Source organism: Diadema antillarum, unplaced genomic scaffold (assembly GCF_040938485.1).
Source record: "Diadema antillarum isolate AM-2024a unplaced genomic scaffold, OU_Dant_1.0 scf00000066, whole genome shotgun sequence".
In the NCBI taxonomy this organism is placed as follows: Eukaryota; Metazoa; Echinodermata; class Echinoidea; order Diadematoida; family Diadematidae; genus Diadema; species Diadema antillarum.
Window position 1 is genome coordinate 1,755,639 of NW_027270955.1, and position 72,089 is coordinate 1,827,727.

The 72,089-nt window shown below is 37.2% G+C and overlaps 1 protein-coding gene across 1 annotated transcript; it reads right to left on the bottom strand.

The window, feature by feature from the left end:
* Window positions 1-14,024: 14,024 nt before the first annotated feature.
* LOC139716503 (uncharacterized) lies at window positions 14,025-23,972 on the bottom strand. The gene is made up of 5 exons (XM_071628045.1): window positions 23,867-23,972; window positions 18,892-19,026; window positions 17,031-17,249; window positions 15,790-16,095; window positions 14,025-14,515 (listed from the first exon to the last, which is right to left on the bottom strand). Exons 1-5 carry the CDS (start codon window positions 23,970-23,972, stop codon window positions 14,025-14,027), a joined length of 1,257 nt encoding a protein of 418 aa, XP_071484146.1.
* Between the last annotated feature and the right edge of the window lie 48,117 nt (window positions 23,973-72,089).

Genomic DNA, 72,089 nt, shown 5'->3' on the forward strand with positions numbered 1-72,089 from the left:
GCACGTTTTTGTAATCTGAACAGTTTGTCAATATGAACTTTGTATGTCTTGCCCCAAATTTCACTGCAATAGTTAAGGTGAGGTAATATTAAAGCATTGTAAATAAAAAGCAATATTTTTCTTGGTAAAAAAGATTTAAGTTTAGATAGAATTCCTATACTTCTCGATATTTTAGCGGTGATGTTTGTAATGTGACACTTCCAATCGAGAGACTCATGGATTAAAATACCTAAAAAATTCATTGATTCAGTTCTATCTATAACAGCACTTTCTATTTGTATTGGAGAAAGATTTTGTGGTACTTTCTTTCTTTTGGAATGGAACAAAACATACTTTGTTTTCTTAAAATTCAAAAGCAATTTATTGCATTTAAACCACTCATTTAACATACAAAGTTCTTTATTCAATGTAAGTACAAGTGAAGTAACATTTTCATGAGAGTAAAATACCACAGTATCATCTGCAAAAAGTGAAAATCTCAAAATTTTTGAACAATTGATTATGTCATTTACATATACAAGGAATAAAAGGGGCCCAAGTACAGAACCTTGCGGTACGCCAAGAGTTACATCTAATTGAGTGGATTCGACACCATCGACCACCACATACTGCCATCTATTTGATAAATAACTACCAAACCATTGCAGAGGTAAACCTCTTATTCCGTAGAGATGTAGTTTCGTTAGCAGGATGTGGTGGTCGATGGTGTCGAACGCCTTTGAGAGATCCATAAATACACCACAGCAATAATTACCTCTGTCAATTTCTTGAAGAATGTAGTCAGTAAAACAAATAACACTGAGTGAAATAGAATAATTTTTACGAAAACCGAATTGCTCAGAAATTAATATATTATTTTTAGTAAGGAACTCATAGAGCCTGTCATACATAAGTCTTTCTAGAAGTTTAGAAAAAAATTGAAAGAAGAGCAACAGGTCTATAATTATCAATATATTTTGGATCATCTTTTTTATGCAAAGGTACAATCTTCGCTGTCTTTAATTTTTCAGGTACAAAACCAGTGCTTAAAGATTTATTAAAAATATCACATAAGGGGTCAACTATGTAATGTATACAATCCTTGACAACACGAGGGGATATATCATCAGGCCCACTTGCCTTTGAAATTTTTATAAAAGAAGACAATTTTAACAATTCATAAATAGTGGTGGGTTTAACAAAAAATGATTCAGCGTTCTCACATGAAACAAACTCTTGGAATGAATGTGATGGGCTGCATACCGATTTTGACAACTTTTGGCCAACATTAATGAAATAAGAGTTAAATTGATTCACAATATCTTGCTTTGAGGAAAACTTACAATTATCAAAATATATATTGTTTGGCATTAAATTATGTTTTTTCTTACCTAAGATACTATTTATATGACACCATGTTTTCTTTAAGTCACCTTTTACAGACGAGAACAATTCATTATAATATCTATATTTAGAATAACGAATGGTGTTTGTAAGTTTGTTTTTATAATCTTTATAAGCAGTCTTATGTTTTGTGTCTGGATTCTTTAAACTTGCCTTATATAATCTGTTTTTACGATTTATAGACTTAAGAATACCTTTAGTAATCCAAGGTTTCTTACACTTATCCACCTTATTCACATGAATAGTCTTAAAAGGAAAACAATCATCATATATATCATAAAATTTTTCAAAAAATGTGTTATAACACTCGTCAACATTTATACATTCTTTTACATTTGACCAATCGACATTTTTTAGTTTCTCACGAAATGACAAAAGGTTTGTATCATTGATAATTCTTTTACGTACTTCTTTTTTCTTTGAAATGTTATGTTTAATACTTGTTCTGTTTTTTACTATGCCAAATACTGGAAAGTGATCAGAAAGGTCATCATAGATGATTCCGCTGTAAATTTTTTTTTCAGGGGTGTTAGAATATATGTTGTCAATTAAAGAGGCTCTATTTGCTGAGATGCGAGTTGGTTTTGTGATCATTGGAAAAAAATGAAAAGAATACATCATGTCTAAGAATTCATTTGTTTTGTGATGGGAACCAGAATTTAGTAAGTCGATATTGAAGTCGCCCAGGAGATAGATTTCTTTCTTTTCATTTTCCAGTATTTCAAAAATATCGTTAATTCTGGAAGTAAAATCTGATATGTCAGTGTTTGGTGGACGATAAATACATGCAACAACAATAGATTTGTCATTAAGGCTAACTTCTATAAAGAGCATTTCATAATTGTTTGATATACATGATAAGTCGGTTCGTAATACAAACTGATATTCATTTCTTACATAAAGGGCTACACCACCGCCAACCTTTCCAGCTGGTCTACAAATATGAACAAGAGAATAATTATCAATATCATACAAACCTAAATTCACTTTTGTGTTAAACCATGTTTCAGAAACTGCTATAACCCTGAAATTAAAATCAAGGGAGGATAAAAGTGTGTTAAAAGAATCAAAATTTTTCTGAAGGCTTCTTGCGTTTATATGGAAAAGGGAAAAATCCGAACACTTATTTGCATATTTTGTATGAAAGTCTTCAGTAAACATATATTCACAATTATTTTCGAAATAGTTCTGTGCGTCAGCAGTTTCATTATTGTCTGTATGATGTACGGAATTAATAGTAAAAGGGTTAATCTTTAATGACTGTATTTTGCTGATATCAATCTCAGTAGACAAGTGAAAAAAGCTGCGTAAAGATAGAGAGAATTCATTATCATCGGAAATATGGTTAAATGGCAGGGCATCTGAAACACAGTTTACACACAACCATGACTGAGTAGAGGAAGAAGCATTGCAATTCACACACGCATACATTCACGTACAGAAAAACCTACTGTTAACTAAAGTATATAAATATATATTATCAAGCTGGTACGAGGAATAAATTGTAAAAATGAATGCTGGGATAACTGTTGTAGTGCCCAGCAATGTAGCCTTATTTCTTCCCAGGCAGTAACAATTTCAGACTTCTAATTGCAAAAAAGAAAAAATACAATATGAATTATCTTTAACGTAAATGACAGATCTGCATTCGGCAGAATCAAGCTTCGTCTATATAACGAAAATCAAATTAGAACAACAACAACGAAAAACTTTAAGCAATTCAAGTGATTAAAAAGGAGAAAAAAATCCTATTGAAGGGGTAAAAATTATAACAGTCACTTTTTTACCTTTGCTCTGTAAAAAAAATACTACGTTCGCCAATAATTACGTTTAGAATTATGTAAAAAGTTGATATTGCATTTAGAGCATTGAGTATCATAATTGCACAATTAAGTACACTGGAGAAGTAGATTAAGATATCCGCGATGAGTTGGCAAAGTAAATTAAGGTCGGAAATGCAACAGCGCCGAGGATAAAGAGAAGGCATTTCCTTGCCGAACAGATGATAGCATGATATAACATTTAGTGGCCAGGTTTTTGTGAACTCAGCAGGGGGGGGGGGGGGGGGGGGGAGGGAGGGGTTCCAATCCAGGCGAGTGCACTGCTGTATGTTAAACCATATGGGGAGTAGGCTGACGAGCGAAAGCCCGCGCGTTTATGATCACGTGGTCACAAAAAGCGGCATCTCGCTGGCATCCAAGGGTTCCGCGTAATCTGGCGTCCTCCACACACATACTATACGCACACACACACACACACACACACACACAAAAATCCTTGATGCCCTTGACTAAGTGGGTAATAGCTTTTGCTTGAACATAATGTGAAGAAGGTTCCACTGGCAGAGCTCAATGGACGAGAACAACTCGTCGAAGGATCGACCGTGACACCGGAATGAGGGGGGAGGGGGGGGGGTGCGATCCACTCGAGTGCACCGCTGTTAGCATCCAAGCCATACATGGACTGACGAGCGAACATGGTTGACTGAGCAAGTAATAGCTCCTGGGCTGGACAACAATGTGAAAAAGGTTCACTGGCAGGGCCCAGTGGATGAGCAAGAACCGTAATTAAGGATGACTTTCCATGCCAATAACCCAAGATAGGCTGCAATATATAAACAATGACGTGAAAAAAGAATCGCTTAGTGAGCTCCATCTCAGAATCAATGACACGTTGCGTTCTCATTTCAACTTTAACGGACTTGCACAGCCTTAGGAATTTCCCATTAGGTTCCTGAGGTCGTCTTTGCTCTTAATGGCGACCCTTCTCTCCCCCTGTTTAAGCAGTGCATAGATTCGGCCATCTTGGGTCCAAGCGACCTTTACAGCTTCTGATGATTTGACTGCCCAGAAAAGCTCACTTCTCGTTTTGGTGAGGCTTTCATGAATGAAAACAGGGGTCCCTTGGCTATTCCGGAGCACTTTCCTTGCCCGGTAGATTCTGTCACGAGAGTTGTAGGTCGCAAATTTAGCTATGATCCCCCTGGGTTTTCCGCCATTTCGGCGTCCTAGTCTGTGGCTCCTATCAAGATCTTTACAATCAACTTGTAGATTCATCTTTTCCCTGCATAGCTTTATAATAGTTTCATCAGTATTTTCTCCTTCTGTCTCGGGTATGCCATGAAAAATTATGCAATTTCTCCTAGAATATTGTTCTGCTTCCTCATTTTGTTGGCTCACTGATTTAAGTTTGTTTTCGAGAACAGCAATTCGGTCGTCACGTAGCTTTAATTCATGTTCGAGAGTTGCGTTAAAAGATTCAGCCACTTTATCAGTTATGATTGGTGTTAGTTCAGAAATTACTGCTTCTTTGATGGCACTCACCAGTTTATTAATAGTTTCGTCGTCTTCGATGGCTTTGTGTAATTCCTCGCGTACGGTGCTCGTCAGGCACTGGGGCGCCGGGTTTTCCGCTTGAAGTTTTGTGTTCTGTCCGCGAGTCGGCATGGTATCCGCAGAGCATTAATTCAACTTGTGTTACAAAAATGAGTAAAATCCGATGTCCAGGATCATGAATTGATCAAATCAGAGATATGTAGACGTAGATGACTATAATGATACTCGTAAGGGAAAAAAGTTACACGGAGAATGATGTGCAAAATTGGTGACTAGGCGAAGTAGCAAGCATAAAAGAGGAGCTCACGCAAAAACACGTCCGTTCATGACCACGGTCTTCTGAACATATTGTTCAGACTAGTTGTTCGCAACCAATGGTACTGTTCATTCGAGAACGTAGGCCGACAGCCCTAAGTGAAGTGGTCGAGATCGCCGACCGCTTCGTAGAATCTCGATCAGGATGGTATTCACCGGCAGGTCACAAGGGCCCACTAACCAGGCCTACTTCGAATCAGAGTAGTCGTCCCAATACAGGTACCCCTCGCCCAAAGCCGGACGCCAAACCAAAGGAGGAGACCCCGCGTGACAAGCCCGGATGCTGTCTATGTGGTAGCACCCGACACTTCGCGAAGAACTGTCAGAAACGCCACAAGCAGGAGAAGCTGGCCGCGGGAGTCGAGAAGTCGGCCTATCCACAGGCGCGAGACGGGAAGAGTTCGGGAGCTACGGCCGCGACGGACGAAAAAGGAGAGAGGGACGTGGTAGCCGACAACCGTCGAGAGAGAGACAAGAACCGGCGAGGCACGGGTGAGAAAGGCTGTCTATTAATTGACTCTTGCTTTTCATGTAGTCCCACCACACAGGTACACGAAAAGGAGCAGGGAAACGATACCATGCTACCGAGTGTAAGTGCCGCATGTGGAGCTAAGTCAGTCCGGGCAATGCCAGTAGTTAGCGGACTTCTCAACGGCAAGAAGGTGACTGTCCTGCGAGATAGCGGATGCCCGACAGCCGTTGCCAAGGCCGAGTTGATCGACCACCAGCAGTTGACAGAGGAGGTTCGCATGTGTGTCCTGATTGATGGCACGGTTAGAGAATTCCAAGTCGCTAAGGTACACGTGGATACGCCCTATTATAAAGGGAACTTAGAAGTTTTGTGTGTGTGAATAACCCGATTTATGACTTGATACTAGGTAATGTTTCAGGGTGAGAGAACCGAGCCAGCCAGACCGGGAATGGACGCCAACTGAGCCTGACGAGGATACAGCCCTGGCAGTGGAGTCTCGGAGCCGACGTCGTGACGTTACCAAACCACTGAGGGAACTGAAGGTGCCTGGTCAGAAAGAGGCGATAACGGCGGAGCAATTTCGGCAAGAACAGGAGAAGGACGCCTCGCTCGGGAATATTTGGAGACAGATCGAGTCTGGAGAAGAGAAGGGGAGCCGAAGGGCAAGATGGATTACCCCATCGACACTGGGCAGAGGGTGACAAGCTTCCAAGCAAACCTGTTGAAAAGATATCCGCGGAGAGATGATGACCAGCAGGACAATGCCAAAACAGGCACCCCGTTCGACGTCGCTGCAGCCTCGGTCGTCGAAGAGGACGACGAGCCCCACACCGATGACGCCGAAACGCACACGGACCAACCTAAAGCAACGCTTCTGGAAGTACCAACGCTACAGCAAACTCAAACCTGTGAAGACGTGAAGGTAAGCCCTGATCTCATGAGTAAACAAAAATCAGAAGTAAAGCAATTACTGAACAAGTACTCTGATTCGTTAACAGATGTCCCCGGAGTTACCAACGCTGGCTACCATGACATCGAGCTGACAGATCCGAGGCCAATCCAGAGTCGGCCATATCCACTGCCCCACGCCCTAAGGGAAATCGTGAAGCGTGAGGTAAAAGAGATGCTCGACTGTGGAGTCATCGAGCCTTCGACGTCACCATACGCGTCGCCAATTGTCTTAGTGTCCAAGAAAGACGGGACCAATCGATTTTGCTGCGACTTCCGCAAGCTTAATGTCGTCACCGTCAAGGACGCAGAACCGATACCAGACCAAGATGAGATATTTGCCATGTTAGCAAACGACCAGTACTTCTCGAAGATAGATCTGACAAAAGGATATTGGCAGATGCCACTAACAGATAGAGCGAAGCCACTGACCGCGTTCGTCACCCCAGATGGCCTCTATCAGTTTCGTACTATGCCATTCGGCCTCCAATTGGCCTCGTCAACGCCCCGGCGTCGTTTAGCCGCTTGATGAGGAGCATACTTCGTGGAGTGCCGTGCGTCAATAATTTTATCGACGATATCCTGATTCACACCGTCACATGGGAACAGCACCTGGACGTGCTCGAAGAAGTGCTGCGTCGTCTGAGACATGCCAACCTCACGGCCAAGCCAAACAAGTGCTTGGTCGGCTTCAACACCATCGAGTTCTTGGGCCACCAAGTAAGCAGGGGCTGCGTGAGGCCCACGCTCGACAAGGTCGACTCCATTGTGAGTGCCCCACGGCCAGAGACGAAGAAACAGCTGCGGTCCTTCATCGGGCTAGCGGGGTACTACCGAAAGTTCGTACCGAACTTCTCGGCGACTGCCGCCCCACTGACAGACCACACTAAGAAGGGAGAGCCAAACAAGGTAAACCGAGGAACACCCTACCCTCCATATCCAGGTGATGTATCATTTCGGACAGCCTGCATTCCGACACCTCTTTGTTGTTACCAGCTGCCTGTATACTCTTTGATCTCGGCTGTCTCAAATCACATCTTCACAAAACAATGCCATCATTGCTCTTGAAAATGACTTCAACAAAATGGAGCAATACTCTCGCAGATCTTGTATCAGAGTACTAGGAATCGAGGAAAAAAGAGATGAAGACACAGACGCTGTGATTTGCAATGTAATGTCAGCCAAACTGGGTATCACCTTCGATGTCAACGATATCGACAGGTCTCACAGGACAGGAAGACAATCTACACCCTCTCAACATACAACAACCCGCCCAAACCAGCCTCGACCAACCGCACCTCGCCCTATAATCGTCAAGCTCGCATCCTACAGAAAGCGCAGTGAAATCCTCCGAAAACGAAAAGTGCTCAAGGGGTCGGGAATCATCATCGTGGAGGACCTTACTCTGAAAAACCAAAGACTCTTCAAACAGACGCGTGGGCATCCAAAAGTCTCTCAAGCATGGACCTCGAATGGACGTGTCATTGCATTACTGCCGGCAACTGGGGGGAAGTCCATCACAAGAGTGATCAACAGTGAAGAAGACTTGCGTAAATTGTAATCCATGTATGTTTGTCTGATATTATCACAATTATGATACCTTAGTTTATAAGAGAAGAAACTGTGTTGATATAATGTTTGAATGTTGTAAGCTTTGTGCTTACACATTCATTATATGCGATAATTATGTTACCCTGGAAATGTATGTTCCTTCAACAACCAAAACCAAATGCTATTTTGATTGCAATGTTGCTTTTCAATGCTATCTCCTCACCCGTATTGTACAAATGTTTACTGTTTTGTGGTATTTTAATTTCTGGTATGAATCTTGATGTCCCCGTTGATATATCTCATTGTCCTGTCCCTACTTCTTCTCTATACTCTGGCACATATAGTACATTCTACCATTTCTTTGTGCGCCACGGTACACATATGATACATGTATTTGTGTGGGATCAGATTATTCCGTATAAGGATATGGAACTTCCACTATGACAACCTTTTTATGTTATAACTGCGATTCATTTTGTGATGAAGGATTGTTGAATCTGAGCTTATCTGAATTTTCGTGTGATAAAAGTAAAGAAAGATTAATTTGCATTAATTGTGTTGGTAATATTTTTCCATTTAATCATACCGCAGAAAATGAAGAGTATTATGATGTATGTGCTTCATTCTTTGAGTATGTCGTAAGTGAGTACAAACAGTATAACACTCACAATTCTGAGGTGTTAGAATTATTGAAAAATGAAGATTTGGATGAAAATGCATTTAAACAGTATTATACTATGAATGAATTTAATCATAAATTTGATCAGTTATATCAGCATCACTCTTTTGTTCACTTCAATTGCCGTAGTATTGCAAAAAATTTTGAGAGTTTTGAGTCATATATTAATACTTTGAAATATAAATTGGAAATAATACGATTGACAGAAACATGGTTAACAAAGTCATCTCCTCTACAAATGCATCAACTGCAAGACTATGTTTTTGAAAATAATGATATAATTCATGGACGAGGAGGTGGAACAGGAGTGTATATCCTCAAATCTGTTCGATATGTTGTGAGATTAGATTTGACGAGAGAGTACAATAATTTTGAATGTTTATTCATAGAAATACCACGTAAAGGCAAGAACAGGTTAATTGGAATAATTTATCGTCCACCACATGCTTCCATTCATGGTTTTGTTGAAGAAATAATGCAAGTGTTTGATGAAATTGATATTCATAAGTTTGATTGCTGTATTTTGGGAGATTTCAATATTGACCTATCTCAAATTACTCAAAATCCAAGTGTTGATGCCTTTTTTGATTGTATGTCATGTTTTTCATTTTATCCAGTCATAAGCTCCCCAACTCGTATTACAAACAAAAGTAGAACTACTTTAGACAATATATTCCTCAATACAGATACTTATTATACACCTGGTATACTTGTTTGTGACGTTAGTGACCACCTGCCGGTCTTTGTCATTATGGCTGAATTGTTACCTTCAAAGGATCACTCTGAAATTTGTTTTAGCACAAGATCCATCAATAATGAAACTCTTCATAAATTTTGTGTTGAAAGTCAGAGTATATCAGTAGAAATCACAAATGATGTGAATGAATCTTATGATAACTATGTGCAAGAGATAACAGATATATATAATAAGTGTTTTCCATTAAAGGAACATAAATGTAAAAGGAAGAATAAGAAAGTTTGGATGACTTTTCATTTGCAGAAGTTATGTCGGAAAAGATCTGCTTTGTATAAAAAGTATTTGAGAAACCCAACTCAATACCGTAGAAATGTTTACAAGCAATTTAGAAATTATGTTACGAATGAGTTGAAAAAAGCAAAATGTAAATATTATTCTGATAAATTTGATATTGTGAAGAATGATATTCGGAAAATATGGCAATGTGTAAATGGGCTCTTAAAAAATAATGAGAATAGAAATTTAAGTTCACACGGAATAAAAATAGATAATGAGTTCGTCACAGATAAAGCTGAAATCTCAAACGTGTTCAATGATTATTTTTCAACCATTGGTCATAATTTGTCATTGAATCAAGGTTTTTTGCAAAGATGATGGTGAGTTTATATCCTTCTTAGGCACCCCTGTATATTCATCAATATTCTTTAAGCCTATCACATGTGGTGAAATTTTGTCTATTGTTTCTGAGATGAAAAATAACACTAGTGCAGGATCTGATTTCATAAGTATCTGGGTTGTGAAACAAGTTATACCATTTATTGTGAGAACATTGTGTGACATTTTCAATATAAGTTTATCAACTGGTATAGTCCCAAATAATATGAAAATAGCACGTGTAATCCCAATATATAAAAAAGGTGATAGAAGTATTATGAGTAATTATCGTCCCATATCTATTCTTAATACATTTGCTAAGATATTCGAAAGATGTATTTATAATAGAGTTACCACATTTCTTCAAGATTCCAATACACTCATTCCAAATCAGTATGGTTTCAGAAACGGGCACTCCACTTGTTCCGCAGTATTAGAATTTATGCAAAATATCATCCAAGGGATTGAAAACAAAGAATTTACTTTATCTGTCTTCATTGACCTGTCAAAAGCCTTTGACTCTATTGATCATGATATTTTATTGCATAAGCTTAGTCATTATGGTATACGGGGTGTGGCTTTTAAGTGGTTCGAAAGTTATTTATATAATCGACAGCAATATACTGTAATAGAAGGTTTCAAATCGGATTATAAGTTTATAAAATGTGGAGTCCCTCAAGGTTCCATTCTTGGCCCTCTTCTCTTTTTGATTTACATAAATGATTTACCAAACTGTTCTCAATTGTTAAATTATATATTGTTTGCTGACGATACAAATATTTTTATGCGTAACAATGATCTGTCATTATTATTTGACAATATGAATACAGAATTGAAGAAATTACATACATGGATGCAGGCAAATAAGTTAATTTTGAATGCAGGAAAAACTAATTTTATGATATTTGGGACTCGTGAGTGTACTGATAATTTTGTTTTATATTATAATAGTGATATGATTAAACGTGTAACAAATATAAAGTTTCTGGGTGTTATGCTGGATGATAAACTGTCTTGGAATAGTCATGTCAATATGCTCTGCAACACACTGTCGAGAAATATTGGTATATTGCGAAAACTGAAATTTTTACCTAAGCATGTGTTGAAATTGTTATATCATTCTTTCATTTCATCTCACTTGAGTTATTGTACTCTCATCTGGGGCCATTCAACTAAAAAGAATGTGAAACGTATTCATTTGTTGCAAAAGAAAGCTATTCGTATCATAACTCATTCACATTATTTGTCACAAACTTCTGCATTATTCAAAAAAATGAATATATTACCAATTCAAGATATAATCTCCTTCCAAACAGGAATTTTTATGCAACAGTATTTATTTGGTGCATTACCAGCCCCCTTACAACCATGTTTTCATCTCAACAGCAGTATCCATTCTTATAATACAAGAAACGAACACAATTTTCATCCTCCCCTTTATCGAACCGAATTAGCCAAGTCAACAATTTTTTATCAAGGTCCCATTTTGTGGAATACTTTACCAAAAGAACTGAAAACCTACAAATCATTACAGCAGTTCAGAAACAATTTTAGACGCACTTTCCGTATGTAATAGCAACATGGTTTTGTATATTCTGCCAGTATTTTACTCTCTTCTTTTTCCTTCTTCATCCTGCTTTGATTGTGCACCATTTGTGTTCTATATATTTTGTATCTATATATTGTAAGTTGAGAAAGTCTTGTATTTACTTTGGGGCCTATTCCCAACAAGCCTGAAAGGCTTTAATTGGTCCCCCACAATGAATATGTTTATACTATGACTTGAAATGTAATGATTGTTGTTTTTAATGTGGAAATAAATGAAATGAAAGTGGGAGAAGGAACAAGAACAAGCGTTCAGGAGTTTGAAGGCCGCACTGGCAAACGCACCCATCCTCCAACTCCCGGATGTCGCCAAGCCATTCGTCCTCCACACCCACGCATCAGACAACGGAGTGGGTGCTGTCCTTCTACAGGAGACTGAAGGGGAGAAGTTTCCAGTCGCATACGCAAGCAAGAAGTTACTACCTCGAGAACGTGTTTATTCGACGATAGAGAAGGAGTGCCTTGCCGTGGTGTGGGCGGTTCAGAAATTCGAGCCTTACCTATACGGGCGTGAATTCGTGTTAGAGGTCGGCCACGAACCGTTGCGGGCGATGAAAAAGGGCAAGGTAGCAAACGCCCGAGTGCTCAGATGGTCGCTAGCCCTACAGCCATACCAGTACCGAGTAGAGGCTATCAAAGGGAAGGAAAATGTCGGGGCAGACTACTTGAGCCGCATTCATTCCGATGAGTAGAAATAGGGCACCAATACAAAAAGGTGCAAATAATTACGAAGTAAGTAATATCGCAAAGTTGAGCGAAAAGGGAGATTGAAATGTGTAGGCAAAAGGTTGGAGCGGATGTATAAAGAGGGAGAGAAAAACTAGATATATCGCTGCGGCTACTGATATGCCTCCGCCATAATGCATGGTATTCCTAATAGGTCTATAGTACAATGTCTTGACAATGTGTGATGACAGTTTCACACAATTGGCAAAATATTAAAATGACAGGTTTGACACAAATGTGCTGAATGTTCACTTTCCTAGAACTAGGTTCAATTGGATGAATGATTAAAATGTCAGAGTGCAGGTATTTGGGGAACTGATGATTTTTACTTGACTTTTGACCCTTTTATAAGTCTATGCATTGAGTAATTTTGAAGGTATTGAGAAAAAGTATAATTTCAGTATCAAATGGGAAAATAGCATTATCTAAACCTGGCCTTTGACCTTTGACCGCACAGTTCCAAAGAGAATCACTGTTAGGTTGAACATGCATAAATATGTAAGTTTCATGATGATACCTTGAGTTACTTTCAAGATATGGAGGAAAAAGTGCAATTTAGCACTTCCACTTGACCTTTTACCCTTTGACCTTTGATCTTTTGGCAAGAAACTTCCCCCAAAATATATATTGGGTAATACATGCCATACATCAAGTTAAAAAAAAAAAAACCTTCAGGCATATTGCATTTTAAGGAAAGTAGTGATATTTTGAGGAGTTGACCTTGACCTTTGACCCCTGACCTTTGACCCATGACCCCCAACTTCCCTAGATAATCACTGCCCATCGGTACAAGCATATATACTAAGTTCCATGACGATACCTTGAACCATTTGTAAGATATGGAGAAAAACATGAAATTTCAATTTTTTTTCACAATATAACCTGTGACCTTTGACCTTTGACCCTGTGACCCTAAAATCCACACAAAGTATTATCCCCTTAGAATATACCCTCATACCAAGTTTGATGTAAAACCACCACATGGTTCTTGAGATATCGACAAAAACAAAACGGGACGGACGGACGTACGGACGGACGTACGGACGTACGGACGGACGGACGGACGGACGACCCGAAAACATAATGCCTCCGGCCACTTCGTTGCGGAGGCATAAAAAACATAAGAAGGGGGTGAATTGTCAGAGGTAAAGGGCACAGAAGGGTTTTTTCTCTCCTTTTCTCCTACCCTCCTATTTACGGTGGGCTACTGTCTAGGTAGAAAGAATTTTAGGCCAACAGCTGGCGAGATCGATGGTTTGCAAGCTGCATCCTTCTCGCAGGACGGTAAGAAATGCTTGACTGGGTTTCCCGCGAATTTTGTTATGATTCATTTGGTTATCAATAAAGGCCGTACCCCGGTATTTGAATAAAGATAATGCAAGGGAAGGTGAGTAGTCAAATTACGGGTTAATTAACATTGTATTGGTAGGGAAGTGAAAGGTTAAAATTAAGGGAATCGCACTGATTGGAGAGTGATAATGTATGCAAGGTTAAGGGCGAGAGAGGGAGCGTGAGAGAAGATAAATAGCTGTGAAGGAGGAATAAGAGATGAGAAGCTAATCCGATGCGAGAGTGGAAAGACCGTTTGTGCCCAGGGGGAAGGGTCCAGCCACGTCGAAGTAGGAGGGAATCCAGGATGAGACTCCGCTTAGATTCGAGCTAAAAGGCTGTGGGGGAGAAAGCGAGAGAGGAATTGAACCTGTGACACTCCGAGGCTAAAGTATTCCTGCTGCTGAGCGGAATTGGCGGACGGGGCACTGGACGACAACGTCGAGGGCAGACGGCAACTCTCCGCGCGGGTGCAAGGGCAGAAATAACTCCGCATCTGTATATTGCAACGAGCTGAGACAGCCGCTTAGCTACGAGCTGAGACAGCCGCATAGCTACGAGCTGAGACAGCCGCATTACTACGAGCTGAGGCAGCCACAGTGCTACGAGCTGGGACAGCCGCACTTCTACGAGCTGAGTCCGGGACCAGCCGCTGCTCGGTGACACAGTCACGGCCGCCAACAGAGAGACGCTGTCATCACTGGCCGGGCCAGACTGGTCGACGTCGACACAAACGCCATACCCTCGCGATCTACAAGACGCACGAGGGCGCCCTCCAGCTCCGGTCGCGACGTCATAGGACAGTGAACTCTTTATCACGCCTGACAGTTGGCATGAACAGGAGCTCCGTAGGCAGTGGTATAAGTGTAGTGTAATTGTAACCGGGAGTTTGATGAGAGTGATCTAATTTAATGAATTCAGTGGAATATTTGATTTAAGTATATAAGCAGAATGATAATTCGTTTATGTTGCATTGCGTTATGATGAGATTTGTCAGAAAACATAGAACCCGCAGAGGAATTAAATTTTTTTTTAGTGCCTTTTGAACTTAAAGAAAAATCTTCACGCTGTGTTATTTACGTGGTCTATACTAGAGTAAAGTAGCGCAGGAAGTTCCCCCCGACAAATGCATATTCAAGTCTTGAGAGGAGTGTCATAGAGCAGGTACTACAAGCCTTCAGTCGCATGGTATCAATTTAACCAATTATTCATAATATGATAAAGAAAATAGAACACAGTTGATATCATGTGCATGTATGTATGTTTTCGTCATGGACAATCAAAAATGTCCCGAAAAGCGGTCAATATCCATGTAACGTGAGAGTTTGATAGCAAACTGGGTTATGGGTTACTTCTCAATATTTGAAAGTCTTTCACCATGTTCACCATCAGATCTGAGAGGAAAATGAAACCTTACCAGTAATCCCTCACTTTTCTTGAAGTAATGATTAACGATATTCATATTTTCTTTTGATTTTCTCTCTTTCGAGTAGGTTTATGCGCAAACATATGAAACCGACAAGATCGGAGTAACAACGTTCCGTGTGCGATGAAACTTCATAAATCTTCATATATTTCATATACTGTGATATATGTATAGTATAATATAAGATATCAGGTAGCATATCATGCATATTGTCAGTCTGAGTCAGATAAATGGACATCACTGTCAACGTTTATATAACTAAGAATGATTTTAAAAAAAAACAAGTGTAATCTAAAGTGAAAATGAACATTTTGAAAGTAGATAATTTTCTGCAATACATTGTCATTCACAAAATATGCTTCTTTTTGCATTTATGCTTTTCTCTTTATTTCCTTTCAAAATAATTTCTTGTCGAGTCCCAGTTATCAACTAATGTTAGTGGGGTTTTATCGCCTGCAATGGCAAAGTATATCTTTTAAAAGGTGATCAAATATATTTACTCTGCTTTTAAGACAACCATGTGTCTCCCTTGATATCTGCAAATATGCTCTTGGGTCAAAGTCGTTTATTTTAGACACTTTCCTTCATCTAGGGTAGAGAAACGAAATGAAAATTCTCAAATGAAATGAGATGAGATATACAAGCAGTATTTCAACAGCGAAGACGTACCGTTAACAGTTAGGATTGTGGAGTTCCTCCGACTCTTTGAGTCATACGCGAAAGCTTTGCACGTAAGTGTCGTCTCATCAGCTACATTGACATCCCACATCGCTAAGGTAAAATCAAAGTCCATGCTGAATTTACCACTTTTGTGAGAGGGAGAAAGGAAGGTACCGTTCGTATAACTCGCCACCACCTCTCCACTGGATGCATTCACCCACTGGACCTTATAGGGTGTGTAAGGAAGCCCACATGGAAGTAAAGCGGTTTCTCCCTTCCAAATTGTCAACCTCGGTGTTGTCTGCACATGGAATTCTGGTGTGGAGAACACGAGAAATATTATTGTGAATGTCATTAAGTTTCAACAATGGTTATACGCAAATTGAGAGAAGAATAGTAATCAGACATGTGTCTAATCCAAACAAGGTTTATTCTGTCCAGTGTGCAATAAATCGAGTCTGTAAATTATGGCAAAAACGGAGCACCGCTACGAAAAGTTTATTCAGTTGAATTCAGTAATTTTATGTCACTTCCACCAAAAAAAAAAGGAAAAGAGAAAGAGTAATACATGAAACGAAGTATATATTTGCCAAACTGCATACTTAGTAAGGATGACTGCACACACACACACACACACACACACACACAAATGAATAAAACTATGCAAAACAGTGACTTACTGAAAAGTGAATATTGTACGACGTGAATCACTCTATAAACCATATGATTATTTACCTTATTATGTCTGTGTAGAGTTAGATTCTATATTTCGATAACTGATATACATGATACCGGTAACACAAAGGCAAAACCAAAAAAAAAAAAAAAAAATAGAAAACACACTTTCATCAAATGTCAGTGTTACAGTGCAGACATTGTTAATAAATTATTGATCAGTGTGCAGTAGGAAATTGTGACAAAAACAACAACACATACAAGCAAACACAGTTGACAGTTGTTAACGGATTAAGAAAATGCATTGATGAAATAAAAGACGCAGTACTAGCAAAGACAAAAAACGCAATGACATTACAACAGAACGAAGAACAGGAAGAAAAGTTGATACGAGAACGAGCAGAGAAGAAGTGAAGAAACAGTTGTGGACACGCTTTAATCATCAAGACAGGTGTACTTACATTGGTATTTCAATTACCTTGTACGGTATGTAGAAAGCAAATGTTAGTTTATATTTAAATGTAAAGAACTGAAATGAAAGACCATCAAGGCGTTCGTCAAACTTTAGAGCTTACCACGAACAGTGACAATGGTGCTGTTTAAGTGGACCTCAGCCTTGTGGTTCGTGACACGACAGAAGTACTTTCCGGCGATGTCAAAATCGACAGGTTGTTTGAAGACAAGACTGTAGTTCTGGCTTGGTAGTATATCGGCAGAACCGTCATAGAACTTCCCTCCACTCTTCTGATCATTGTGCCATACTACTACGTCCTCTGCTGTCTGAAAAGATTCACCTGTGACAGAGACAGCGACAGGAGAACGTTGGAACTCCCATCCAAACCTGACGTCAGGAACTTGGGGCTTACGAGTATTTACGAACACTGAAAAAGTTGCTGTTATCAAGGAAACAACTGAGTAGCCGTCATCTAGCCACTGTAACAGAGCATAGTAGCCAGGTTTATAACAAGTTGTATTTGTTGTAACGTTTTCTCACAAAACAGGACCTGCTGGTCGGACGATATCGATGCACGGGGTGCTGTTCGTTATTCCGAAGGTTTGTCAGTCCAAAACATACACATTCCCTATACCTAGAGGTTCGTTTATCCGGAAATGAAAGATGGTTCTTTAATCCGAACATTTGTGGCGTTATTCCGAAGGTTCGTTATTCCGAAGGCTTGCTTATCCGAAAATGAAATAAAGTTTGTTATTCCGTAGGTTCGTTGATCCGAAAATGAAATACAGTTCGTTATTCCAATGGTTCGTTGATCCGAAAATGAGCTGGGGTCCGAAACGATCCTTAGGAATAAAGAGCCTTATTTCATTTTCGGATCAACGACTCTTCGAAATAACGCACCTTACCTCATTCACGGATTAATGAACCTTCGGAATAACAAACCTTATTTCATTTTCGGAATAACAAACTTTCGGAAAAACGAACCTTCGGAAAAACGAACTGTAACCGATGCACTTTTCCTCGATGTCGGGATATCCCTTTTTGATATCCAAAATTCATAATATGATGAGGCATGGAACCGCAGACTCAGCACTGCTCAAAGTTGATTAATTTTTTTTTTCCTGCATGTGACTATCTATACCGACGTATTATTGCGTTTCATTTGACTTTAAAAAAAAATTATGTTAAAAAAGATAATTCATCTTTCAAAGGTATAAGACATGCCTTCATTTAATTTCAACAAAAGCACTTGAATTTGGGATCCACTAGAGATATAACTGGCCTCTAATTGAATAGCATGATAACAGATTATCTACTGTAGTGACCGTGCATTCCAGTTTAGTCATGTCATAAGCAAGGCGATCAACAAACACATTTTGTATCATAGGAATACGTTTTTCATTTTCTATTTATCGGATTGCTCAAAAGAAAACAAAATTCAATTCGACATAAAGGTACCCGCTTTTCTATTTTTGAAAAGTATTTTTCTGTTATTTTTTTTTTAACAGCAGGTGCTCTTGCAGTTGGCATTGCTGACTGTGAGTGAATTTGCATTACCCTCCATTTCTCAACATGACAGGTTTTTTAACACTCCACGAGTCAACAGTTACGATCGAAAAGCTTGCCCTTGGACCAATCGGTGTTTCCATAATTATTTGTGGTGCGAATTATTCATCCAAGGGAAACGATTTAGGCCGCTCAATCCCGACGACCTCTCTTCGGGCCAGCAGGCGGACCCGGTATGAATATGTCAATACCAACGAATATTCGTAAAATACCTTTAAGCACCTGATCATTTTGTAACTTGAATAATCGGAAAGAATAAAGGTAAGCTTCCCAATCCACCTATAATAATGTTACACAGACACACATACAAACGCACACTCGCGCGCGCGCGCACACACACACACACACACAGATAAGAGGGGAACCTATTATTAGGGACTACCCTATTAAATGCAATGCTTTGACACTGTGGATACCTTTCTTCCAAAACACGTCGAGAGGTTCACCGAGGAAGACACAAGGAAGACTGGCCATTTGCTGCCCTTCCCAGAATACAGCGCGTGGGATCGTCCACACGTCGTCTTCCGGTACTGGTTGGGATTTTACTTGTCCTGTCACAGAGATGAAAATAAATCAATTGAATCGCAATTTCAAATATGTACAAACCTCATTTCTTATCAGTCTCAATTTTCATTTATGATTTTCAAAAATTGGGCCTATATGAGAATCTATACCACGTCCGGTTAAAGGATGCTGCCAGATCCTCCTAGTTGTGGGGAAAATAAACCTGATCTATATTTGTCTTTAAGAATCCCTCCCTGGACATTAGAATTTTTAATTGTACCTCTGTCCAGTGGTCCAAGGAATAAATGATAAAGAGATGGTCTATCATCATTTCAGCTTAATCTGATAATTCCCTCATTGTGGTTGCTATGGAATTTACATCCCGGAGAAAATCTTAATTGGTTAGAGAGATCATACAATATAAATTCAGGCTTCTACCAACCTTTAGGCCCGAATTCACGAAGGTGGTACAATCTTGTCTATGGTTTAAACCATGGACAAGATTGTACCACTTTCGTGAATTCGGGCCTTGTGACTTGGGATTTTTGTCAACTCCTGTGGACTTCTTCAGGCAAGTGATTGTACCGTTTGTTTAGCACTGCCTGTTTGTTTTACATCCTGATTTTTTTTTTTGTATTTCTCCCATTTATGGCACAGAACAGGGCTCGGTAGGATTACGCGCTTAGATATCCCAGATAGTCATACTAGAGAGCTCCTTTTCTTAGTATGCACACTTTTCCAGAGTGTGTGAATTCTTTCCAATATTTAGACAGTTTAGGATAATCCATTTGAAGTGAGTTATACATCATTCAAAGCTTAAAGTCTGCTCTTTCAGCATGCTCAGAACCTGTTCTTAACTAAAACTCAGTGTTTGGAGACATTTTCATTTGTTTTGTGATGCAGGGTCACACATTGTTATTATTATTATCATCATTATTATTATTATTATTATCATCATTATTATTATTATTATAATTATTACTATTATTATCGTTATTATTATTATTATTATTATTATTATTATTATTATTATTATTTAGTCAGCCAATAGAAAATGACAGCAACACTAACATGTTAACATACATTCACAGGGAAATGGCACAGTAGATTGTTGATGTATAACACATACACAGTTGACGTATAACACAAAGTATGATCAGGGAAGTAATTCATGGGCTAAGGCTAAAAACAAACAAACATATAATTATTTTACCGATGCCCTTAAGGATGTTAGCCCTCATGTAATGCATTTCCGTATAAATATACATTAGACTTACAAAAATAATACACATCATTAGCAAAACAGACCAGTAATAAAGATATCACATTCAAATACAGGATGTAAATTAAAATACCCAAAATTATCCAATCTTCATTTCTAAATCTAACTCTATGTCTTCCCTCAATGAAACAAAACAAAATAAACGATAAAAGGATGATATAAACAACAATAAAATTATATTGTGCTACAATCAGAAAGAAATACAAAATTCAACATAATATCTCAATATTACAACTCTGTTTCACATTCTTAATCCTCGTAAAAGGAAAAAAACTGTATTTTTACTTTTCGAACATTGGTAGAAATGTACACCTTCGCACTTTGAATAAAAATATATAAATTCATCTGAATATGTCAAAGTGTGTGTGCTGCCTTTTATACTCACATCGTACACATGAAAATGATGTACTGAACTGTTTGCAATGAAAGCAAAATAAGTATAATATTGATATTAATATTAATCTTAATATTGTATTAACAATAACTATAATAATAATAATATTAACAATAATAATAATGATAATAATAATATATGTGTACACATGAGACCAGGGAGTCTTGTGATCATAGAAACGCTGGAAATAAAATTTTTATTTTATATAAACCCGGACGAAAGGATGGATTATACGAAGTTTTTGTTCCTAACTTTGTGGTCCAGATTACCAGGACGTCAACGTACATTTTGATAGAAGAAATGCATATACCTTTGCATAATAATTATGTGGTGTCTGACGGGGGGGGGGGGGGTTAAAAGGGGATGGACTCCCCTCCTATTTATTTTAACTGTCTGTAAGCTGAAAGATGCTATTCACCTCATAATTGAAGTGTTAGCTTATGGCTAGACTAATAACAAAAATTATTTATGCTGAATTGTGTTACTTTTACATACAAATGTGAAATTCGATGGGTGCAGACCAAAACAAGAGAAATATATGAACAAGCTGAAAAAGGTCAAAAGCCAGCTGTTTTGGTCATTTCTGACAACAAAAAGTGGCTTCCAAATCCACTTCCATCATTCAATCCTCAATAACTTGTGATCCGATTGAAAATTGTTACACACATTTTGCACAAGTTGGCAAGACTACCACATACATAATACATTACAAAAGATTGTGTATGAAGATGTCAAAGGTCAAAGGGGGTAGAGGGGGTTTTGCATCCTCTCATCTGGAAGGGTTCAGTTCAATTCAATTTCAATTTCAATTCAATTATCATTATTTTCCACTCATGAGGTGGAACACCCTCGTCAGCCTAAGGGTTGCTGATGTAATCAAGTCAAAATATAAAAGAGCGGGTTAACCCTCTGACGGTAACAGGAACGATTTCACTTGTATTCAACCTGGAGGAGTCACTAAAGGAACATATTTAAAAATTCCTTGAAATTCAAGTGGCGTGTCGATGCCTAATTTGCATGAATTCAAAATTACCGCCATGTAACCTTTAAATGCCTATCTTGGGACATTAGAAAGTAAATTCCAGTGTCTAAACGTATGTCTTTAAGGTCAATTCACACAATTATGACATCAGTAGTAACTTTACATTTTCTTCTTACATAATCTAAACAAATTGTCATGAATATGCACATGGCATATTAATACCCATATCTCCATAATTCATCTGTGGATGGATTCTTTGGTGTCTGTGGTCATAAAATATTGTATCTGCTAAAAGTCATTTCTGCAGTTGGTAAACATGGATGTTACACTCGGAAATAAGCACCTGCAAATCTGCATAAATCCATAGAATGTATTCAAATTACTATCATGTGTCACATACAATTTGCAGAACGTTTATTCTGATGTTCATAATTATCCATGAATTTAAGGGCAAAGAACATCTTTATGCTATAAGTATCATGAAAAACCTTGAAACATATCATGAATTTGCATTTGATTTAGAATAGGTCTAGTACAACTCTATCATTATTATCATTATTATAACCACTCTTATATAGCGCATATATTGGTAAGGTTTCTATGCACCTCAGATGAAAACAATAAACAAAAACAGGAAAATATAATTACATAGCCATTTCTCAAACTTGCATGTTTAATATCATTAACTGGGATGCTGTTCCGTAGTTTCCGGGCAGCATGACTGAAACTACATTTACAGTAGTATAGTTTGTTGAAACGAAGGGTATCACATGAATAGAGATCCTCCCGTGACGACCAAAGAACTTTTGTAGATTCACATTTTAGAAGGAGCTCTGAGAGATTAGAAGGAGCAATTTTGTGAAAACATTGATAAACAAGCAAGCATTATATCCACCTTTTGATGATTTAATCTCTCCAAAATGTGCTTGTAATCAGCACACAAAGATTGAAGTCTAATATCATTTACAGCCATTCCATTGTGACTCGCGTGACATTTATACAAAATTTTGACTTGTTATAGTTTAATACTTGAAAAATTTATTTTGCAGACCTGTTTTGTTTATATATTATTTCACTCAAGGTATGGACCCTTCACATTGGTTCATAGAAATTTTTGATGTGAAGTCATTCTAGTAAGAGATACTTGACTTTTTTTGTTGTGACTCGCGTGACGCGACACTATTGAAGATTTCTGACCTTACTGTACGTAAATGAATTTTCGTAAGAAAGTACTTGTCCTATGTACACAGAATTTTCTGCATTCAATTTTGAGACATTAAGCGATAAATAGTAAACATTTTATCAGGCCTTGACTTTTCCTTTGAACTCAGATGGCATATAAAAAATGTGACTCGCGTGACACATGGGTGTGACTCGCGTGACGAGTATCATTCAGGACCAAAAGTTGAGCCTAATATAATACATGTAGTTTTATTGAGTAAAATGAGCCAAATGTTTAACCTAACATGTTATTTATGGTTAGTTTCATCACACATATCTTTAAAACAAAGAAATCATCTAACTCCAATCTCTGATGGAATCATGGGAGCTCATAGCACATTTAATGCATAAAACATCCAGCAAAAAATTAACTTGAACCTCTTTTTTTCCTTGTCAAATCAAGAGTTCTGGGAAATCATTCTTTTCAATGAATTTTCTTTTTCTCTCTTATTTACTATAATTGTATCAACTAGTCTTCTATTCAAAATGAATCAAATTTAAACTTTCTATAGGTTAGCTTGCATATTTGCTTATGGATTTATATGAATCCATTTAAGCTCCTTTTGAAACAAAGTTATTTTGATGCACAAAGAATCCTCACTTCTTATAACAGATAATGTTCACACATACTGATACTCTTTTTCTTTATCTACCATTACTGAGTCTGATGTGAAGAATGATCACCATGTTTTGCTTATTTAATCATAGCAAACTACATGATACAGTATATACTTTATTAAGTTTTCTTTGCCAAAGTGTCTTCTGTAGTTTGAGAAAGTTTGTCACTGCTTCGTGGAGACAGTTTTCATGCCTAGTTTGTTGGGGCCATTTTATTTATATTTTTAAGACTCAATCTTTTCATTCATTTAAAGTCTCCTATTGTTGACAAGATATGGCTGCTGTAATTTGCATTAGATGTCAGATTCAGGCTGCCATGGCTCTTTTATCCAGCCAGTGGAATATATTCCCCTTTTCTCTAGGTGACTTAAAGTAATTGTCACTTCTGACCACTTAGGAGGCTTGTGCCAGAGATGCAGCGGGATGCTTTCTGCTGAAGGCAGTTGCCACCATCAGCCAATTGCAGGCCCAATGGTATCCTCATTTCCTCCATCATTATGGCCATTATTGGATAGATCACCACTGCTTCTCTGAGAAGTGAACCTTTTTGCGACAAGATATTCACTTTTTGAAGGTGATATATCGAAGGGATGATTAAGTTATGAGGTGCAGCTATATTCCAAAGATAACAGGCAGGTACAAATCCTCAGAACAATCTTCAACTTCCCTTTGATTGTGATGAAAGTTGTAGGAAGAGTTTAAAGAATTACAGCAAGACAAAATTCCTCAGCAGTGGAGATAGAGCACAAGATTTGATTTTTCACATAGCCGCAGCTCTGTCGCTTCAGGCTTGCTCCACTCAACTGGATCTTTCCCTTGACTTGTAGTGCTGAAATTCCACACTACATTGTAGGTCAATGTTGTGTTTCTCCATTCAGCATAGGTAGGGCACTGATAACAAATCTATTTTGAATTGGCTTGCAGGACCATATATCCATATTTTGACTAATGCACTTCACTGCTGACCACTTAAAGAAGTTCATCCAAAAAATCTACAGTCTACAACATAATACTGTTTTGTCATGGTCTATTAACGTACATTGTAGGCCTCATCATTGATGATGACTTGTAATAATTTTATCCTGGGGTCACATGATTGATGTATATGTAGAGAGCTATTTGCACCTGATTCCAAATGGCAGATTGGACTTTATCTTAACTGGAGCATGAATGATTCTCAGCGAAGCCAATTTGGAGTACAGCAAAATCTGAGGGAAGATTTGAAGCAATTTTCTTGTCATCTTCATACAATGTAACTCGCTGATTGTTGTCACTTTATGAAGCAATGTTTTAAGAACTTCACAGAAGTGGAGCTGACATACAGTACAAGTAGATGTAACTTGCATGAAGAGTTCCTGATGCATTTTACTTTTTTGTTGATGAGGAGGCCACCCACTTCCTACCAGTTTTTCTACTGATCAACCAGACGAAAGCTGACAATCCAATTAGCTTTTCATTACTTATTATAACACTACTTATTTACCAATTAATATAACAAATTTACTTTTACTGGGAAAATTAAACATATGACATGATTAAGTTTCAAGGCAGTATTTATTTTTTTAAATCTCAATCATTCTGGTCTTTAATTTTCTCAAACTTGTAAACCGTGACTCGCGTGACAACCCTAAGAAATCCTTGCGTGACTCGCGTGACACAAATGTTCTGGTGTTTTTTACAATGAAGGGGTTTACAAATGGAAACCTTATTTTTTGGTATGACTGAGGACTCTTAGATCCTCACTATTCATCAGCTAGAATTCATATAGTCTACTACTCTTTAAGCAATCTAAAATTTAGACTTATTTTTGTGACTCGCGTGACAGATTTCGAGGGTGTTTTCAATCGAAAATATTGCCAAACCCATTACATATAAATGAAAAAAACAACTTGATATGGTAAAATGGGTATACAATAAGACCTTGCATCAAAAAATTATGAATCTATAAATAATAGAACATGCCTTAAATAGTGAAATAAAAAAAAAAGTACCAAAGAGGCATCATTTGGTAGCAAATGTGATCTTTGTTCTGGGAGGTGTAACTCGGCTGTTAGGAAGTGAAAAGCAGTGAAAAATTAGATTTACACCCTTTGATCATATACCTACCCAAATATGAATGCTCTTTCTTAATTGCTTGAACTTGAAATTTTAAGGTCCTGGTGTCTAGTTACATGGAATGGCTGCTTAGCAGAAACCATTTAGAACAACTCTTCTGTACCTGTGATACTTTGTCTTCATGCTAAATACTACTTATTTTTAATATGTTGCACTTCTTCGTTTGTTTATTTGTTTGTTTACTTTTTGCAAGGGTGAGATATCATGAAAACATGTTTATTGATAAGGAATCTCATACACAAGTTGTCTTGGGATAATTTTGAACATTGTCACCAAGTGACTTTCTGAAAATCTGAAATATTGTTATTCATAGCTTGATACACGCACGTTGAAAGGGTCTTACCATTTCTAATACATAACTATGGTTTACCTGTTATCAGAAGTTTTCTTGACATCAAGCCATGAATCAGAGTGCTCTACATTTTTCAGTCATCGAGTAGCCAAAGGCTCAAGAACTGAGCTATTGCCAGCGGTCACTCATCATCAGGTTTCTGTTGTGCGTCATGCGCAAGTTTTTGTATCGTATTTCACACTCTCTTTGGAAATCCCATGACAGATTTTCAGCAAAGGGTATAGGCCGGTAGCATCCCTTGGATGACAGGATCTCAATTTATTCAAATGGGCACAATACACAGAAAGCCCCCAAACCCCGAATTTACGGAATGTATTCAGAACACACACACACACACACACACACACACACATACACACACATACACACAGAAGTGATAAAATTAAGAAAGGGTGCAATAATACCATGGAGCTATATAGCTCCATGATAATGCTATACGTGCATGAAAATGTAAGCTGTTGAAGTCTGAGTTCGGGTTGAAAGTTCACATGCAACAATGTTCCCGTAAACAAACATTATTTCAAATTTTGGCAAGTAAATGATTTCCTTGCTAGGTCACAAGTCTAACTGACACTGGGTAAGTGATCTTTCAGAGATAACGTTGTAAAGTAATAGATATGAAACTCACCAAAATAAAAGACACAGCAATATATCACTCAAATTCAAATTCAAATTCAAACTTTACTTTCACTCTTTTTTCCAACAGAATGTACAAAAATCAATAAGGTACATTTGGCATGCGAGTCTTTGATAATATACATAATCAGACAGGGATAACAACATGTTCATGTCTTTATGTTTAGTACAAAAAGAAACATTTATACACTCTGTGAAAAAAAAAAAGTGGAGGTACCCACTCAAAAGACTATGCTTGTAACATGTGGGTACCTCTGAGGGAAAAGGGGGAAAGAGGGGAAGTAAAGGGGGTGAAAAACTTACAACTACAAAGAGTGCGGGAAACTGGGAAAGACGGGAATAAAAAAAAAGAAAGAAAGAAAGAAGAAAAAGAAAGCAAAAGTGTGAAAATAGGGAACAGAAAATGGGGAGAAGAGGAAGAGAGAGAGAAAGAGAGAGAGAAAACCTAACTTATTTTGATGCATACACCACGGGGCGAAGCCCACAGAGACAAATAGCCACGCATTTTTGAGAGTGAAACAGTTTTGAGCTGCTTTCCAGCGGAACAGACTGTAACCGTGAGGGCACGTGGGGAATACAAAAATACTAAACGCGGTTAAAAATGGTCGATGCCTAAAGAGAACGCTGCCTATAGTGAAAGAAGATACATTACAGAATTATATTTATTCGGCTGCATTATAAGACTTCAAAAGAAAACTCTTCAATCTCTTTTTAAAAGAAAACAATGATGGCGCATTTTTTATGTCCATGGGAAGGGAGTTCCAGAATCTTGGACCTACATAAATGAAAGTCTGTTGAGCAAGCACGGTTCTTAATAAAGGTAAATGAAATTCATTTGACTGTCTGGTTGGATATCCATGATATGTCCAATTGTGCGTGAACATGGAGTTAAAAATAGACGGAAGACAGTTATTATTATAAGTATACATAAATTGCCCGAGTTGAAACAAAAACAAATCTTTAATTTTCAGAATCTTATTATGAAAAAACAAAGGATCTGTATGAGAATATGGAACGGTGTTACAAATAATGCGAAGAGCCTTCTTTTGTAGCAGTAAAACCCTATCCAGTAATATTTGATGAGTGTTTCCCCATACTAAAATTCCATAATTTAAATAGGGTAATATCAAGGATGAATACAATGTAAACAACGAATGTTGAGGAATAGAAAATTTTAGTCTATTAATAACACCTATGTTACGTGAAATTTTCTTACAGACATTTTCAATATGAAATTTCCAGGAGAGTTTATTATCGACTGTAATTCCGAGAAACTTAATATGGGAAACACTTTCTAAAAAAGCATCACCAAAACAAATATCCATATTCAAATTATCTGAAGTATTACTGAAAAACATATATTTAGTTTTTTGGATATTCAAAGACAACTTATTTGCTCGTATCCACTCACATACTTTTTTTAACTCAGAATTAACTGTCTGCACAAGGGTGTTTGGGTCTTCATGCGAATAAAATACATTTGAATCGTCGGCAAAAAATATGAAAGATAAAACATCGGAAGAAACACAAAAATCATTAATGTAAACAATAAACAACAGCGGGCCCAACAAACTACCTTGTGGGACGCCACCCTTAAATTCTCTCATATCAGAGTTATGATTATTCAAAAAAAAACATATTGTTTGCGATCAGTTAAATAACTCCTGAACCACTCCAAGGCCTTCCCACGTATACCATAATGAGACAACTTGTATAATAAAATATCATGATTTATAGTGTCGAAGGCCTTGGAGAAGTCCAGGAAGATACCAATCATATGAGAGTGATTATCTAAAGCATGTGCTACTTTATCAACAAAATTTAACAAAGCGTGACAGGTGCTATGCTTTTCTCGGAACCCAAACTGCGAATTCGTAAAAACACCATACATATTCAAAAAATTCAACGTTCTTTTATATATAATTTTCTCTAAAATCTTGGACAAACAAGATAATAAAGAAATAGGCCTATAATTACTTATCTCTAACTTATCTCCATTCTTATATATAGGAATAACTTTAGCTACTTTCATTTGTTCTGGAAACACACCCGTTGACATTGACAAATTAAATATAGGTGCCAGAGGATCCGCAACAGAAGATATAACACCTTTCAAAATCATATTGCTTATGTCATCATAACCTGAACTTTTTTTGTTTTTCAAACCAGATACAATATCAATAACCTCATATCTAGTGGTAGGAGTAAAAAATATTGAATGCATATTATACTGATTTAAAAAAATCAGAAAAATGTTTATTAGTATCAGGAATTTCTTGAGCAATGTTTTCTCCAATTGTTGTAAAATATGTGTTAAAAATATTTGCTATATCCACAGAATTATCAATAATTTCATCATTATATCTGATTTTCGATATACCAGACTTTTCATTTGATACATTCATTGCTTGTTTTAATACATTCCATGTACTCAACGAAAGGTTTACAATGCATTCTCTATAATGACGATCAAGTACACCATGCAACAGGAAGGAGCACCGCCCTGTGCAAACGATTCCACAAATGATAATTAGCCTATGAGTAGAGGTATAAATTTTGATTATGTGGGGAAACTGTGCGTGATACAAGTTGCGAAATATGCCAGCAGAAAGATAACGAACGCAAAGTGATGCGTGTGCACCGCATGCCTGACTGCTATGACTACTATCAGCTAGATCTACATTCGAATATTTCCGATAATGATTTACACAATCAATTATTAATCTTTGCTAACTCGGGCAGTAGGAATATACAACACACTCGTGCTGCAGACAAAGGAGAAAGAAATGAGTGTACATGCATCATGGGAGGGTGGGCGGGATGTGGGAATTTCCAAGCAACGAGTGCAATGGAATAGATTCTACAAGCCATGTACGTGCATGAGCATGAAAGCCGCTGAAGACCGAGTTCAAGGTTCACATTCATATGCAGCAAAAAGGATGTGCCCCTCCTAACATAATGTTATAATTTTTTGGCAGGTAAATTTAACTTCCTTGCTAGGAAATAAGTCTAACTGACTCTGGGTATAAGTGCTCTTTCAGTTAACGATGAAGTAATAGATTGAAAAAAAAATTCTCAAAAGGAAAAACGCAGCAATATAGCACTCAACGAAAGGTTTACATGCATTCTCTAATAATGTCGCTCACACAGTACACCACAAAGGAACACCGCCCTGTGCAAATGATTCCATGAATGATAGTAGTAAAGACTCACTCCATCATCATATACATGCACATACCGTGTAACATGGCTGTTATGACCAGCTTCAGCAAAATGGCGAATTTAGTCTTCATAGCTGCAGGGAGATACGAGACTATAGAGATGCAGACAGTGTGGAGTAGAAAAGGCGGTACAGAGTGGAGAGGTGTTCCAATATGTGCACGAGCGATAGTCGATGGAATCTCATCTGTATGACTGTGGGCAAAGGGTGTGTGCACAGCTACAGCCAAATTTCAGGCGGGAACGATTGTACAGCACAGTATGGAACGCCATTAAAGGACAAGTTCACCTTCATAAACATAAGGATTGAGAAAATGCAACAATATTAGTAGAACACATCAGTGAAAGTTTGAGGAAAATTGGACGATCGATGCAAAAGTTATGAATTTTTTAAATTTTTGTGTTGGAACCGCTGGATGAGGAGACTACTACAGCTTGTGAGTCATATGCGTACAACAGTATAAAGAAAATATAAAAGAAAATTCAACATATTTTCATTTTTTTCGCATAATAAAAGAGCAATTGACTTGCCTCTTTCTAAAGGCAGGGGGAATAATATTACCCATAACATTTATCGGTAACGAGTCAGGGGAATGTGTACTTTTTTCAAAAGATGGAATTTTGTGAAATTCTCTTTATATTTTCCTTATATTGTTGTACGCATGTGACATCTAAGTTATTCATACACTGCAGTAGTCTTCTCATCCAGCGGGTACTGCAAAAAAACTTCAAAAATTCATAACTTTTGAACGGATTGTCTGATTTTCCTCAAACTTTCAATGATGTGTTCTACAAATATTGCTACATTCTCTCAATCCTCATGTTTATGAAGGTGAACTTGTCCTTTAAGGAAACAATACAAAATTCATTTCACTCCAGCCAATATTCATTTCACTTTTAACAAATACATTTCACTCACAAACATTGATTTTACTTTTTATAAAAATACATTTCACTTTTGCATTAAACTTCATCTCACTTTTCACAAAAAAAACATTTCACTTTTGAATTAAAATTCATTTCACTTTTCACAAAAATACATTTCACTTTTACATAAAGATTCATTTCACATTTCATAAAAATACATTTCACTTTTAGATACAAATTCATTTCTCTCTTCACAAAAATACATTTCACTTTTGAATTAAACTTCATCTCACTTTTCACAAAAAAAAACATTTCACTTTTGAATTAAAATTCATTTCACTTTTCACAAAAATACATTTCACTTTTACATAAAGATTCATTTCACTTTTCATAAAAATACATTTCACTTTTAGATACAAATTCATTTCTCTCTTCACAAAAATACATTTCACTTTGGCGTACCATATCACTCAGACGAAACCATTTCACTGCGCTAAAACCATTTCACTCTGATAAAACCATTTCACTCTGATAAAAAAAAAAAAATACGTTCCTCTTTTTTCCTGGCCAAAAGGTGGCGCCAGTCTGAGAGGAGTCACAGTGCCATGGCACTTTGTTAGCACTGAGCTGAGATGAGTGGCCGGCCAGCTGGCCGGCTGGCTATGCAGTACCTAGATTTACTGAGTAGCCAGTCAGTCGGCAAGCCCGAAAAAAACCCGCCTAGAATATCCAAGTCCTCGCACGCGTGACCTCGAGTTGACCCCGCAGGTCATAGAGAGCGCGATTGGAGAATCGTTTTGAAATGCTCATATCTTGGTCACTGAATTACGTTTTCACATGATTTTTCTTTTATGTGATAGGTAAAGGTTAAAACTTGGATGCTATCTTGTTGATTTTTCCAAGAACGACATGAAAGATTATCAACTTCGTGGCTAACTAATTGCCGATGTTTCGGAAATAATGGATACAGATATTCTTCTAAAATTCTCCTAAAAGTCTTCTTTTTCATCGTGGGGCACCAACAAAAGTTATGTCATGTAAACGGAAATTTATTCAGCTTTAAGATGATACCTAAAAGTGTAACGTGATGATTTGTAGATGGGTCAGCAGCCAGCTGATATCATAGGGATGTCATTCCTTTTTTTCTCGGCACGAAATCGCGAAGTACTGTACTGTCCCACATATAGAAATTGACGTGTGTTCTCGATGCCTTTGTACGTGTGTGTTACTGTATGAGCGACCCCAGCGTAAATACACGTGGTCAGTTTCGAGCGTCTAGCTGTGATATACTGTATTTGTGTCTGTCATTAGACATTACGTACTAATAGTCTACAGCCTCTTGCTGGGCCTCCCTCTCTCTCTCTCTCTCCCTCTCTTTTTTTGATTATATGTCTTGTTCTTGTTATTCATAATACAATGTATGTTTGTTTTGTTTGCTTTTGTCCACCCTTCTGATTTCGTCAACAGGAAGTGTCTGATTCTCAGTTTCATTCTGCCATCAATCATTCACATCACTCTCTCTCAATTCAAAGCATCCTAAGCATCCACTCAAATACATTATAACCACCACTTATACCGTTCACTACGCTAAAGTGAACACAGTTACATTATATCGAAATTCCGCTTACATTATCCACTTTTTTTTTTACATGCGTGGTTATAACAACATTTTGATATAACAAAAGAAAGCTGTTGATCCCAAGGACTTCACTACATTACTTCACTCTATTGCTATAGGCCTACCTTACTAGGCAGAGAAATTTACATACATTATTGCACGTGCCATTCTCATCAATTAATAAAATACCTTTTTTTTTCATTAATAACAACAGAGAAAGGAGCACAATCCACTGGTTTTTTTCTTTATAAATGTATATACATCTCCATATATATATATATATATATATATATATATATTACATGTAAGTGTTGAAAGAACTACATTGCAGTTAAGTTTCAAGGTATCCACCAATCTTCATGACAATGTATCACACACATAACAAAAAAAAATTACCTAAAGTAAGAGCTGCATAAGCAGTCTACAGTTTTATCTACTTTTTAGCAGTATAGTCAAATGCAGTTTTAGATCATTTTATTTTTTTCTATTTATAACTCTCATATATTTATTCATCCATTTATTAATTATTTTTAATTTATTTTTTGGTGGTGGTATTGGACTCAGTCTCCAGCCAAGTGGCATGTAAGAGACCTACGAAAGGTACAACTGTCAGCGGTCTTGTGAGTACATGTAGGAACGCGAGTAGGATCAGTCTGTCTTGACTACAACAGTGATGTACAGTGAACATTTCAACAAAAAAAAAATCTTCTGGTGAAGCTCAGTAATAAGACAAGAGCAAATGAATGTACCAGGTAGTTTGAACAATTGCAGAGCTAAATTGTATTGAGCAGATCTGTACAAATAATTTGCCGGCAAATTTTGACACTGGCAATAAACAAACTATACTGATACCGATGTTGCACAAACATGAAACAGTTGTGAATATTGCTTGAATGTTTTGTAAGTGAATAAAATCAAGCAAGAATACCACAAATGTTTTGAGGCAATACTCTGTAAATTACATGCCATCTACACTTTTGGCAAGGTTTCACTCAAATGATACATGTACAGAGATAACTTCATTAATAGTTCAAACTGCATGAATGTTTGAGGGTGTACAAATGCCCTTGAGTACTCTGAAGGCAGGTACACATGATGATGATGAAGAAGTCTTGTATAGCGCCGGTATCCGCCAAGTCAGGCGCTCATGGCGCTTGCTCCAAAATAAATACATAATTCAGCTTAAATTTCATGGGTGCACCGCTTGTGATATGACAGTTAAACCAAAAAGAAATAGTTCCAGGAAGTAATTGTCTCATACGTGTATCTACTATAGTATTCACATCGCCAAGGTTTCACACACATGAATGAAACATGTACAAAATATATAAACTTCATCGACAGTCCAAACAGCAGAGAATGTTTTGAAGGTGTACATATGCCCTTAAATACTTTGAAGGCAAGTACAATGTATCTTTTGGTCACACTGCCAATGTTTCAAACACATGAACTGGCAACTGCATCAACAATTCAGAAGTGTACATACTACATATGAAGCAGGGGCGGATCCAGGAATTCCGTAAAGAGGGGACGCGTTTACAAAATTAAAGGGGGCGCATGCACCCCTCCCCCCATTTTTTTTTTCTTTTAATTTCTTTTGTTTAAACAAAAAATAAAGGGGGGCGTGCGCCAGTTGCGGTCCTAACTGGATCCGCCACTGTGTGAAGTACACTTACTGGAAACTAAACGGATAAAAATTTAGAGTAACTTTAAAACATCAATATTACTGGAAATCGAAGCAGACAGATTAGATTTGGCCTTATAGCATCTTGCAAAACATCTATGTGAAGAAATCTTTCATTCCCAACTTTAGCATTGACTGTAAATAATCTTATCTGAAATGTCAAAAGGCAAACTAATCATCCCATCTCTGTCAACTGAATACACATGTATCAGTACATGTACACAAGCAGTATCATACACATTAAAAATATCTGTGTGTCACTCTCTTCATGGTTATGACTGAGTGAATGATACAAATGTGCATTCGAACCCCTTACCAGTAACAACACTCGACAACCCTGGGGTGGACTACAGGCCAGCATGAAACCCCCCAGGTGTTATAAAAATCTGCTCATCTTACCTTTCACAAGGTCCACAACTTTTCTTTATAGGTATCTAATAAGAGCATGCCCGTTCAATGCGAACATGTTCAAAATTTTGGTTGATTTGGGGGAAGTACTAATGTAATGTATCATCTATCTAACTGTTGTGTCAAAATCTTCATCTTCCTTATCCCTTCTTGACCGTTCAATTCCTTTTGGTGACATACCTTATGTATCTTCCTGATCGAACAGAATTCTTACATCTTTGAAACCTCTTCTGAAATGGGTCACAACCACAATATTAGCAATAAAACATGCATACATGTACTAACTAAACCTCTACTAGTGCTTCAGTGATGATGTACAAATTAAATTCATACCTTCAGCAACAAGACATGCCCCCTGTCGAGTAATGGCTGTACGTCCAGATACTACTTTATACTGTACAATGTACTTGCTTCCATAACATTTATCAAGAATATCATGAAGGATAATATTTAGTTTAATCAGGGCTCATAATTCTGCCATCTGTACAGACTCCAAAGTAATTTATATGTACATAATTTAACAAATACTATCTTGCATAGTTCCACACATTGATGTATCTGTAATGGTCGAACTTCACATATACTACAACAACCGTGCTTTTCAAAGAATATACATGTACATCCTCTTTACTAAAAATGTTACCGTAAAGATGAATGAAGTTGATATACAGTAACATACTGTAATATGTTACAATTGTATATCAACTTCATTCTTCCTATTGTATCATATCACATATTTAGCACCTTTCTGAGGTAGGTTATCATGATCACATACTGCTCTAGGTTTTTCAATGAAATGAAAAAGTTGACAGGTGTACTAATCAGTTGTTTCTATTCTTGTGAGGAAGTCACTCAGCGCTTGCAAAACAGCAGTGCTCTCCTTGATAAAAATCTGTCAGAGATTGAATGGTACGTGTGCATCCAAGAAAACAAAATACACTATAGAACTGACAGTGTAGATCTTCTCGTTTATGTCGGTAAGCACTATCTGGGCACCCGTCCCGCTTCATCATGAATATTCATCATCTACATGTATTCGTAATACCGTGGAAATACATCATTTTTTCATTTCCCGGCAGCGTTTTTACATTTCTCAGCAAAACTGAACATTTTTTCATCTCCAGGCGAGACGTTTTAACATTCCCCGTTGATGCAATTTTTCGAGATTTTTACATTTCCCGGCCATACGTTTTGCACGTATCCAGCGTTCCGCCATTTACTAGTACAGTATCTTACTGCCTGATGAATATTCATGATGAAGCGGGACGGGTGCCCAAATAGTGCTTACCGTTTATGTCATGCAGATTTTCCTGGAGGCCACAGAGAAGAGAATCACCTTAAATATGCATGTTCCATCGGTGTGATGTCAGGTACTGGGGCTACCTACATATACAATGTGACACAAATAGAGAATGGATTAGAAAATGCATAACAACTTTTCCAGATATTACTCCAAATTAATCATAGATATTATAAACCATTATTCACAATAACATGTCCGAAAACATTATGTTGGAGTAAACCCTAATTCAAGCAGAGAAACTACAGACATGCACTGTACTATGGTAAACATATGAAGAGTCTGTTCGCAAAAACCGATAAGTCCATTTTTGAAGATTTTCAAGTACGGTCTCTGTCATAAAGTACAAAATAACACCTTTTAAATGAGATATTGGTCACTACATATAAAAGGGCATTTTTGAAGTTATGGTCAAAAGAAGCAAAAATTTTCTTATTGTTCTCTTTATTTTTCCTGACCTTTAATCGCAAATATCTCCATTTGGCAAATATGGACTTATCGGTTTTTGCAAACAAACTCTTCATATTATTCTGAGAATAATTCAGACATCCTCGTAAATTTTATTGTTACAAATTGTAGATGCAGAAGACTTTAATACATCTCTATATTTACTGACAACTTGTATACCAACTTGAAAAATTCAAATAGCCTGGAACTCTATTAGTGTTAACATTGCAGCCTGGTCAACTCTTAAACATGTCATGAAAATTATGTTCACATCAAATACTAGAATCGCTCTTGTGCCTTCTTTCTCCATGCGAAAGAAAAAAAACTAATAATAATAATAATAATATTGAATCTATACTGTTCTTGTTTGTATTAAGTGATGAGTAAATCATATAATAATTAACTACTAAGAGATGAAGACTAAGACCCTGTTTATTATAGACAGCATACACATTGTACACTGTACAATTTTTGTGAATAAGTTGTAAATTCAAATTTACAAATTGCCATCGCCACATACAATTGTAGGCCTACCGCCACCGGCCTACACTGACTCACTGTACACAACACACGATATCACGAAGTTCCAATTGAGCGAATGAACAACCCTAATTTCAATATATGGGACTGACCCTGCACCTCTGCAGAGATCGTTAACAACGGTGCATTTACGGTCCGAAAAAGTCCCCTTCCGCACTAGATGCGATCACGTGACCTTCAGGAGGACTAGAATACATTATTTGGCCTCTAAAAATGCAATCTTCAGGCCTAATTCTTAACAAGTTATGCTTCTAGGGCACCGTCGATCTTGGTATCTGCGTAAAGCACGAAGTATTGCCGACCTGATGAACAAAAAGTCACATCAATCCCCTTTTTAGATGGGTCAGCAGCCAGCTATAAACACGGGAATGTTTTGAAAGAGGAAAAATACTATGTCAACTTCGAGATACTATGTAAACGGCAAAAAAAAAAATACTCATTTTGAATCGGAAAAAATAGCATGTCGATCACAAGAAGTCAGACATCAAACTTACCCCACAACATCGCTGTTGAAAAGCGTTGTAAAACACACGTTATTCAGCAAGTCAGGCGTAGATTCAATTCTCGATGTAGTATGCATGTAACGGCACGAGCGTGCATGTGAGTGAGGCCGAGGCGAGGACCGTCGACTGTCGCGTCGCTTCCGCGCCAGCGTAGCGCGCTAAATCTAGGTACTGCATAACCAGCCGGCCAGCTGGCCGGCCACTCACCTCAGCTCAGTGCTAACCATGGACCTAGGCCCATGGTGCTAACAAAGTGCCATGTCACTGTGACTCCTCTCAGACTGGCGCCACCTTTTGGCCGGGAAAAGATTTTTTTTTTTTTTTTTTTTTTATCGGAGTGAAATGGTTTTATCAGAGTGAAATGGTTTTAGCGCAGTGAAATGGTTTCGTCTGAGTGATATGGTACGCCAAAGTGAAATTATTTTTGTGAAAAGTGAAATGAATTTGTATTTAAAAGTGAAATGTATTTTTGTGAAAAGTGAAATGAATCTTTATGTAAAAGTGAAATGTATTTTTGTGAAAAGTGAAATGAATCTTTATGTAAAAGTGAAATGTATTTGTGAAAAGTGAAATGAATTTTAATTCAAAAGTGAAATGTATTTTTGTGAAAAGTGAGATGAAGTTTAATTCAAAAGTGAAATGTATTTTTGTGAAAAGTGAAATGAATTTTAATTTAAAAGTGAAATGTATTTTTGTGAAAAGTGAAATGAATTTTAATTTAAAAGTGAAATGTATTATTGTGAAAAGTGAAATGTATTTTTATAAAAAGTAAAATCAATGTTTGTGAGTGAAATGTATTTGTTAAAAGTGAAATGAATATTGGCTGGAGTGAAATGAATTTTGTATTGTTTCCTTAATGGCGTTCCATACCACGGGGATGCACGGGGATGCACGGGGATTGCCCCCCCCCCCCCCATCCAAAAAGTGGGGGGGGGGGGCAAAACGCACCCCCCCTTCTTAATTTCCAAAGCAAAAAATATAGCTACAAACGGCAGTTTTTGGACTGTAAAATGTCAAAATTTTCAAGGTCGCTCGCTTTGCTCGCTCGCATTCAATCGCTATGCCATTCTCTTGATGTTGCTGCCAGTAATTGAAAGCAGTTGCGCCCGGTGCGTCCCCCTTAATTTCCAAAGCGAAAAAAAAAAGTATAGCTACAAACGGCAGATTTTTTACTGTAAGATGTCAAAATTTTCAAGCTCGCTCGCATTTAATCGTTATGCCATTGTAAAAGAGAATGTTACTGCCAGTAATTGCCAGCAGTTGTGCCTGGGCCGCCCCCCCCCCCTTAATTTCCAAAGCGAAAAAATATATATACACTGTAGCTACAAACGGCAGTTGGGGGACTGTAAAATGTCAAAATTTTCAAGCTCGCTCGCTTTGCTCGCTCGCATTTAATCGTTATGCCATTCTCCTAACGTTGCTGCCAGTAATAACTGCCAGCAGTTGAGCCCGGTGCGCTTCACCCTTAATTTCCAAAGTGAAAAACGTAGCTACAAACGGCAGTTTTTGGACTGTATAGAATGCCAAAATTTTCAAGCTCGCTCGCTTCGCTCGCTCGCATTGAATCGTCATGCCATTCTCCTAATGTTGCTGCCAGTAATTGCCAGCAGTTGCGCCCGGTGCGCCCCCTTAATTTCCAAAGCGAAAGATGTTTATATAGCTACAATCGGCAGTTTTTGGACTGTAAAATGTCAAAATTTTCAAACTCGCTCGCATTTTATTGTTATGCAATTCTCCTGATGTTGCTGACAGTAATGACAGTAATTTGTCGTTTCACACCGTCATTCCATAATCCATGTATATAGGAAAACTTACAATGTTGCTCAATGACTGCGTTGTTGAATGTATCACATTCCGTAATGTATTGTAGTCCCATTAAAGTTTGCAGACTGACAGCGCTCGCACACACGCACAAGCATACACACCCTCAAAATTACTTTTCCACAAGGTGTGCCCCCCCCCCCCATCTCGACCCACGGTACGCCACTGTACATATATATATATATATATATATATATATATATATATATAAATATATATATATATATATGTGTGTGTGTGTGTGTGTGTGCGTGTGTTTGTACGTGTGTGTGTGTGTGTGTGCGTGTGTGTGCGTGTATGTGTATGTGTGTGTATGTGTATATTGTGTAACATATGTATGGTCTGTCGTGAGCCCCCTCCAATATTTGTCCCCCCAATCCAAAACTGCTTCCGGCGCGCCTGCCCCGACAGACATTACACTTTCACTGTATTGTCTGTTCGCTGAAAAAAAAAAAAAAAATGGTGTTAGATTTAGGCCTAATCACCATGGGTGTTAAATCTAACACCGATCAGTTGTCAATAGAGGAACACACCGACAGGCGTATACGATTGTGATGGTGTTAATTTGTCATTTCCTCGTGACTGCTGGTGATATTTTGACATTGCGCTACGGTGTTAATTCTACAATGACAGCACATGGTGTTGATTTGTTATTGCTGGTGTTAATATCATTGGTATGTCACCCCGCCCAGTGTCAATAGACCACACCAAAGGGCTTTTTACACTTGTGTTTCTTAACCCCGGACTTTCTCTGACCCAGGACTATCGTTAGTCCCGTACCAATTTTTTTTCAGCTTTTTACACTCGCCAATTAGTCCCGTACTATCTCTTGTCCGGGGCTAAGGAGAAAACGGACCTTTTTACACTCGTATTTCTTAGCCCCGGACTTTCCAAACCACATGAATATTCATAATTACGCTGTGTACTGTACACGTACACGCACGCACCGGCAGCACTTGATTACCTCGTTTCTGATTGGTCAGTGAGGGTCGGACTTCGTCTCCGTCGCTTAGCCCAGGATTATTTTTTCGTTCTGTTTACACTCACTTGCTTGGCACCGCAATTGCGGTACTTACCCCTGCTATTATGCAGGGCCAGATAGTACCGTACTATCGGTGGGGCTAGCCCACTTTAGCAAAAACGAGTGTAAACAGAAAGTGGGCTAAGGATAGTCCCGTACCAACGGTGGGGCTAAGGCCCCCCCCCCCCCCCCCCCCCCCCCGTAGCCCCACCGTTGGTCCGGGGCTAAGCAAAAATTTACAAGTGTAAAAAGCCCTTTTGGCAAAAACGAGTGTAAACAGAAAGTGGGCTAAAGGATAGTCCCGTACCAACGGTGGGGCTAAGGGCCCCCCCCCCCCTTAGCCCCACCGTTGGTCCGAGGCTAAGCAAAAATTTACAAGTGTAAAAAAACCCTCAACTGGTGTTACTGTGGTGTAAACGTGTTCACACATTCTTCTTTTAAAAGAAAAAGTCAAAAACAAGTATCGGAAAGTTCTTGATCGTTTTGCTGAAGTTCACATTCAACTTTAAGAGCAGTAACTAACTGATATTCTAAAAACCATTTTGTATTTTGAAGTGACCCGGAGGTGTTAATCTAGCACTGCAAACGAGGCCGGAAATTTAACATCAGCTGGGTGTTTCATATTTATCAACGGACTTCTTGCAGTATTAAACATCGAACATTGATATACTATATGTGACCCTGCACCTCAAAACAAACAAAAAGTCGCCAGACATGAATTTTTAGTTAAGACCATATTCTGAAAGAGCAGACTTTAAGCTTTAAAATGATGTATAACTCAAATCAAATGGACTCTCCTAACCTATATAAATATTCGAAAGAAAGCACAAACTCAGGAAAAGTGTGAACTGAGAAAAGAGGCTCTGAAGTACAGTGTTTATTCAAGCGCTTAATATTTACCAAACCGTGCTGGCTGTGCGATGAATGGGACAAAAAACAGGAAGTAAACCACCAGAGTAAGAACAATATAGGGATTGTCAGATTAAACTGAAATTAAGCATGCCTCATTAACACATTATGTCCATAATTGATAACAACTTTCAAAGCAGTAGCACTATCCTTTCAAAAGTTATTAGAGTTGAAAGTGAAGAGTGTGGACAAGGTTTTTCAGAAATGAAAAAGGGATTCTAAAGACACACCTAATCACACTATTCTACCAAAAATGTTCGAGATAAACTGCTAAAAAAACACACTTTCCTGCGCGTTTTATGATATCAAATTTTAGCATACTGTAAAAGAAGACCCGCTCTTTCAGAAAATATGAAAAAGTCAAGTTCGGCTAGGTTGACCCATTTCACTTTATCAGTCCTCACGCAAAATCAGTGTGTGCGACTTTATGTTCGTTTTGAGGTGCACGGTCACATATATGTGCTATCACTTTGTGCTATCACATTCCAATTATTATTCTGTAACTCAATTCAACATAATAAGTCATATTTTCAATTTCAATTTTGGTTTTAATTTCAATTATTTCCATTTTCATCCACAAAACATAACAATAAATAAGAAAATGACTGACGGTATTGGATATGTACACATTAGATGACTTTAAGGTGAAAATTTTAGGCAATCAAAGAATTAAAATCCTCTATAAAATTTAATAACAATAGTTTCAAAACTAACCTGCAGAATTATCTATATGTTGTATGTGCCATTAAAAAAAAAAGAAAATGAAGGTTCCCATGAAAAGCACTGCATGTATAATAGGTTATCGTGGAGAACACATGCAATTGGGGCCAAAATCTAGACTTTCTTAATTACAAAAGTACTATGAAATAAAGCATGACACCATCGCAGTCCCGTTGATTGTTGAGGTACAGATAGGCACAAAAGAGATCACGAACTCCGTCCAGTCTTATTCCTTTCAAGAACGCAAGTACTAAATGCGAAGAGATTATCGGGAGAAAAATAATGAACACATTTTGATTCTCTTCTGGCTGGTGCATCAAAAAATATTACAGTTGAAATACTTTACGAAATCATTGCCCTCCCGCTGAGCACTATGAGCGTGAAATACGCAGCAAGTTAAAGATTTAATAAAGATATAATAAAAACTGGTAAATTACTGGTCCGACAGAGACAAGCTTCACCGGTCGAAAAAAATAGGATAGTGTGCCATACACACCAATTGGCCTTGTGCAAAATTAACATTTTTACAGAGGGTTGAAAACAGATCAAAATCTGAAACCTAATTTCAAAATAAATCGTGAATTTACTGAAACTGATTTATGCTACCAGTTTTGAATTACCTCCAATTTAGATTTGTACACTATTCAGCTAAATCTCATATCCATGTCAGTGTTATCTGATATATCGTTTTTGAACTATAAGGATGGAAAGGGGTAATGTGTTTTAGAAACACCTATTATTGTATGAATAATTTAGAGAACAGTTGTCTAGCGTTCCCGGACTTCTAATCTAGATGCGGTGTAGGACAACATAAATGACCACGTATTTAAAAGTGAAGGAAATCTCGTCTGAATATACAATGTACATTCTATCGGAGATAAGCTGACTTCACTTAAGATTCATTGAAGACACACTTAATCAAGCTGGTCTATCCAATGTTTGGTTAGGCCAAAATGAAAATTATAGATTATGTTTAAACGTTAATTTGCTAAAACTAAGACTGAATGATATTTTTCGTCAGGAATGGGGAGTCGCAGTAGGGTCAAACGGTTAGTGAACCAACCTTCTTTGTTAAATTTGTAATATTCTGCTATTTACATGTAGATCATATATTCTCATATACACTATATTATCTTGTTATCTTGTATATCTTTTGTGTCGTTATGTGTAATCTTCAGGTATTGTATTCACTGGTTTGTCATATTGTTATTTGTATTATTTGTTTGTACTCTCATACCCCGAGAGGGGGTCGAAAGAGTCAATAAAATTTACCGAATGTATGTGATATACAATAGTTTCTCCGAATGCCCTGTGAAGTGTCATATCAGTTTTTACTTGAAAACGCGAATTAAAGATGTCCATTTGTTGTTAATTTTTGTATGCGGTACAATGATGGTCCTATATTTTCTGTTTACAAATTGGGCAGAATTATATTCTCATATCAAATATTGTTAGATCACAACGAAATAAGTTTAACGAGCACAAAAAAAGCCACTTTGACAGAACTCCATTTATCATTGTAATCTCTAGATATAAAATAAAACTGAACGCAAATTTAGTAAAGGTATACATATGACATAAATGCACACACAGGAGGACAATTGAATAAAAAAACACAGAATGTTGAGAACGGATGAGCAAAGCAAGAAAAAAATGCTTATTAAAACATCTTTAATGATTGTTATTTTAAAACATTTGAAGAAAAAGTACTAGTCTTATTTCGCCTCTTAACATGCATTTTACGTAACACATGCACTAACATGTATATGTCTACATAATAGTGACAGTAATTATACTACATTGTATCTACAATTATAGACACACTGTTTGATATCTATCGGAAGCAATAAAGGCATGTGCGTGATTAATCCACAACCGTGTAATAAACAAGCATTCAAATATCACGTCATGTTTAGATTATATCAATTAGTGCTAGTAAACAGAGTTAATGAAACGTAGGCCACGCTATTATGTATTTTGGTACATATTCAAGTCTAACATCTAACATTCATCCGACATGTCCGATGCGGCTCAATGAAGGAGATTGGTAACTGTTAATGTAAAAGGTTCTTGTTTTGAGTCCACCTTCAAGAGCGGTTGTACCCCTATAGGCAATTAAGGCACTTTATCCCCATTGCCTAGTTTGCAGCATCCCATGATGATGAATGGTAAAAGCACACTGCATCTTTCGTACAGTACATTTACAGCATGTTCCCGGCTTCCACGGCAGTCCCGTTTGCCCGAAACGTAGTGCGCTGAGGACAGATGGAATAATAATAATTACATGTAGTCTCATTTTCCTCCCCCTACCCCACTCCCCCCCCCCCCCGCTCTCTCTCTCTCTCGCTCTCTCTCTTCTCTCTCTCTCTCTGTCTTCTAGATTTGTTACGAGGGTTTGTATTTTTGCCTGTATGCATGTTTTATTTCTATTTACCAACGATCATTAATGTTCACACAGCCAAATGCATGCTTAAGGTATTTTCAATCTATTCTTTCATATTTTATTAGGGGAAAGAAAAGAGTTAAGGTAAAGGTCCCCTCTTGCTGAAAATGATTATAGGCGAGCTAAGGGCCCGAATGATTAAAGGAAATATTGTGCAGTATATATAGCATCCGATCGGTAGTAAATGCAGTTATTCATGCTCAAGGCGCTAAAGGTTTCACCAATGTCGTACCAAAGAAGAGTATTCACAACATGGGTCACGCAATAAATCTCTGTTTTTAAAGTTCACGTAAGCAATTGAGTATATGAATATAAGAACGACCCAAGTCCATGGAGGATCATTTCGAGTAAACTGAAAAAAACTTCATATCTTTTCTATTTGTCCAATAATATTCTATTTAACTGTGATGGGAAGGCAACATTGTATAAACAAATTAGAACATATGTTATTATGACAATTAACATTTACATTAATTGTGGAGAGGCCATTTTGTGTGGTGGACTTGGGTCGTTCTTTGATTCATATGGACTTGGGTCGTTCTTTGATTCATATACATGATATTCTGCTATAGAGATGGGAGAAGGATGAGAGAGGGCGCTATTATATGAATGTAAGAATGACCCAAGTCCTTCATTCTTACATTAATATAAGATTTATCTCATTCATTTCAGGCACTTCCGGGGGTAATTAGGATTTATCATTTACACACAAGATGAGTCCATGCATAAGCTACAATTTCCCATGAAAAACTGAATTTGGCCAAAAATTGGACTTGGGTCGTTCTTATATTCATATACTCAATTGTATTTCATACCCACATACACGCACACATGCGTGATATATACTTTATGATATGTATAATATTTAAAGGGGACTGCTAGTAACTGATCAGTGGGAATCAGTGGGAATGCTTGGGGATGATTGTTCCAATTCTTGTGGGATTCATCTGAAGGGTACATTACATAGCTATTGTTGTGTGAAAATTATTTGCTTCAGAATGGTCTCATATTCAAGTATAATGCGCACTTTAATGCCCCATCACTGTACAAACATGCCAACCTGGAAACATTAAACTGCACATTACTTGAATAATGATTACTTGAATATGAGACCATTCTGAAGCAAATAATTTTCACACAACAATAGATATATAATGTACTCTTAAATGAATCCCACGAGGATTGGAACAATCATCCCCCAGCATTCCCACTGATTCCCACTGATCAGTTACTAGACATCCCCTTTAACGAAAAGTTTCGAATATACAACCAAATACATTTATCTAACAAAGCTTATGCCCTCTAAGAACGTGTATTATTTATGATCACAATGATGCAGACAAACACCAGGCTTGCACATTTCACACATAAAGTGAACATAGCAAAAATGTGATAAAAAGAATATTTTTTTCCTCCTTAAATAATGAAAGCAGATCGTAAACGAATATCAAAGGTAGTGCACATAGGTTGGACTAAACATCGCGTTACAATAACAAAAGCGGGAGATCAAAAACCGTGGCTTGTATTCGTTTGTTTAATATGTATTATTTATTGTTTGTTACTTTCTGACGTTGAGGAACAATCAGTGGCTAATAGATTATTTCAGCACGAAAAAAATGAAAAATAGATAAAGACGGAGAGAAAAATATGTCCAGATAGTGACACTATATATACTGTATAAACATTGATGTGTAAACACACAAATCAGACCCTGTTAAATTTACCTTTTCATGTATAAAGATGGAACAAGCGAGGGCGCCACCGTCAAAAAAAATATAGGCATTTTCATTTCACTATAATGCAGCTTTTTGCCAAATTTGAAGAAAATCTGATGAAAAATGTGGCTGATACAGCACACACAAGAAATGTGCATTGGCATCCAAGTCGGAAAGCTGAGGGCGCCGTCATCACAACCTGTTGTGTCCTTCATGTGGAATGACTACCCATACATTTCCTTAGCAAGTCTGAATACAATCCATTGAGTAGCAATCAAGTTATTGCATAAATAAGCACTTTTGCAAATTTTGACATGATAAGGTGACCTTTGACCATGTAAAAGGTGGAAGAGTGAGGGCAGCATTATCAATTGGTATATATAGGTGTATAGATTTGACTATGATACATTATTTTACATACCAAATTTGAAAAAAAAAAAATCGGTCAAGAAACAAGGCCAGCGTCGCACGCACAAGCAGACCCTTTTAAATTTACCTTTTTATGTATAAAGACGGAACAAGCGAGGGCGCTATCACCAAGTAGGCGTCTTCGTCTAACCATAATACACCTTCATGCCAAATTTTAAGATGATCGAAGAAGAACTGCAGCCAGTAGAGCGCTCACAAAAAAAAAAAAATCCCTGCGGCGGACGCGGACGCGGAGCAACGAGGCCAAATCCATAGTATCCTCCGAACTCTGTTCGGGGGATACAATTACAATCAGATTTTCGCATTGATTACACCCAATATGATTGAAGTGTCTAAATGCTAGTTTACGGTCTGAAAATATAACATCTTAGGTCTATCTTGCAGAAAACCTCATTCAATTTGGTTAAGCGGTCACAGAGTAATGTAGATTGTTGTAAAGCATGTCATGAGTCTGATTCTTAGAAGTTTAGCATTTGGATACTCTTGAGTGTGAACACAACAGACAGAACTTGCAGGAAAGAGACTCCTGACAGACATCCTCTACAAAATTGCTCATTTCTCTTTGATTACTGAAGTAAAGAGAATGGGGTTTTCTCTAAGATGTGGGCAATGAGTTGTAGTTTCATACCCTGAATTTTTATTTAGATTGATTCACTATTTTTAAAGATATCATTGCAGAGGGTATCGTAATTTTTTTTTTTTTTTTTTTTTTTTTGGGGGGGGGGACATACAGAAGAAGAATATCTATTCTGGTGCCTCACCACGGACACTTTTTGGCAAGAAATGGCGGGAATCCTAATAGCCACCTTGTGAGATCCAGCAAGATCTCCGTCTAATTTCAATATTACTTGTGTTTTCATGTTGTCCAGAACTTCTTAGCTGACAAGGGTGCATAGTAAATGACTACATGTACATTGTATTACACGCTTTTCAGAAAAAGAATGTGGTTTTATGAACTTCGTGGTGACAGAGGAAAGCCTGACCCCATGCTTTGACCCTATTGTATACCGTACTACATTTAGTATGATGTGTTTTGTTTTAGGCAGAATTCAGCTAAAATCATAAGCGTTTTGCCTAGCTTGTCTTACAGGTAAAAGGCAATTCAATATCCCTTTTCACGGTATACTAGTGGGAATGTGGATTATTTTGGAAAAGCAGTCTTCACAGTCTTCATCAGCCATATTGAAAAAAAGAAACATAAAAAAAAGGAATAAATGATTTTACAGAAACATTATCCTTCAAATTATGTACATCGGTGGCAAGCAATATGAGGTAATTCATTCTCTCTTGAAAAATAAAAATGTTATCAGTGCCGACTTTGAAATGCACTGTACAATTTGAACATTATAACTTAAAAATGTAAACTTAGATGTTAACTTGTCGTGACGCGGAGGAATTTCCTCATCAGCTCATTCTTTTCAATGGGTGTATAAATGATTATGCATAAAAAATGAGAGGAGTTTTATTCAAAGTTTATTTCATTTTCCGACATAACATATGTTTCACTTCTTTTGATAACAGAGAACAAGGTAAATAGAACATAGTGAAATGAAAAGACTGTACAATAATTGAGGACCTTTAGTAATCATACATTGTATAGTAAAAAAGAAACAGAAGTGATCGAAATGAAGTACATGTATACCGTGCGAAAAATGGAGGGACCCACTAAAAAGACAGAGCTTGTAGTGTGTGGGACCCTCTGGAGAAGAACATTGATGGAATCGAATCATCGTAGATACAAAAGATAACAAAGTGGAAGAAGTCTGGATACAAAAGATAATAAAGTGGAAGAAGTCTGGAAGCCCACTAAAAATTAGATTACCATATATACACTTTCATAGACGCGAACAAACATGAAACAGGACTAGACGAGACAACTACTGAAAAAAAAAGGTTGTACAAGACAAACGGAATGGACAAGACTGACAAACTGAAGACAAAATAGCAGACAAAATGCACAACAGAAACAGAAACAGAACAACAGAAACAGCGATCTTCGGCAGAAGCATGCCAAGAGAATAAGAGGATAGTTGTAGGGGAAAAGTAATATTTTGACGCCTGAAATAAGACAAGAAAATAGAAAATAGAGGGACGTATGAACAGGAGTCACATACGGAAAGTCAACTTCAAGACGCTATGGGCAAAATGGCATAGGTGACAACATTGCGAGCATCCAGGAAAAAGATACCATTAATTCTTTGAAGAGGGGACAAAGTGAGCAGGTAAGTGTAACTGAGAAAAAAGGCCAAATGGTTAATTCGGTATTGTAGAGTCGTACGATTGCAATAAAAAAGACTTCAGTCTCCTCTTGAAAGAACATATGGATGGAGCGTTTTTTATGTCTTGATTCAAAGAATTCCAATAATTTGGGCCTACATAAATAAGTGTGTGTTTAGCAAAAATCGTTCTTAAAAGAGGTAAGTGAAATTCATTGGAACGCCTAGTAGGATATTCATGAAATGATTGATTTTTTAGGAACATAGAGTCAAAAATAGACGGAAGCAAGTTATTACAATACTTGTACATAAATTGCCCTAAATTAAACAAAAACAAATCTGCAATTTTTAAGAGCTTGTTGGAGGCAAACAACATATTTGTATGAGAACGTACAGGGGAATAACAGATAACACGTAGAGCTTTCTTTTGTAAGAGGAACACTCTCTCTAATAAATTCTGATGCGTGTTGCCCCAAACTAATATTCCATAATTAAGATGAGGCAATATTAACGACGAATATAGCATAAGTAATGATTTTTGTGGAATATGAAATTTCAATCTATTTACAATGCCTATATTACGTGAAATTATATTGCAGACATTATCAACATGTGATTTCCAGGAAAGTTTTTCATCCACAATGACACCCAAAAATTTGATATGTGAGACTCTTTGTAGATGAGAGTCATCTAATACTATATTTGTACTTAAACTACAATATCAACAATATTACTAAAAAGCATATATTTTGTTTTTTGAGCATTGAGTGATAGCCTATTGGCCCTGACCCAATTTGTCACTTTTTTCAATTCAATGTTAATTTTATGAACGAGAAAATCAATATCATTATGGGCAAAAAATACATTAGTGTCATCTGCAAAATGAAGAAAAGAGAGGTCGTCGGATACGCGACAAAAATCATTGATATAAATAATAAACAATAATGGCCCTAAGAGACTTCCCTGTGGGACACCACATTTAACTTCTCTGACAACGGAATCATTGTTTTTAATTGTAACGAATTCTTTTCTATCAACTAAATAACTCTTGAACCACTCCAAGGCCTTCCCACGTATTCCATAATGCGATAACTTATAAAGTAAAATATCGTGATTGATAGTGTCGAAGGCCTTGGAGAAGTCCAAGAAAATACTAACTAGATGAGAATGGTTATCGATTGCGTGAACAACTATGCGTAGTACTATGTTTCTCACGAAAACCAAACTGAAAATTCGTAAAAACGTCGTGTACCTTCAAAAAATTGATCATTCTCTTGTAAATAAGTTTTTCTAAAACCTTAGACAATGACGATAATAATGAAATTGGGCGATAATTGCTGACTTCGAACTTATCGCCTGCCTTAAATATTGGGATTACTTTAGCTAATTTCATTTTATCAGGGAACACACCATTAAAAATTGACAGATTAAATATATGAGCAAGTGGATCAGCAAATCGAGGAAATAACACCCTTAAGTATGAAATTATCTATCTCATCATAACCAGAACTTCGTTTATTTTCAAAAGAAGAAATTATATCAATAATTTCAAATCTGTTAGTTGGTATAAAAAATATGGAATCAGAATTACGCTGACCTAAAAATTCAGTAAAATAAGAATCTGTTGCAGGAATGTTTTGAGCATAATTTTCGCCTATTTTTGAAAAATAAGAATTACAAATATTTGCAATATGAAGAGGATCATTAATCGATTCATCATTCAATTTAATTTTATCAATGTCAGAGTGTTTACTCGGAACATTCATGGCCTGTTTTAGGACTTTCCAAGTATTTTTCATATCAAACTTATATTTCGATAATTGCTTAAAGTAATATCTTTTCTTTTCAGAACGTAAAATCATTGTCAAAGTATTTTTATATGATGTATATCTATTCTTCGATCGCTCAGTTTTTTTCAATTTGTACTTGTAATACAAACGATTTTTCCTGTTAATTGAACGAAGAATTGATCTGGAAATCCAAGGTAATCTAGGTGTCTTTTTATACTCTGTTCTATTTCTTTGTTTTGGGATTACATCATCTAAATGATGATTAAAAGTTTCCATAAAATTACAAAAGGATATATTAACATCATCGCTGCCAAATACTCCTGACCAGTCAGCATTCTCCAGGGCCACATCAAAACTAGCTAACTTTTCAGGTGAAACTCTACGTCTAAACAAAAGAGGTGAAATAGGTTTAATATTAGCTGGTGTTTTAAGAGTAAAACAAGTCATTATTGGAAAATGATCAGTCATATCTGAAAGGATTATAAAAGAGTCAGGGAGGGGTAGAATATTACAAAACAAGTTGTCAATGAGGGTGGCAGAGCGATCTGTAACACGTGTGGGTTTAGAAATAAGAGGAAGAAAGGACGAGGACAGAAGTGTGTGAAGAAAATCACTAGAGATATTATCATGCTCAGACTTCAGCAAATCAATATTGAAATCACCGAGTAAAAAGCAATCCTTATTTCGGAAAACGTGTGAATTATCAAGATCTGAAAAATAAGTTAAAAAATCATTGGCGTTTGAATTAGGAGGTCTGTATATAATGCCTACCATAAGATTTCTACATCCTGGGATAAGAATTTCTATAAACAAAGATTCAACAACATTGTCCATTCTAGAAATATCTTCATGAACAATAGTATCAAAGGAACGTGATATGTACAATGCAACGCCCCCTCCATTCTTATCAAGCCTATTGTTAACAAACAAATTATAACCCTCAATTGCGAAATAATTTTCTGTATTGGAAGCTAACCATGTCTCACTTAATCCGATAACGGATAGCGACTGGCTTGCATCAGATTCTAATAGAAATTTTAAATCATCAAAATGTTTATTCAAACTCCTTATATTTAAATGTAACAAAGAAAACGTGTCCTCAGAAAAATTATGAATCATATCTTTGCATTGATTCACTGTAATATAATTGCACAACATATTTTGAGTGAAATCATTACTAAGATCATGAGGCAATTCATTTGCAGCTGTATTCAGGCTATCGGTAACAAAATCATCGTAAGGGGTGGTTCGTGTACTGGTTAACCCACTAACTGGGTCAGAATCTAAGCTTGTGTTCCTAAACAATTCAAAAAAAATCATCGTTCGATACGGAATGAAATGGAGCATTCAGAAAATTAGCCACAATTAAAAATACGAGACGAATTTTTAAAAGTCTGCGTTATTAACAAAACTAGGATGTCGTGAATAAGTGGACGATACAAGAAAATACCCAGTCGCCGGGATGTGGCAACACGCTGGAGTAATCTACGAACATGGGTGACGTCAAAATTATGATAAGCAGAAGATCGCTGAAGAGACGTAGAACGTGAAACGAGAAAGGGCTGAACAAGGTAAGTAAGAACACTGAGAAGCATGGACAGAAAAAGACATAGAACACACACAACATAATAAGAATAAATCCAGTCTCTCTGTGGGCTTCCGAGACGACAGCAAAAACATACATACACAAAAATTTGAGCCGACATTAGACAAGGACAAACGTGGCTTGGCTATTACATTCGATCAATTTCCGGATCATCAATAATATACGATAAGTACAGAACAGCTCCAAAAACCCCAGGCCAATAATGTACCTTCTCGGGCACTTGTTAGCACACCGCAGGTCTGAATACGAAACATATTTTCACACCAATGCCGCCAATGGCATCATTATAACAGTGGTAGTGTGTGTATGCATGGCGTGTGTAAGCAGTGTTTTAACATGCGAGAGTATGATTGTGCTTGAGAGTGTGAGATTTGGGTGTGTGTGTGCGTGTGTGTGTGTGTGTCTTAACGTGTGTGTGTTTGACGTGGGCGTGGCTGCGAGTGTAGGCAGATAAGCAAAGGGTTCGGTTCAGTGCAGACGATACTGGGACCGTACAAGTGAACAATTGCTGTACAAGCAAGTACTGTACTTCACATTACACCAGTTTGGCAGAATGATGAGTACGCAGGAGTTGTGCGCATATGAATATGCAGACAAGCGATAAAGATCTAACGTACGGATAAAAACTTGTAACTTTTCCAAAAATTGTCACAATTAAGAGGGGGATCAGACTTGTAGTAATAATCATCTCAAAAACAAAATGGATGGGGGGGGGGGGGGTGGGGTCGTTTATGAAATGCAATATATTCCTCAACTGGTCAAAGTACAACCCAACAAGGATTACACATGTATTGAAAATATGATACAGACAAATGAAGTTAATACACACTACAGACACAATCAGTTGGAACCCCTGGAAATCTTTTGTTCCATTGTGTAAATATGGTGGGGGGGGGGGGGGGACACTCGCAACTGCATAGCCTTTCGGCACTGAAAAAATGAAATTCACTATTGTCGTGTACAAGATATCACTGCAATATTCATGTATATCATTCATTACATCATAACATCAAGTTTGCGTAATTCCCCAACACCAACAAAAAATAAATAAAAAGAAAGAAATCCGAACAGTTGCATAAATCTAAATTCGTAAATCCAATTCATCTCTAATTTTACAGGATTTTCAATTAAAGCATACCACAACATATCATATTGTTAAACAAAACAATATTTTGTTGGCATTACCTTATATATGTATATATATTTTTTTGAAAATAGAGGAGAAAACTTATGACCAGTAGAATTATCTATCCTGATTGCACTGTTATGTTTTGCAAAATAATCAAAATTATATGGATATCCTCATCAGACCCGACGGCAGTTGCTGTCAGAAAAACAGTCGAAAACACAACCGCAAACAATATCATATTGTTAGACAATAACATCACATTGCTAAACGACATATCCTATTGCTAGACAAAGCAATACTTTGTTGACATTTCCATATATATATTTTTTTTTGGAAAAAAAATAAAGGGGAAATAACTTGCAACCAGTAACAATATTCATCCTGATTACACTGTAATGATTTGCAAAATAATCAAATTATAGGTATTCTCAATTCAGACCTGACGGCAATTGTCGTCTGAAACACGGTCAAAAACACAGCCGTAAACAATATATCATTTTGTCACACTATACATCATATTGCCGAACAACACTGTTAGGCAAAGCAATATCTTGTTGGCGTTTCCTTACATTCTTTTTTGAAAAAGGGAAAAAAAACTTATAACCAATAACATTGTTAATCCTGATTACACTGCAATGTTTTGCAAAATAATCAAAATCATGGATATTCTTACTTCAGACCTAACGGCACTTGCTGTCAGAAACACGGTCAATGACACAATCGAAAACCATACATTTTCATTCTAATGTCAATAAATTCCATATATATTATTTTCATTACACAAATTAATTGATCTTCAAGTGTGTTCACACGAGAACGAAACTTTACAAACGTGACAGTAATTTTCCATGTAATGTCACATTCATAACACTCTGTAAAGTTGTCTATCTGATCACATCAAACACACAGGGAATACATACTATATCAAAATGAAAATTTGAATTCCATGATCACAAAACATGAGTTTTCATCTATTAAACCATAGCAAGTTGCGCAATACAAATCCTGCATTACGCCAAAATTCATTTTTGTTATCATAATATACTCGGATTCTTTTTCAAAACGGATGTACTCCGGTTAAAAAAACAAAAACAAAAACAAACAACAAACAACAAACAACATTGCATCCAAAGTCATATCGTATGACATAAAAACGTGTCATCCTTTCATTATATTGATGTGCAACTGTTCAGACACGTTTTGTATTCAAGTAACATGCCCCCTGTATTCATTTTGTTTAACCATTCACCATAATATATATTTCACCCATCAATTATAATTCTAATGAACTTAATATACTTCCATATCAAAACTGCACCATGCATATTATCCATGATAAACCAAAGATTGCTCTTACAATAATCTTCCAAAAAGACCGAAAGCAACACAACACTATAATTGGGCTTTAGCACATCAGGTAGTTTTCCCAAAAAAGAAATACACACTTGAGAAAGTCTATTACTTAATCAAAGCTAAAAATAATTTACACAGGAAGTTCACAATAGGTTCTGATCCTTTTCAACAAAAAAAGTACACTACGGCCTCTATGTTACCCAATAAAAGAGTGTGAACATATTTGCGGAGGCCAGCCATACAACGAAAATACAAAATCCACATTATTACGCAACTAAGTTGTGTTGTAACCAGCAGATATGCGACCATGAACACACAACCAGAACGTAATACCCTGTAACGTTGACTCTTGTTTTGTCAAGTTCCTAATGAACTGCAGTAGAATTTACACAAACAATGTCCTATATTACAAATTCCAGCATTTCGGGTGAGAGTCACCTTCCTCATAATCTCGGATCCTTTTCTGAGAAGAAAAAAAACACACCCTAATTCATGTTCCATCCAGTTGCCTCATAGACATAAAAACCAATTTATACATTCCAGAGCATGACCGCATCACTTTGCGACTCTCAACTCAATGTTCTGTTGTTAACTATATATACATTCCCGTTACTTGGCACATAATGCCGCATATAGGCCTACACAGATATGCATTCGTGTTGCCACCATTTCTTTACCAAATTTACCCCCTACAAATGACCTTAACAAAACACAGTGTTACAAAATACAGTGTATCAGTTTGACCCACTACAGATGTCCATTACACAAAAACTTTGTATATTTGTGGAGGTCAAACCAAATAAACAACGACAAATATTACCCCCAAAAATCAGATTGTTTTACAGCGTTGATTGAAAAAAAAAAAATGTCTCGTCCTTTATTACTAGCTGATACACAACCATAAGCACACAACCAGTACATTAAATGTGAGGTCGATGCTTGTTTGCAACCATGAATACAAACCAGTGCATGATATACATTCCAGAGCATGACCGCATCACTTTGCGACTCTCAACTCATTGTTCTGTTGTTAACTATATATACATTCCCGTTACTTGGCACATAATGCCGCATATACACAGATATGCATTCGTGTTGCCACCATTTCTTTACCAAATTTACCCCCTACAAATGACCTTAACAAAACACAGTGTCACAAAATACAGTGTATCAGTTTAACCCACTACAAATGTCCATTACACAAAAACTTTGTATATTTGTGGAGGTCAAACCAAATAAACAACGACAAATATTACCCCCCAAAATCAGATTGTTTTACAGCGTTGATTGAAAAAAAAAATGTCTCGTCCTTTATTACTAGCTGATACATAACCATAAGCACACAACCAGTACATTAAATGTGAGCTCGATGCTTGTTTGCAACCATGAATACAAACCAGTGCATGAAATACCTGTAAGGTTGATGCTTGTTTTGGCAAATCTCTAATAACCTCGAACAGAATAAAACGAAGGGCTTCATACATACTAAAATCCAAGTATTCAGCAGAGGTAAGAATCGCTTTCCTCTTTAACTCTTCTCCTTATTACAATGAATACACACTAATACATATTCAGTTCCATTGACTCGTAACCATAGGAACCAATTTATGCACTCCATGTCTCAGCTGCATTGCTTTGCAACTTTAGAATGTCTGATCCTTCTGTTGTTATAGTTTAGGTGTTTCACATTCCCGGAACGCCGCCTGTAAGCACCCTGCGCACAAGATGCCATTTATAATGAAGTCGTGTTGCTCTTATCAGCTCACCTGAAGAATACAATGCCCAATTTGTTTACTAGCATTCCTGCCGACGAAAGTTACAATCATTAGCTACAACAATAACGCAGACATTGAAGACAAATTCCGATTTCCGTTTTCCAACACAGATAGGACTCGAAGAAAATTATGAATTCAAACTTGACTTAATCATTTTACTGTGTATCGCTGTACAAAGGGAAGGGAGAGCAAAACGATGGCCGCGTTTCATTTGGCAGAAATCAAACTGGTCCTGATCAATCTGAAACTCAATCTCCAACTACCCTCCATGCCGATAGCGAACCCTTTTCTCTGCATTCCAACAGAACTTTCACCCCGACCACTTTTATTCTGGTTGATTTATTTTCATTCTTCCTCATGTGATAGGCCTTTTGCTCCAACTGAAAGCGTTTCTTTTTGAGTGACGCTAGTAAGTTTGTTGCGAGCCGGAAGTTAGGTCGAGCAGGGGCTTGACCTCTCGTAGTGGCGGGACGCATATGCATTCTCTGGTACGCATTCCAAACCGCATCTCGATCAAACATGGCGCCAAACCGTACAATAATCGGGTCAGGGCCACGCCTGCTCTGTTCGTCACTACCAGCCACCGGACGTCTAGGGAGGCGGTGCGCATTCACCACAAACATTCCTTGCACTTGTTGCTCAGAAAAACCAAGCTGTTTAATTACATCTCTCACAACTTCAACAGCCTTTTCGTTTTGCCGATTTTCTACTCCATAAATCAACAAATTAAGTTTCCTGTCATGCAATTCCATTAAAAGTATCTGTTCTTTCAACTCAGCTTCCATCTTCACTCTATCTCTTTTCATCTGGGGTAAAGTGTCATTCTCAATGGTAGTAAGTCTTGCACTCGAGTCTGAAACAGCAGTTTGCAACTCAGTCAAGGTATTTCGTATGTCAGATACTTCAGTACGAATTGCATTAACGCTCACTGAAAGCGTTTCCAGTTTATCCATAATGTTTTCAGTGACCCTTGTGAATTCGGAATGGCTTAACGTACCTTCAGTCCCAGGCGCCATGCACGACGAATGGTGCGTGGGTTGCTGCGTATCCGCTACAGAGTTTTCTTTAACCGGTTCAGTCCGTTGGCTGAGCGCGGAGGTTTCGGGAGGTGCGTCTGCTGCAGTAGCCTGTTGTAGATGTGCCCTGCCGGCTGTTGAAGTGTTGGAACTTAAAAGCTGAGTTCTGGACCTGTTTCTCAAACAGTATGGTTCTCTCGATGGTTGTAGGCTTGTATTACGTTTGCTCATAGTAGTAGTTGACGGGGAGGAGCAAGGTAGACATGTTAGACCCAGAAATAGGTCAAAATCTTAGCCAGCGCCAACACTGAACCGCCCAGTCGACTCCATGCGTGCGTGCCATAAAAGCACAACGTGATACATTTATGAATAGACAGAAAGCTAGCAGAACTCCATTGAACATGGGTATATTCAGATATGACAAATAAGACTATACAGTTATATATTAAGCGTTGCCTAAGAGTGGCATGACACGCATTATATACGGGTGCGCACACAAGAAGGCAGTGAGTGAAAAAAAAATAAAGATGCAGAAAAGAAAAGATAAAAATGGAGAAACAGCAGCTTGCTTCTGAACACATTTTAATCATTTGTACTAGAAGTATGAAAAACGTTTAAGTCTCTTATTACAATCATCAAAAAACAAACCTTGCTAGAAATCTTAAAACATGCCTAACACTCCATGAATGTATTTGCGATTGAAGTTATACATGTATCTTTGCTAAGGGACCACAGCAGCAGTAGAAAAGACTAAAACTATGTACAAGAAGCCTTGTAAAATCCGTATGTATATTGTACCAATAAAAAAATAATAAAATGGGAATACACGTATTATAAAGAAAGTGCATGATTCATCAACACAAGATCAAAGAAGGGGATAGGTATGTATGACCGTATAACAATGGTGTCTGTTCCTCTTGTGGTGGTATACGCCATGTGCCTTGTATGAAAGAAAATACAAATACGCTCAACTGGCATGGAAGCATCACTCCATTTTTAAGAGAACTGAAATCGATGAATTTAAATAGATCAAACAGAAGATTTTAGAAAGGCTCCATTGTAATTTGACGCAGAGCAAGCAAAAGGAACTGCACTCGAGTCACGCATTGGTATCACAACCACCATAGGCAAATTGATCGCTATCAACTCTTTCATCATTATTACATAAACAACGAAAGTAGCAATAAAACAAAATTACGTCTTAACACGCTGGTCATGGACCAGAGTCCTCTATTGTAATAAAGGGCTCTGACACGAACGTACGTATAGCACCTACTCCTCTTCAGCACCAGTGAATACGCACAAGAGTTTAAGTCGTGCATTTTTAGGGGGAGTCAGCATAGGAAAATCTACATGAATATGACATAGTTTCATCAGTATATTGTTACTCTTACGACATTCGTCACTGTTATTACTATACAATGTACTAATCATATAGTAGCAGTGGTGATGGAAGTCAACTTTGCTCTCTGTTTGTAGGCGTATCGAAGAGTTGGACACGCGAAATATTTTAAATCGTCTTGGGTCTTCTTTTCAGATGCAGTAAAAGCTAAATTAGGGTAGATTACGAACACATCGTTTATTGGGAGAGCTTCACTCGAAAGTCTTTGGCTTTCACATCATGTGCACTCGTAGACCCCTGACGGAGAGGAGTGTCAGTGGATTCCTGCCTGTGCATACTGCATTTCATTCCTGAGTTGTACTTCCTTTCTTTTCTTTTCCTCTTTGTCCACTGATTTAATGTTACATTCAGCTCTCTCCAGGCAACTCCAGATGAACTTCAGCAGCTCTGTACTTCTCTTCACATCTTCTTCATGGTCATCGCGTGTGTAATTTTCAACTACGAGCATATCCTCCTCAGGAATACTTCGGAACATTTCCCGCGGATCACGCCCATTACTTTCCATGTTGGTTTTATGCGTGAAAACGTATTTCCACTTCACACCTTTAAAAGATAATGAGAAACAGAGAGGGACAGAAAGAGAAAACATAAGGAATGAATACAAACACATAATATGCCCATACATACTTACATTGCTGGTTGAAATACCACACAGAAACGCCAGTGTAATGACCGGAACATTAAAGTTTCAACTGTTAAAGTGAAACTTATATCGGTAGAATATTAAAAAAAAATCCATGAATTCAAAGCTTAATCATTTTTTGTTTGCGAGATACTGTAGTATCGTTTTCAAGAAAATGTGCATATTACATTTTTGATTACGTCACTGTCTCATGAATTCTCATTAGTTTTCACAATATATACAATACAACGCAAAAATACATATTTAGATTTGCAAGTTACCAATAACGACTGCGAAACGGAAATGTGATGTGGATTTGATTAGTGAGACAGTTGTGAGGGTGGGTATGCTCTCATTACCATACCATAATTTACATGTGTGGATGTCACGGCCGGGACTCACGGGTAGGATGGACCATGTGAAATTTAGAATGAATATTAGTAATATCACTGTCTGCTATTACAAAGAAATTGATTGCTCTCCCTGCCTGACGGCTTTGCTTTATTTTGGTTCCTGTACACAATGACTTAAGTTGAGTTTCATTGATATCTCATTCCTACAGCTATATAATTGAAAAGCAGTAAAGAAATTTCATCATTTTAATTTTTCATTACGTAATAGAGCTTCTCTCTCTTGGTCTCTCTCTGTCTCTGTCTCTGTAAGCCAGACTTTGGATCAGGCATCATAAACTATCGCAAAGTGTAAATTTTGTATTCTTTTAATATAAGAATGCATAAATTTGGCCAGAATGTTCCATTTTCAACACATTACGCAATTTTTCAATGGCCACGGCATTGACAAGTAGTTTTCGGAACTCGCCCTTGATAAAGAAGCATGTTAAGTTTACAAAGTTATTGCACCACCTTATTTTTCTCGTTCACTTGAACCGAGAAACTTTAAGAAAAACATATATCACCTGGAGAAAGTCACTTACCCAACAACTTTTCTACTTCTTTGGAAAATTCCTTCAAATTGTTGGTAGCAGTTTCCATTCTGTTAGAATATACAATTAAATGTAAACAAACAAACAAACAAGGTATGAAATGACTCAGAAAAAAAATAGTTATTTCACATGTCAAACTAATTGCTGTTCACTGAAATTCGGAAAACCCTACATGATTATTCCATATCTTTTGACGGGTCATCGATGCAATAATTAATACAGATCGGAAATGCATTACTATTTAAAATGAACCATTTCAGGACACCAGGATCTTAAATGTTTGATCCGACCAATAGCATAAGGCCATGTTGATGGCAATAAGTACTGTCATTATTGATTTTACTGTCATTCTGATCATTACTGTTCAATATCGTGTCTCACTAACCAAGCGAAGTCTCTATAATAGATTGTAGTGTTGTTTTCTGAGAGGGCCCTGGTGATGATATGATATTATTACTTCACAAAGTATACAACTTCATCTTTTCACAAGGAGTAAGGTAAAACAACGTGGGCATGTGTGAAAGGACAGGACCGATCTCGAAGAGGAAAAGCCTGAATTGCCAAAACAATGTTTGCAACAGGAGATTGAAATGAACTTAAACAAATTCGCAAGGGTATAATTCATAATAAGGCCTCAGTCGACGAAACGAATCATTTTCAAACTTCATCAATATCTGCACTAACGAATAACACACTGACAGAATGCCTGAATGACCAAAACGAATAGACAACTACTAGGCCCTATGTGATGGTCACTGAGTACAGGACTGCGAAGTGCAAGTCTCACGCACTTTCTTGGACCCCCCCCCCCCCCTCCGCTGATTTTTGGAGATCTCATGATCAAGGGGAAAGAAATTAAATACATGAGTCCCAGACTAAGATGATAAACTATATTACTGCAGCATCATATTCATTCCCCCTCCCATTTGTCGATTGGCTGATTGGGCCACTTACATGCAGATGCCATAATTCATTCTTTTAATTCCATTTTAAGGCATAATAACATCTGCAGATTTCAAAATACGTTAATCATTTTTAAAAAAGAACAGTCACAATGTAGCACATTAATTTGATCCGTGTGTGAAATGTCTAAGAACATAATGCGAGTGGCATGACAATCTTGGACAGAATTTACCGATTATACTTTGTTTGTTTGTTTGTTCGTTCGTTTGTTTTTTTTTTGATGAAAGTCAACTCAGAGACGATTTATTGTCAAAACAAATTTCTGATTCGACACATGAGGTCTACGTATCCATACACCTCTAAAGACTCTAGAAAACATGTGTAGAATGTGGTCTGTTAAAAACTTGTTCATTCACTTATTACTTCCATCTACCAAACTCACAAATTGCCCAATTACAAAAGCTACAAAACGCCGAGCGGCGCGCCGCTGCACGCATCGTTACTTTGTCAGGTAAACGCAGTTGTATCACCCCTATCCTAAAGAGTCTTTATTGGTTGCCTGTACAGGTGCGTATTAGGTTTAAGATACTTCTTCTATCATGGCTTATCACGTTATTGAGGGAACAGCTCCTGATTACAATGTTTGTTTGTTTCGTCAATATCAATTTCTATACGAAATCTTCGATCCTCAACTTCTGGTCTCTTACATATTTCGTTTTCTAGGAAATCTTGGGGGGGGGGGGGGGACGAGCTTTCGCTCACGCTGGACCAACACTGTGGAATTCACTTCCTCGTGAGCTGAAAGACTCAAGCTCCATAATATCTTTAGGAGTAATCTAAAATCCTATTTGTGTAGCAGTGCGCTTTGAAGACAGACTTTTATGTCTTCTTTTTCATCTCCTTCTATTATGGTGTATGTATTTTCAGTCTTTTTGCTTGATGTAAAGCGCCTTAAGCATTTAATCAGAGTGGATAATGGCGCTATAGAAATTGTATGCATTATTACTTTATTTCTTCTTTTTTTTAGTTTAGGTCTTGAACCTTCTTCAGTAATTCATTTGTGGCTCAAATATTCATTGAATTGCTATTGTTTTCCTGTTTTCAATTTAAACAAAAAGTACTATGGAGTCACTGTGATAATGACAAACATGCCGCTGCTTACGGTGCCTGCAACATTCATGTAAGTTTGATTTTGTCAAAGTGTGGTCTCACCTTGCGTCAGCTACAAATATAGGACAATGCACTCTTTCTCCAACGCCAATTCTGTCACCTGAAAAAGAAGTGTTAAATGTACAACTAATTTCCTTTGATACTATACACAGCAGAACATAATATCATATAGTTTCCATGCGTATCGCAGAGATGATATAAGTTTAACGGCAATCGTAACGTGATACATAATTGAGTTTAGTCAATGTGAATAATGTGAGAAAAGCAGAATTTCGTTATTTACCTTCGATATCATCGACGTGCCTTCTACATCATTGATTTTGCTTTCACAAATTCTCTTCTAGAGAAATCCTCAAGTTCTATTGGTCATTTACCAACGTAACCCAAACACACACACACACACACACACACACACACACACATACACATATACATGACATACACGAGCTACTCAAAGATGAACCAAGATTAAGTTTTCTCTGTGTGGATGTTTGTGTGTGTGTGTGTGTGTGTGTGTGTCTGTCCAATAGTTTATTTCTTTCGCGGGGGCTCATACCTTTTTTTCACAGTAACATAACGACTGGATGCTTAGAAATTAGCTTTTTCTTTTTCGTGAGCGCTGTACACTTATGGCGCAGCACGAAATGGAAGAATGGTGTGATGCACACCATGACACTGAGTTGCCGTTATGGCATGGGACATCATGTCTTTGAAATAATTTTATTCAGTCTAAATCCATTGCATGAAAATGAAAATTGAGAATTTTCTGAACCATACTTACATCTATGTTTCAAAGTGTACGTATACCCTAGCCTTGCAGCTTTTCTTTTCTTTTTTTTTAACTATTAAAAGCTGAAATAGAATTACTGCAGTATTCTGATCATCCGAAGAATTCACGTATTTTTATCTAATTTCGCGCAAGAAAAATAGTACGATAAAGTAAAATTCAAGTGAAGTTGCACGAAAAATATTAAGTCCTTACTCAATTGATTCATATATTGAGTGGTATCATCCGAGTACTCCTTTAGGCCTCTGTTGTCGAAGAGCGTGATACTGTTTGTCAGGTGATACGGTGTTTTTCCTGGAGTGATACTCCCACCTTTCATCGGGTCGTAGGAATCGTCAGCGTTTTTGTGGTACTCTCCTGCAGTGTGATAATTGCGACGGATAAATATAGGCAATACACCAGTGACAACACAAGCATACAAATATTACACACGTGTGCACGCATATTTATACATGCACGAAAACGTGCAAATAATGGGATAACTTCAACAGTATGGAGGAGAACATCATCGTGTATAGTTTTTTTTTTAAGTGCGGTTACACAAGAAAATACGATGATATGATGGTAAGAAGCATAATAGATAAAATAATCTATTGTATTCACTTCATGTTAATGTAAGTGTGGAATTTTGTTCGTAAAACAACAACAAAAAATACAGTCAGCCAGATAAGATAAGGACTGCGTTGGTTGTTATGCTTTGTGTATATAGCATATCACCTACAATAACCTGAATGAGAAACGTGACAGAGCAATAGATTAGTGCATCATTACACTGAAAAAGGAAGAAAAGCAAGTAGCGTGTGCATGTGATTTAAAGGAAACCCAAACCCAAAGAGGAATGTGGATTGAGTGAAAGCAGCAACATTAGTAGAACATATCAGTGAAAGTTTGAGGAAAATCGGACAATCGATGCAAAGTTATGATATTTTTAAGTTTTAGTGTTGGAACCGCTGGATGAGGAGACTACTGGAGGTTTTGACGTATGTGTGGACAACAATATTAAGAAAATATAAAGAGAATTCCACAAAAAAAATCATTTTTCATGAAAATTACACATCTTATCGACTTGATACTGACATATGTTAAAGTAGCAATATATTTCCCCTGCTTTCTGAAAGCGGTTAGTCATAATGCTAGAAAAGTGAATTTTTGTTGAATTTTCTTTATATTTTCTTTATATTGTTGTCCACACACACGTAATAACCTCTAGTAGTCTCCTCATCCAGCGGTCCCAACACCAAAACTTTAGAAATTCACAACTTTTACATCGATTGTCTGATTTTCCCCAAACTTTCACTGATGTGTTCCACTAATGTTGCTGCTTTCACTCAATTCACATTTCTCTCGGGGTTTGGTTTCCCTTTGATAGCAAAGAAAGATTACGGCACGTGAACTAAAATCTACTGTATAATGCTTTAGAGCAATTCCCGGGAGAGAGAAAATCAACTCCATCTTCAAAATAACATCAACATTCAAAAATAAGTAAGCCAATTATAGTACAAGTTCATCACCGTGGACAAAAACATATCTATGAATTTGTAAGTTTCCAAGAAGCAACGACATTAAACACATGCAAGCACATATTAATGACCATGTTGGTGTTGGTGTTTTTTTGTCTTTTGTAATTTTCAGCTGTTTAACACAGTATCCGGAAACATATAAATGAAATCTACAAGCTGCAGTATCAACCAAGCATGCAAGGTATACGCAAACTTCTCAAAGTAGGTGGTATAAGCTGCATGTAATTGCTATAAAATTATATTTTTCTGTTGCTATATTAGTGTTATCATGATTAAGAACTGTACACTATTGATATGATATTACGTATTGTTTTAATACATTCTCCATATGTCTCCACATTGGCAGACTAATACAGAACTTGTGATGTCAATATTATTACAGATAGAAATTTAAACAAAAGAATAAAAACTAAAAGGAGATGAATACTTTATTTGAAATATTTATGAATCATGTTAATATAACAATAATTTTAGATTCCTTTAGTTCTCAATAGCCCCTTACAGACACAATATTATTGGTTCGATGAACGTAGATTAAAATCATATCTTATAGTAATGAAATCGATTTCAAACATATTTCAACGTTACATTTTCTCCTGCGCGCTACGTGTCCATCACCAAGATCACGTTATGGGCAGCACTTGATGCAATGACTAGATTTTTTTTAGTTCAACTGGTCAACTTGTTCACAGTAAGGTATTCCAAGTTTTCACTGATTTGTCCATGGAATTGTTGAAATAAGTTAAATAAATGTGTCACAACGAAGAAAGTGTATTACCTGTCAGGGCGAACAAGACCGAATTGACGAAGGACGTCTTGCCAACTCCCATCACACCAAATAACTCGAGATTCACCTTGTTCACGTTAAGTTTATTTTTCGTTGCATCACCAGGCCTGTAGGATTGTATTTGTGACCTCAGTTTCTCCAACGTTTCTCGTGACGCGACTAAAGAGTGGAGACATAGAAAGACTTGGCTTTATATGCACATAAGATTAATTTTTCTATTGTAGTTAGTTTGTATTTATACAGACAGGTATACATTATGTAATGTCAAAACAATTCTTGGTATAGGCTTACTGAACCGATCAGAACCACCCACCGAACAATTACAGGCTGTGCGTTTTGACTTCGGCTTCCCCACTATGGTTCCTATCATTATAACTTATTTACCATAAACTATGCTGCCAATGACATTAGGATATACGTTTCGATTGTTTTTGTACGTCAAAAAAGGACAGATGTTATTGCATAGTATTAATTATTATAACTCAGCTTTGTTCGGGTCTAACACAAAGTGGAAATAAACTTGAATCGAACCTTTGCAGCACCATTTCCGTTCCTCGCACGACGCCTACTGCCAATCCATTGCAGGTTTTATACGCAATAATGGTTGAAAGAACCCTAGCTGTCAAGAACTGCTTCGAACTTTGAAAGAGATTCATCCTAAATCTCTGAGTTCAACTATTTTTATTAAACGCAGAAATGAAATTATCGTGCCTTCTTTTTTCGTCGAAGATAGCGGACTTGAAAATACATTTCGAAGTACGCTCTATTACTAAATATCTATTGTGATCAGTGATGTATCTTATTCTTTATATCTATTGGTGATCATCAATGTTCTAATCATTGGCATGACCTGCCCTGACCCTGGTGAACCAAAGGTTTATGTTGGTTGATCAGCATGTGCGCGCCAATAAAAAAGCGACTGACTGGAATGCTGTCCGGGATTTGGAGAGTGAACACTGTCAGTGCTGGCGGGAAACACTGTATCCAGTGATCGGGGTAATGATAATAGTCTGTAAAGCGCATTGAGAAGTTTGAAATGCGCTTTATTAAAAAAAAAAAACAAGCTATTTTCATATTACTATTAGGGTAATTTTGAAACATTTTGTGTCATCTCCTTCAATGAATTGGTTTTCCTCAAACAGGATGTCTTTTATGATGTCCTACACTGCTCTCTCTCGCTCTTTTTTTTCATTATCTCTAAATACTATCAATGCTTGACAGAATTTCAATAACTCGTATAGGGCCAGCTCTTCTCAGGAAAGTTAAAATCTTTGATGCAAAAGCGATATTAGAGTAATGATCTCAAACTCCGTCATATCCTTTCAATGCCCAACTGCTCTCATAATAATGTAGTTTTCATCGTCATTTCAATCATCACCGCTGTTTATAGTTTGCCATCACTTTTCAAAATCATCCTCATGCATTATGGATTGTGACAATAATTCGTGTTTGCGAAATAAGTCAAATTACCTTCGATCCTATATCAATTTGTCACATTAATATCAGGTTAAGATTACTGTATTACTGTGAGAGTATTCAGTATCAGAGATGCGATGAGTTTATTTCATACAGACAAAAGCAATGTTAACTGATGCTTACTTACCCAAGGGAACGTTTTCAGTATTGGTGCTCGTCATACCCTCATTATTGACAGTTGCTTCTCTATACGTGAGATATAATGGTTGAAGTAGGTCAATGAGTTAATTGTTGTTCAAACGTGCGAAACTTTGTAGCATCATAAGTCAGAATCTCCTTTTATAGAGTTTAGAGTTGAAACAGGTGATAAACATACCACAGTGCTCCACGAAGATGATGTATTTCCTTCCCTGTTTAATATCTTTCTGTTATTGCTTTTCCACTCGTACTTTTCTTCCTGGCTCTTCTTTCTATTCTGAGATGAAGAAATATCCCTGGATGGACTGATTGCAGAATTGAAAAAATGTTTTCGCCACTGATGATATAAACTGGACATTGGTAAACGTTTTAGATACATCAATTTTCGATATTAGCGGTGGCCCATTGGCCCGGGCCTCCAGGCAATTGCCGGGAGCTGATGTCGGGTCACGTAATGATGTGTTTTGATGACCGCCGATGGAAACAGGACATGATTAGTGTGTACATAGTTTTTATGTGTTTTCTAATCAAGATAGGGGGCAATAACTCGGGGCTCAGTGCATGATATCTGCACTAATTGCAGCTAGCTTCCGCGAATAAGGTTGCCAGATTGCCGGTAGTCATATTTCACACCCAAATTCGACCAAAATTTTCCTTACGTCCAATCTTGTTATCGAAATTATCTCTCCAATTACATCTCTAGGTCTACCCTGCTAACAATAAAACAATCATTCATGAACATGTGGAGTCATGGAAAAATCATGCTTATGCCTGGGTGGTATTTGAAGCCCTTTATTAAATCATATTATGCCCAATATCATATCATATCATTTTCTATTCTAATGTTATATAATGCTTTTTTTAATTTACTAACTTTTCGGACCATTTAATTACATTGTATGGCCTTCGTATGGCCTACGTAAATGCATGTTTGTTCCTATACCTCCATGGAATGCTACAATCTTACCTACTTGACTGCTTGATGCCATAATTGTTTTTGAAAAATTCTGACGTGTCCTTCAATGTAGATTTGCATTAACTTTATGTCTGCTTCATCGTGTAATTCAGTATGAAATAAACGGTTATACGTTGTGTTGTTGGTTACTAAGTGAAATCAATAGCGCTGCTCTGACAAGACAATGTCTTATCGTCGCTTTGAAAGATGTTAAAATGATATCTACCTCCTTTGAGTCCATTCTTCTTGAGTATGACTTTAAACGCAAGAAAACCCACCAGACCCAAGACGATGAGACCCACCACGATTATCACAATAATTACTTCCAAAGGAAATCCTCCTGCACGAGGACGACAAAAGAAGAAAAAAAGAAGAAGGAGGAGGAGAAGAGAATTCAAGCCTCATGCATAATGACCATGTAAAACAAGTTATGACGTTTCATTAGCTGTATGTGTGTGCGTGGTACATGTGTATTTGCAAAATGTTTACAACGTGTGTGCTTTCCTTTGTGCGCGTATACATGGAAATCTTTTCTCACGAATCTCATGAAAATAACCATTATCACCAGATTTATGTATCAACCAATTTATGAAAGTCCTAAAAAGTCCATACAGCTGTTAATATGATTATTCACTGCAATAAGAGCAGTTTCACCATATCCAATTGTCACTAGTGATCATTGTATTAATAGTTTGATAGACGAACAAAGTGGCAATACATGTTACATTATCTATGTCTGAAGAAAGAAAATATTGAAGAGTCCACTGAAAATTAGAGGTGTACGCTAAAAAAAAAAAAAAAAACCCAAACAAACAAACAGAGCTTTTACCTGATTTCATCATCATCATCACCGTTATCGTTGCCTTTGCAGTGCCTTGGACAGCTTCTCCACGGGCACTGCACGTAAATGTTTCGCTGCTACTCTGGGAGCTCATTGACACGTTCGCATAGACGGTTTGGTCGCTGGTACCATCCTTCCGTCTCTCGAAGGACGCTGGGAGTAACGTTACGTCTGATTTCCCAGCTGCTGTCAGTGACATTGCGACGTCCGGTTTGGTCCCACGTACTGTGCAAGAGAGCTGGAAATTCCGACTGGTCACATCCTTAGTGCAATGCTCATCCCCTTGACATTTGTCAAAGGTAGGACCACTCCCATAGGCTGAGGGTAGACAGCACACGGATAAACATGACGGAATATTATTCGGCACAAGACGATTACGTTTTAGGTGCCAGTTTCTTAACTTTATCTCCCTCTACAAATTAAATTTGTTAAGATCGCAACTGCTGATTTGAAATTTAACAAAAAAATTTCGAGAAAAGGAACCAGTGGGACTCGAACCTCTCATCTACTGCTTTTCGGGCAGCGACACTACCACCAGGCTGTGCCTGGTTGCCAGCAGTGACACCATGAACTTGTAACAAATAGTCAAGCTCCGAAATTCCACCATTAGTATGTTTACATGTCCAACATTGTCCAAGGGGGACAAGGCACATTAAATAAACATTGCCCTGCTTTATGTATAAATTTTCTATTCTTTCACACCAGCAAAATCTGAGATGCTTATGCACCATAAAGTGTCATACTTTATGCATTTCCTATGTGTATGTGTGTGTGTGAGTGTGTGTGTGTGTGTGTGTGTGTGTGGTGTCTTCCTGTACTACATGTTTATATTAATTGCAGTTATAACCTCCGTTCTAAATCCCTTTTTCCTACAATATTCCTTTGAAATTTCTATACTCCCTATTTTGATGGTCTTAGTTCATTATCATTGCATAGATCAGTTTTGATATACTTGAAGTTAGGCCCTATGCCTCATTTTATTGTGTATCTATAAATAACCATAAATTCATGATTTTGAGTTTTTGCAAGTAATAGTTACAGAGCTGAAGCCAATACAGATTATTCGTACTTCCTCACCGGAGATGCTTTCTTTCGGACATATCATAAATTCCTTGATTTGTCCAAAGTTCACTTGTTGCTTTTGATTAATTTTTTTTAAAGAATACAATGAAATTAAATCATTCGTTGAGTTACTCTTTATTCTCTTAATTTAGCTTGCTTATCTGGAATTTTTACGTGTAGTCGCTCTTCTATAATGGTCAAATCGTTTATAGATTGCTCACTTGCCAAAATCCAGATGAATATTGTCGGTTATACGTCGCTATGTTTTCCCTTCTCAGACCAGAAACGTCAAAGCCATTTGAACGTAACGTGAACTGATGATCGGTGGCAGTATAAGAGTTAACAGTCAATCAGAGGATTGTGCATGGTCACATGGCGTGGACTGTAACATTTTACAAATTGCTGGTCTTCTATACCACATGTCTGCTCTAGCGTAGAGCAACACTATTATAGACTTAACAATAAGAACAAGCTAAGATTATATTACTGCATAGGGTTGAAGAGGTTACCCTCTCTCTTTCTCTCTTTATAAATCAAAAGAACATACTATTCAGACTCGTGTGCCATAAAAACTAGAAAACATGCAAAGATGTCAAAGTACAGCAAAACAATTGAAAGGATTTGTAAAAAAAAAAAAGAGTAGATCTATCCAAGCAGATCTATCATCTGTCTATCTAACGGATTAAGGGTGACGCTGTGCAATACTGAGCTTCAAGTATTATGTCAAAGAAAGACCAACAATGCATTTGTTCGAACTTACCACGAATTGTGACCATGGTACTGTTTGAGTAGACATCGTACTTATCGTCCATGACGTGACAGATGTACTTTCCGGCGATGCTGAAATCGACAGGTTGTTTAAATACCAGACTGTAGTTTTGGCTTACAAGTATGTCGACGGAACCGTCATCGAACCGCTTTCCAATCTTTTCCCCGTTTTGCCATACTATCAATTCCTCTGCCGTAAGATCAGTTTCACCTGTAACGGAGAGAGTGGGCCAGAGAGCGTATAGCTCAGTCTTTCAATCATCAGGAAGAAGTTTACCTTGTACCACCCCTAAGTGTAATGACGCTAAATATAACAGACACATTGAAACCCTAAATAACATATCAACCCTCGACGTAATACATTTTTATCCTAAGTGTACGTCAACCCTAGAAGTAATATTGACCCTAAATGTAATATATTCTAAACTAACTGCAATATATTTGCAAAATGCAATGCATTTTCACCATAAATGCAACACGTTTTAACCCTTAACGTAATACATGTCAACCCTTCAAGTAAAATCGTCCCATAATGTGGTTCGTTTAACCCTAAATGTGATGCCGAGATTGGCTATATACAAGACAGTAGTTATCAGTAATTAACTGGTGTGTTTCAAAAAACAACTCCATAATATTGCTACCATTGAAATTGAATATAAGCTTCCGTTGAACTCACATATAGCTTGCATTCCGTGTAGTGATTGACTGTGAAAAGGTGTTCTCTATACTGGATTCGAGAGTAATTTCTGAGTTTCTGTCACTGTTTTGTGTGCAAAAGCCATGCCTTTGCAGTAATGTAGCTACTGTCTATGTGAAAGAAAAACATACATAGATTTGTCATACAATAATATAGCAAAGCAAAGCTTGGCATTTTCTCTACAACTTTACTCACTATTTGCCCAGCTCAACAAAAATCTATAGAAGTTTCATAGACTTGAAATACAGAATATTTTCTCAAAATATGAAACCCTTAGTGTCTCAGAATAATGAGGCACAAAGGTGATTTCCCCTATGGCACATGAAGAGTTAATGGATTAAAGAAAATACAGCTAGCAAACAATCTTACATTAAAAGATTCAAGCAGTCCCTGCAACAATGTACCAAACATGCAACACAAACATGTATTTCAATGTCATCTTATGGCGTGGTTGGACAATGGAAAATAACCTTTCTTCCAAGAGACTGCGAATCGATTTCCCTGGAAGAAACAGGGAAGACTGGCCATTTGCTCTCCTTTCCAGAAAATAGCGAGAGGTTCCGTCCACACCACGTCTGCCGGTACATGTTGCGATTCTACTTGTCCTGCCACAAGAAGAAAATTAAATGATAGAAATGTAATGAAAGAAACGAAATAAATTTACCAAACAAACATCGTCAACATACTTCTAACAGTCAATAGTTGAAGTACAGTTTTGGAAAAAGAAAAAAGAAAAAAAAAGATTCGCTCCTTCAGAACTCTAAAAGATAGCCAAAGGCTGATCTGAATTGCGCACACATGCATGACTACTAATATTCAAACAAAACCGTTAACCACTTCAATGGCGGATCCAAAGGGAGCACATCCGGCGAGCCCCCCTTTCCCGGTATTTGTTTGTCAAAACAAAAGA

Bases quoted from the DNA above. Each gene is read 5' to 3' on its own strand.
- LOC139716503 (XM_071628045.1), bottom strand. From the start codon at position 23,972: ATGATGGAGGAAATGAGGATACCATTGGGCCTGCAATTGGCTGATGGT. The intron at 19,027-23,866 runs GTCAGAAGTGAC...TCTCTGTGACAG, and splicing joins TGGCACAAGCCTCCTAAGTG to GACAAGTAAAATCCCAACCA. The intron at 14,516-15,789 runs GTACGTCTTCGC...GCCAACTGTCAG, and splicing joins CACAATCCTAACTGTTAACG to GCGTGATAAAGAGTTCACTG.